The 72,089-nt window shown below is 31.2% G+C and overlaps 1 protein-coding gene across 1 annotated transcript; it reads right to left on the bottom strand.

The window, feature by feature from the left end:
• Window positions 1-41,211: 41,211 nt before the first annotated feature.
• LOC134712221 (TNF receptor-associated factor 3-like) lies at window positions 41,212-67,385 on the bottom strand. Its single transcript, XM_063573551.1, has 9 exons — window positions 66,878-67,385; window positions 65,755-65,859; window positions 62,147-62,317; window positions 61,244-61,321; window positions 60,349-60,423; window positions 60,069-60,188; window positions 52,307-52,420; window positions 51,684-51,897; window positions 41,212-49,342 (listed from the first exon to the last, which is right to left on the bottom strand). Exons 1-9 carry the CDS (start codon window positions 67,115-67,117, stop codon window positions 48,771-48,773), a joined length of 1,689 nt encoding a protein of 562 aa, XP_063429621.1. The 5' UTR covers window positions 67,118-67,385; the 3' UTR covers window positions 41,212-48,770.
• Between the last annotated feature and the right edge of the window lie 4,704 nt (window positions 67,386-72,089).

Genomic DNA, 72,089 nt, shown 5'->3' with positions numbered 1-72,089 from the left:
ATCAAAAGTACCAGGATTATAATTTTATACGCCAGACGCGCGTTTCGTCTACATAAGACTCATCAGTGACGCTCAGATCAAAATAGTTAAAAAGCCAAACAAATACAAAGTTGAAGAGCATTGAGGACCCAAAATTCCAAAAAAGTTTTGCCAAATACGGCTACGGTAATCTACTCCTGGGGTAAGAAAATCCTTAGTTTTTCGAAAAATTCAAAGTTTTATAAACAGAAAATTTATAATATGACCATATAATTGATATTCATGTCAACACCGAAGTGCTGACTACTGGGCTGGTGATACCCTCGGGGACGAAACGTCCACCAGCAGTGGCATCGACCCAGTGGTGTAAATAGTTATCAAAAGTACCAGGATTATAATTTTATACGCCAGACGCGTAACTTTACGTTAATTGTTTATGTAAATTGTTTTTCGAAATGGTATTTCATTTGAAATTTTTATGTCACCTGTGAAGGTTATGGGGAAAAATAAACACTATTATTAAGGGAAACATAAACACTTTTTTGTTTTATATAGAAGGAACCGTAATTATCATTAAGCCACGGGGTTTTTCTACTCACTCTTATTCAGAACAACGGAACAACAGATACACAGTACATATTGATAAAAATAACAAAAAGACGGCAGAATAAAGACAACAGTTTTATACCGCTTTAAAAAATTCTTAAATCGATTAAGAGAAAGCAAATCCGGGTTCAAACTGAAACCAAGGGAAACACGTCAACTAAATATGCGAATACTGAAAGTTGGGTAATTGAGGGACAAAACATGATTAATATCAGAAAGTGAAATTTTAGATAATAGCTAGATGTGTTTTTCCATTACTTTTCTTGGGGATAGTTTTGTGTGAATTCTGATCTATATGAAGAAAAAAATTTAAAAAAATGATTGCATTTACTAGTATTTTTTTTTTTATGAAAAATCAATTCTAATTAACACATTTGGATAATAGCCTTGTGTTCAGCAATACAAGTTTAACACATTAGTCATGATACAAATAGTTTTCTCTTTACGTAATGGTTATGTTCACAATATTGAAGAACAAAAACATTATCCAGTTAAACTTGTTTTTAATTTGCAAGTTGCTTCCAATGTAGACAATAAACATTCGATAAATGCTTTATTTCTGATGTATTTCTTACAGAACATCAATCTTTATATGTAAATGAGGTGTGGTATGATTGAATATGAGACAAGTATTCCATCATGAATGACAAGAATGTTTACAAATTGATTTGGTGCCTTCAGTCATGAGTAAAACTCGATTTGTATATAAAGTTAAAAAAAAATTAACAGAAAATCAAATTTGCAACAAAACAAAAAAGAAACATAAAGGCCCGATTTAATTTTTTTAACTGCACTGTAAATATTAGTTTGTCTGCACAACGCATCAGTTCGATAATACACCAGATGGTGGTATGAACTGTTTATGGAAGATGAAGAAGAAGAAGTTAATAGTGTGCAATGTAATGAAAGCTATTAACCAAGGAAAACCACTGATACCTGTCTGGCTTGGGACAGGCACACAAAGAACATGACAAAGCTTAGTATTATTGTGAGCGTTCAGCAACTCCACACCCTGGACCTGGACCAACCCTTAACCTACAAGAATGATTTTCACATAATAGAATGAAATTTGTTTCACTTTAAGTACCAAACACATATTGAGAATTAAAAGCAGTAGTAACATATTTTTATGGTCGTCTTTTGACAAAGTGGTGATCACTCGAGTGTTCTATCATAATTTTGAGACTGATTGTGTATAGATCAATTTAATTAGGCAACATTTCATATGATATCGAATGCAGTATCATAAATTTTGTTGGTCTATTTATTAAAAAGTGCGAGTTGTTTTCGTGACGCATATTCGATATTTGTGTGGTATAACCGCGAAAAAATAAACTAAAACAATAAGTATTCATACATGTATTTCACTGTTTAATGTTGCCTACATTTTAAAGACATTATTTCAATAAAGTTTTTTTCGGTAAAAATTAAAATTAAACACATGGCGATCGAGGTCTATTCATCTTATATACGTAAACAAATTAAACATCTATTAAAAGTATATATTAGACTTAGGTACATAATCAATTTAAAGAAGTGATAGATTTGCAAGGTAGTTGATTAGTATTTTTCCTTTCCTGAATCAATGGTCTCAATACTAGTAAGTTCATTTTCTTGTATCTCTACAACAGACATTGACATTTCCGGTTTAGTTATCGTTGATAATCTCGGATTTATTGTTGTTGATAAATTAGGTCTTCTGAAATGTTGTAGCATATTTGATAGTCTGCTAGGTTCTACTAGGGTTGAAATAGTATTTCTTCTTTGTTTGGAAAACATTCCAAAGGAAATAGGATTAAAAATAGTCAAACAAGCAGATAAAATACCGTACACAACAATTTGATCTTGGAAATTGTTAACTTGATATTTCCGAACTTCTATATAAATTTCAATAGTGTACACATAAGTGCGTGGAACGATATTGAAAATTAACAACGATACTATGGAAATCAAAACTTGACGAATAAGATTGGCAGATGCAGATGGTAATTCGTTACCTATACCATAAGGCATGTTGTGCGGCGGAGTATTAAACTGTACAGAAACACGTCTTTGGGGATATGTTTCGTTGTTTGAACGCGATCTAACGTCATTATATCCAGATTGTGACATATGATGGCTTCTGGTTTTGTTTTTCTTAATATATATCAAAATCATATAGATAATCAACACTATGTTGAGGATTATCACGACTACCCATGAAGCATCAATGAAAACATGTTTTAAAGTTCTAGTTATGATATACCCTGTTGCACTATGACATGGATCCAAGAAAAATAGAACAAGTCCATAACAGGTAGTTGAAATAATCGTCAAAATGGTTGATACACTCATAAATATATTAGAGAATTTTACTCTTTTCCTTGAATTCTGTATGATGTACATTTTCTTCAAAACGAAGATCCTAGCAATTGCTAATGATAACAGGAACCAAGTATAAAGTCCACGTAGAAAGAAGTCAAATATACCTGAAAGAAATTCAAATATTTATTAATTTAAAAAATATCATACAGTAAAATTCGTAGGTTGGGATATGCATTCGAATTTTATCGTATCTTCAAAAAATCAGAGATGGTCATTTGATTTTCCTTGCAGGGAGGAAGTATTTGTTCTGGTCTAGTGATTATTAAGCCGTATTATAAAAAAACGAAAGGAAAACTGCATTCAAAAATATTATTCCGCCTCAAACCTATTCCAGGAAATACAATGCTGTTTTGAGTTTTTTCGATAAAAAGCAACCCTAAGTGCCCAAAGGCACAATCCGCCTCAATCAAATATTACGAATAACTAGCAGAGGACTATACCTCGTGTGTTGATTTAACTGTTGAATACCTAAACTGTTAGGTTTTTTTATTTTCCTTCACCTGCATGTACTATTTTTATTGATATTTAAATCCAAATTGGATCCAAATTGGACGGTCTCTGACAGACCGAGGGAGCATAACATCACAGTTATCGATAGCCGATAACAAACAAGTTAAAGGTAAATGATTCAGTAGTATTACCAATATAAGTATTGCTGTTCCCCGTGCTGTTATGGAAATAATTCTAATTGTCTTTTCAAAATATGTGTTTTTTATCATTTTAAACCGAAATGTTTAACAAAGTTACATTATTATTTTTCACAAACATCGATTGTTTCACCATTTAACGCTTTTAACTTCCGATGTTTTGTCTTAACTCAAATTCCATAGTACGATGAGTGAATGCGATAATGGTACATAATAACAATAATAAAGTACGTAAACATGTTTGTTTCATCTTTGATCACCTGATTTGACTTTTAAGATATGTTATTACATATGTAAACAAGCAAAAGCGGAGTATTGAACAGTATAGAAAATGGTACCTACCAAATAAGTAGAGAGGCATAATGTCGAATTCAGCTTCGCCTAAAGAATATTTACATGAAGACTTCACAATGATAACAGCAGTGTGGATTATTTTTACAAACGTGGCAGCAACCATGGCTCTGTCGACTGATTTTCTTTTGTCGTCTATCTTAATGGTTATGTAAGCGAACAAACTATTTAAACCCAATCCAGCTATATTACAGAAAACTGAAGTCCAGAACACAGTAGGGTTGTTATATGTCGACGACAGAATAATGTAGGCATCCATTTCGAAAAGCAAATCAGTATGATAATGATTGAATTGCCCTCTAGAATTGTTTTTAAGGGAACATGTCAAAGGTGCTAATATAACCTTTCTTGGCTAACTATTAAATCTTATAAAAGGGCAAATGCCCATCTAGAGAAAATATATTTAATGAAAACATAATAAAAAAAATGTTGACTTCATGAGGACACTGCATGCTATAGAATATTAACTCTAAAAATAAATATTTTAAACTGTTTCCTACGATAGCTCCTTTGGTTTTTTTACCTTTGAATGAAGAGATTCTGTGACTTTTTATAACTCAATTTGCTTAGAAAATGCGTAAAACATCGAACGCACTGGCTCATATTAAAGTTCGCATGAATAAGGATACGAATTCAATAATAAGAATGCTACGTCATATAGAGTTCATGTGTCTGAACCGTTTTTCTGGATTGACCATCGTTGTGCTTAAATTCAAACTTTTTGAAAGCTAAGGATTTATAAGAACCGAAATAATCGAAGAACTATATGTTCAAAACGAATCTAGAAAAAAGTCAAATCCGTCTAAGGCCAACTTTGCTTGGGGGAGTTGAAACCTACGTGTCTTTATAATTTCAAAATTTATAAACGGACAATTTTAGTAGGGATTGTTATAAATCATTGACTACTGAGCTGATGATTCCCTCGGGGACTAATAGCCAACCTGTAAATAAGGCTGAATTAGGCAAGTAAATAATAATATCAGCAGTGATTTGAACTGTTTTTGACAAAACAGATCCCAACTAACTGATAACACCGAGCTATTGTTCAATAAATCAACTTTTATAAATCTTTAAAACAAAACAAAGTTTATTAGTTTTCTTAATCATTTTTAGTGTCGCTTGATTTTTTTCCATATTTTCTGTCAGATAACAACATTACTAATGACAAAAGTTTCAAATATAAGAGTTTGTTAAATTACTTTTTTTATTTTGTGATATCATTTAATACTTCTTCGCGTTGTCATTATTAGTTTACTTTATGACATTGACTCTGGAATTTGTCAGTATTGAATAAAGATAACTTCACCCGGAGTGCTGTCATTGTGACATATATAAGCAAGTATAATGTGTCTTTCATTCAAACCCACGGTTTATTTAAAACGTCGCGTCATAGAAATGCTCTAAGTATATGATAACATAAAATATCATATTTTAGACCGATAAAGTTCACTTTTATAACGATGTCTTGAAATTGATTAATATATTTAGTAGTTATTCAAGATTCGGTACGGTATCTAATGAGATAACTATCTACATGAGTCCAAATTACGTTATTAGATAAAGACCACCGTACGCCGACGGTACGGCTGCCAACAACAAACAGAAAATCTGAATTTGCAGTCGATTTCACCATTATTTATATATGTCATTATTATTTTCAGAGGAGTTGCAATCACAAATTGCTGCAGTAGTATATTTAGGCATACATTCGAATAAACTTAACTTTAAGAGTCATAACTTCCGTTCGATGTCCACATATTCATATCATTATTATTATCACAGTTTAAGTGATTTTAGAGTAGTTGCGTTAACAATAAATGTTTGATGGACGGACAGATAGACTGTTGCCACCGTAAGGAAAAAGAATGTTGACTTCATGAGGACACTGCATGTTAAAAAATATCAATCATAAAAATTATTATTTTGTCTAATTGAAAAAAGTTTTTTTTGTCTCTAACACCACACCAAGTCCATTTCAGAACACGCTTCAGCGTGTTTATTAAACATTATTCTGTTATCATTCCTATAGTTTAACAACACAGACAAGTAGATGTAACGTCCATAGGAACGAGTTTCATAAACAGCGTGAATAAAGAGTTACACATACCCCTGCAAAATATCTGAGATGATCTCAGGTGCTTTGGAAGAGAAGATCCTGCTCCTCATGTGGCACCGCAATTTTGTTCATGTCAGTACAATCTCGATGTCTATTTTCATGATATATTACTTTACCATGAAATGAGAAATGGGGTATGGTAACGACAATTTGAATACATCTATTGTCAAATGTGAAACATATATTCGTTAACGTTACACCAACTCTTAATGGCGTCCATCTAATTTTCGAAAGAAATAGTTTCAACTTCATCGCTTGAATCTCATGGATCAATAGCTTTCTTGTAACCACAAAACTGTTATCAATGCAATCATGATTGGAAATGCAAGCTATTGAATATTTTATCAACTGGGAGATAAACATTTCATATTCAGGTGCTGTAAAGTTGCTTCATAGAAATGAAAAGTTTATAGTTCGGAAGCTTCAATCATCTCTTTTCACCGAAAAGAATAAATCGACCCTTTTTTTAATTAGATGTAAGTGAAGATATAAGACAGACTCTTTTGTATCTGATGTTTCCCTAATTTCTATCTGGATAAGGAAGATGCGTTCAAATGCGCCAAACTTCCAAATTGAATATTTGTATTTATGGTTACGAAAATCAGACTTGATTACGAAGTGCTGTACATACACTACGCTTACTGAAATCAAAGTATTATTACAGACCTAGTGGAGGTGATTGTAAATATACACTATATACTAGTAGCTTGAAGATACAAGAGGGACATCCAAAATCATAATTTAAAGATTTAACAACGCAATGGTAAAAACTAAAACGACATAAAAAAATTAATTAAACACAGCCTACAACAAAACAACAGTTCAACTAAAGACGACTACACAGCACAAACCCTACCAAAAATCAATAATCATCTTGTGTGCTTCAGAAGGATTATAGGAAACAGCTTCACAAGTGACAACCGCCTTGTTGTTCATGTAAGTACAAATTCGATTATAACTCTTCTTCGAGGATGTCAAATTAGAGCATAAGGGGACAGGATTATGGTCACGACCCCTTTGTAAAAGTAAAATCACAACTCCGAAGAAAATTAAAAAAGGACAGTCCCTAATCAAATGGAAAAATCAAAAGCTCATATACATCAAACGAAAGGACAAAAACTGTAATATATCCTGACTTGGTAAAGGCATTTTCTTATGTAGAAAACGTAGTGTTATAGCTAGCTTACCTTCATACTTGTATAACAGTCGAATATATATAGTGGTTGTCATTGCTTTCCGGCTATAATACCTGCATTTTTATTTTATACATTGTTTTTCAAACAGCTGGTTTTCTCGTTCGAATAGTTGTAATGTACGGACTTTTCATAAATTACGAAACTATGTGGGTTTTCTCATTGTTAATGGTCGTACTGTAATATATGGTTGCCTACATGAACTTAATTTTTCATGTGGAAAGTTATTACATTGGCATTATTACCACATCTCCTTCACTGGGATATACATATCGTCGAGGATCAAATTAACACATAAGTCTTTCTGCTTTCTTCTGTACTATTTTTTTTATAAATAAACTTAATTTCAGATATACCACAGGACAAGAAAACGAATAAAAACACATTTTTGATCATTTAATAAAAAATGTCTACTTCAAACAGCACAATCTTTATAATATACGTATATCCAATTTAATAAGGCTTAACAAAATAATCAATATTAAAGTCATAAGAAACCTAAAATTAAATAAAAATAGGCATATGTTTTTTATAACTAAATGGATAGTTTTCATTATACAACTTATGTACATATACTTTTTTCTGAGGAAAATTCTTTAATTTGTCCACATTTAGAAGAAGATTATTTATTTTTAATTGCTTGCTTCCAGGAAGCAATTCGCCGACATATTTTCCGTATGCATAGTGACCCGAGCGTAACCCTACCTCGTAAAAATCCGGTGACCAGAATACGCATGGATCTGTCATCGAAATTAACAAACATCTGATTATGCATTACTTATGCTTTTTGTGATTTGGTTACTATAAGGTGACATTCGGTAAAACTCGGCTTCAAAACACGGCATTTAATGAGCAGCCATATTTGTTAAATCATAACAAACAGAGAGAAAAAAAATTGACGATTTTATGATATATTTGCGAAAGTAATGATAAAATCGTGCACAGAGGACTAAGTTTATGATATATACATGCATTGGTTCAATTATTGGACAAACATTATTTTTCACCACTCACTCGTTTCATATGACTTTAAAAGGGCTTGTTATAGTGTGTAAGCATTTTGAATCCCCGAGGGTAACATCAGCTCAGTAGTCAGTGCTTCGGTACTGACATGATTTATCAAACTTTACTAAAATTGTCCGTTTATAAAATTTGAAACTGTTATAAAGTTTTCAACTCTCTTAGGCAAAGTTGGCTTTTTATGAATTTTGCTATTATTTTATGTAATTTTGACACATAGCTCTTCAACGATTTTCGGTACTTATCCATCTTCGGATGTCAAATGTTCAACTTATAGGCTTATAACGTTCCAAAATAAAGGGAAATCCAGAAAAGCGCTTCGGACACAATAAATCATTCAACGTGTTGTTTTCCATTTATTTTTAGAATGGACGTCACCATTCAGATGATCTACGAATATTGCCGATAGTCATGTGACACGCTATAAATAAAAAGACGCAGGCAATCACGTGCAATCGTATATATCCAGGTCATGTCATCAATAAATAAGGGTTAATTACCGATTAACCTGTATCAGAATAATTTTTTTCAGGAGGGCAAATTAATCAAATCCTTTTTCCGGGTAGATCCTTTGGTTCACCTCTCAACATTACAAACCATGAAAGTTTTGTTTAATTATCATTTTCTATATTGATATCATTTTATTTTTCTTCGCGTTGTTGTAATAGGTCTATAACATAACTCTGGAATTTGTCAGTTTTGAATATAGTTAATTACACCCGGAGTGCTTTTATTGTGACATATATAAGCAGGTATAATGTGTCTTTTATTCAAAACCACGGTTAATAAATAGTACGTCGCGTCACAGAAATGGTCTAAGTGTCTGATAAAATATCATATATGACACCGATAAAGACTTTAGTTAAATTTATTTAGTACATTAATGAAGTAAGAAGATGTGGTACAATTTCTATTGAGACAGTTATCCACATGAGTCTAAATAACGTTTTCAGATATAGGTCACCGTACGGCCACCAACAATGAACAGAAAACAATGTTCTGAAGATTTCATAATTACATATATGTCCTTATTATCTGCCAAATCAATTCTGTTGTTTTGTTTCAGAATAGAGGCAATGACAAGGTGTTTTCCGGTCGATATCTACATCTACATAGTATGTCCTTATTATTCACACATTTTATGAAAAGCTATGGTGTGATTTTAGAGGAGTAAACAAGAACGTGTCTGATGAACATGTCAAAAATCTTTATACTCTACGGAACTTTGTTCTGTCGTGTAAAACTAGATTTTGGTAATAACATTATTTGGAAGAGGGTCGAAAAATAAAACTATTTAATATGAGTTACTAGATACACCGCGAAAAAAAAGGAGAATAGAGAGAATTAAGGTGGTACCTAACACTACTACTAATTTTATGAAAATTAAACTAGTCAAATAAATTTTAGTAAAAGTGTTGGGTACCACCTTAAAAATTAGTCAAAAGAAAAGACGGTATACAAAACACTACCCACAAACCACTCCTAATAAAAAAAGAGGTTAAATTCGAGGGATCCGGAAGGGGAAAACCAGATCCACCTTAACCTCTTGGGTTTTTCTTTCGATGCACAAATCTGGTGATCAATCGAATTCGAACGGAAGTAAATACACCGTGTTCATCTTTGACACATATTCTTTATTCAGGTCAATCATTACAGGTGGGTGAGTGTTTAAAGACGTCACGATGAGTGTGTTGACCTTCATAGAATGTATTTTTATAATCCAAACTGTATTTGTTCCATACGTGAAATTCGCAATACCATCATGTTTTCTCCCTGAATGTCATACCCGAAAACGACATAACTGTGACATCTGTTAAATCATAAAAAAAATCACATATGGCACTAGCGAAGCAGAAACAAATGTGGAGTTTGATTTGTTATATCTTTGGTTTTCTTTGTCATTTTTTTGCAACATTTGTCTTTTCCTGTTGCCAATAATAGTGTTGTCATTTTTATTTATTTACAGTTTATTTTGCCTTCTGTTTTCCTTCTAACTTTTTAGGAACTAATAAAGAGCAATGACATCGCTGTATATATAACATATTCCAATAGACAGATTATCACATAATGCACCTTATGTGTGAATAACTTTTACCAATGAACTGTTTAATCACAATATTTAAGAGTCAACATGTTTTGTAGTTTTTTTTACCATATATGGTAAATTATTGAGTATCAGCCGTGAAAAGTTTCAATAAAAAAAACACCAAATAAATCCTTTTTAAAGTACAGAAATATAGCATATCTGTTTCTTTATAAGATGTCAATAGTTATCGAAGGTACCAGGCTAATAACTTTGATACGCCAGACACGAATTTCGTATACATAAAAGAGGGGCGAAAGTTACCATAATGACAGTAACACTTATAGATCGATAATAAACTGACAATACCATGGCTAAAAAAAAGACAAACAGACAAGTAATAGTACACATGACACGACATATAAAACTAGAGAATACGCAACGCAAACCCCACCAAAAACTTGTGGTGATCTCAGGTGCACAGAAAGGGTAGGGCAGATCCTGCTCCTCATGTGGCACCCGTCGTAATCCACAACATAGTAATAAAAAACTAACTAGCACGAACCCCATCATAAGACTCATCAGTGACGCTCAGATCAAAATAGTTCGAAAGCCAAACAAGTATAAAGTATAAGAGCATTGATAACCCCAAATTCCAAAATGTTGTGTCAAATACGGCTAAGGTAATCTGAAACTCTAATAAGAACATTCTTAGTATTTGGAATAGTTCATACTTTTGGCAACAGTTAATTTATAAAAAAAACATATCATTGATACACAGATGCGCTGACTACTGGGCTGTTCATAGCCTCGGGGACGAAACGTTCATCAGCAGTGGTAACACTTAGATCAAAACTAGTAGTTAGAAAGCCGAACATGTCTAAGATTTAAGAGCATTTTCCTCTCCAGATTTCTGCCTATATAACATCCCCTTACCCGAGATATCAGCTGATTTTGATTGGCATCAACTAACAAGTGACACTGGTGCAAGTTTGATGGAGTTTGTATGTTATATTGTGTGCACTGTTTTGTCTTTTTCTTTAACAATGAAGTTTCTGTTTTATTTTTATTTATAGTTTTTTAATAAGCCTCTTGGTTTTTTCTGACTTTTTGAAACTATACACAGAGCAAAGGATCGCTATATATAAAATTTTGTAAATAGGTAGATAATCATATGATACACTATATACATGATTTAGTTTTACCCATGAACTGATGACTTTGACTCGATATATACTGAAAAGATATTGTTTATCGAAATGCACATCTTAAATAAAAACCATTTATATTATTAATTCCACTGGGACTATGCTACTGGTGATAGACCGATAGTCTCCGAGGATACCACCAGCCCGGTAACCAATACTTCGGTACTGGCATAAAAATACGGAGTGTTTTTGAAATTCGCTGCTACAAAATTGTTGAAATATTCAAAATTTAGGAATGTATCTCACTCATGCAAATCTTTTAATCCTTGCTGGCTTAACCTTATCTTGTTGTCTTATTTTTGGGTGGGGGGATATCTATTCCTTTTTCAATAAGATTTGAATTTTGAAATAGTTTAGCTTCAAATACCATCGAAGAGACATTTATTGTCGAAATGCACATCTTGGGCAGAAACATTGGCACCGTTTATGTTATGAAGGGTAAAACTTTCAACATCTTTTGTAATTATGTATATTGTATATTGTAAATTAATGAATTTAAGCTGTATTCAGTTTAAACCAAAATACCTCCTTCCTTTTATTTTTTATTAAAATGAGGAAATTTAATATATCTGTTACTGAATGTAAATTAACGACTATCCCCAGTGTAAATTTTTCTAAATGTATAAGACAAAAATAACTTCTTAATAACTTCAGCAAATAACTTGCATAGAACATTTATTTGAAATTGTGGTAAACTTAAAACATATAAATTCAAAAGTAACGATTCATTGGTTTTATGTATTTAGTAAAATAAATGTAGGACTCAGAGGTGCGATGGGGACGCTGAAGTGCGATGGTCACGCTGAAGTGCGATGGTCTACGCCGAAGTGCGATGGTTTAGCATGACGTTTAGTTATTGTGACGTTTTCTAAACAAAACGCACGGATACGCAGGCAGGAGGATATGTTTTTAGATGGAGATTTGTTTTTGAGTCTTAGAGGTAGAGATTACAAAATTAATTATAACAAAGTCATGCAACTAATCATAGTGAACAAAGCGGCTAAAAGATGATCTTGGTCTGCAGATTAGCTACCTAGCGTTCGCTGGTATGCCACAAACATGTTGTACAACCAATAAAACGTCTGGGTCTTTTCTTCAAGTATGTTTCATTTAATTTGGTGTGAATTTTTTTATTTGAAAATAAAAGGTTTTTCTTTCCTCGGGAGTATGCATGTCAAATGCATGACTTTGTATACTTTGAACATGCATTTTCCCTAGTTTTATAGCTAGCGAAACATCCAATTTTTAAGACAGTTCTTTATAAAACATTCCGCATTATTTATAATAAATGGGATGATCAACTAAAGATCACTTAAACAGACACTGCAAGTAATTGTGACAAGAGAAAATACCACAACCTGAGCAAAGTTCTGCTGGTCCCTTCACAAGAATACGTAATAGGGAAAATGAACGCCATACTTAACTTCGAAACATATTACTGAATTAAAATTTAAAAATAGCATGCAGGACTGAGTTCAGATACCTCTGTCTTGGAACAGTTGCGGACCATGTTGTAGGGTTAACAATGTTAAGTGAGATCTCATCATTTCCCCTATACCTCTAGCCAATGTAGAATAAACAGACACACAGCAATACGCACAGTAAAACTCAGTTAAACAAAAGTCCGAGTCCGATGTCAGAAGAAACTAATCAAATGACAATAATACATAAATTAACAAAGGACTATTAGCAGTTAATGACATGCCCGCTTAAGACCACAATAAAATTGATTAAGAGATTATATCTCCATCATATGAAAATCAAGTTTTATTCTTCCCGTTACGGGTTTAGTGTCATATCATTAAACACCATACATCATATACATTCAACACAACTGACTGAAAAATTCTAAAACAACATGCATGGAACATGTAAAAAGTGCCTGTCAATGAGTGCAATCTTTTGTACAGCACGTTGGAAAAGAAAAAGAGATATTGCCTACAACAGAGACACCAATCCTCTAGTTTTAGTTGGGTTTATGTTTTCTATATAGTATTTTGAAGACTGTTGCTTAAGATTTCGTATTATAACGTTTTTGTTATGTTATTTTTTCGTGTTTTTTTTCGATTTATGAGTTTTGATTTTCCAGTTGGAAACTACTCCTTTTCTTGAACACAGAATCAAGTTTGGTGTGTGTTCTCCGTCTATATACAAGTGCTTCTGATGTTTACTGCGCAGAAGTAGTAATGGCAACATAAAAAAATTCAACTCTTTGTTTTAAGTTAAGTCCTCATTGTAAATTTTATAAATAACTGCTGGATATTACAATCAAGGATTGTATCAATATCTGTCGTTTGATGTTGTAAAGTTGAAAAGAATAACATATTGACCTTGTTATAACATTCTGGCAGTACAAGTCTCTGTAGCGATGCTCGATGCTAAACTATTATAAATTTAAACAGCTGATAAAACTGAGGGTACTTAAAAAAAAAAAATTAATTTCGTATTTTTATTTGAAAAAAGATTTCATTATGTGTTTTCAAATGTACTTTCGATTAAAAAATGTCATTCATGGCTAATCTAGAGAATCCTGTGTCATCTTTTTTTAAATCTTGTTCTTTATTCTGATATTTATTGATTGAATTACACTTTCAATGAATTATTCTAGTCCACATTCATTATTCATGTTTCAATAAGATTGAATTATTATTATTAACAATTCAAATAGTTCATTCCGTTATTAGATTTTTTGATATCATATGTATAAATGCAACATAAGTGGCATTTAAATGTCGTACATTAACCCAAACACTTATGTTTTCAAATTTATTAGTCAACAAGGCGACCTATTTCGTAAATGTAACTGTCATTTTAAATGATTCATTTGATAATGGTGTTACATAAATAGTGCATGACCAGAAGGTAAATGGTGAAGGGTACTACAATGTCAATATGTACGCAATTGGCAATGGAAGGGGTGTTATAGAAATATTTAACTTCAAGCAATTTATATCCTACGTACTAAGCTATGATTCCTTGTTTGAAGTATGCTATACTTAAGGTTGTTAAATTAAATACGCAATAAGTGAATCAAAATAAGTACCATGTATGTTATCACTACCACTAAGTCGATGCCACTGCTAGTGCCCTGCCCTGTTCAATAAAATATCATCTCATAAATTCGTAATGCTTGACAATCAGGTGTTTCAGTTTAGCTAATTGATACCCAAAATAGACCTGTATCATTTACAAAAATAGTTAATTTACCATAGCTTATCTAATATTTGCGTGAAATATCTTTCCAAGTATACTATAATTTATTGTAGCTGAAACCTAAATTTCGCAAAAACACTTTGCCTGTATATTTTTGTTCTAATTTTCAGAAAATGTACCTTTCAATTGAATAATTTAAACTTAAGCAACAGGTAATGGTAGTCAGCCGTTTTGTGTTTACATTATGTACATGAAACAACATTTATATGTTAATTTATCTGTAAATCTATACCTATAAACAATACGGATTTTCAAAATACAGGTACAGATAACCTTGGCACAATTTTGCAGAATGTTCGGTTGTTAATGTTCTTAAATCGCGTTTCTGGTTTGGCCATGCAGCTGTATCAAGTAGACGATTTGGCAAGTACTCTAAATAATAAGCCTCCTATTTCTATGGTTCATTTTCTAATCCAAGCAATCTCAATGAAATTCATAAATATAACTATATCTGTCTTATGCATTGTGTGATATAATACTCATCCAATTGATGAACTGTTTTTGTTTTTTATTTGTTAGACAGCATAGGTTTTAATTTTGAGACTGAATCCATACAAATTTTCTCGAAGACAAAAGTATAAAGCATCTTGTCGAGTTTATATAATTCAGATATAATGAGGATATTTAGTCACTCAAAACCCAGATCTCAGGTCAAATATCCAAATATTATTATTGAATTAAAAGAATACTTCTAAAAGCTAAAAAAAATCATATCTTACTGTTTTTTTGCTATTGATGGTTTTAATACCTGGTATCTTCGTATTTTTATAGATCACAACTTATAAAAAATTTCACGCTCGCATATCTTCAAATGGTTATGATTTCATTTCAGAAGTGCACTCTCGAACATTCGCGTTAGTGAAGTCGGAACCGCGTTGAATTATGGAGAAAAATTTCGACAATTACGATCAATGGAGAACTCAATTACGAAAACGTAAATTTTCCGATTGTGAATTTCTCATATTTTATGTAGCAACGTTCAAACAGCAACAGCATATGAGGTGGATGCAGGATAATACTTTTAATTACAAAAGGTTCGTGATGTCAAAATACAAGAAATTCTCACCAAAATCTTCACAAATTCTACCATTTCTTTGTTGACGGAGTAACGGAATACACACCCACAGATATGCTTCATCTGTCGTTAACACAATGACAATCTTCTTTCCTTCCTGGTTAGTCGATACAAATAAAGGTTGATGGTGTAGTAAACTTCAAAAATGCACCATTCCAATAACAAAAAAACAAAAACAAAATAAACCCTAGATACCAAAATGCAGTCACCAACTACGGACAGATGTCCATATTGTTTGTCAATCTTGAACTCGTCCAAACTCGGTGAATTAATTAAACAATAACAATTAAAATTTGTCATCATCCCCAAATTCTTCTAATAACGAAAACCTTTTAATGTGACTTATCGATGGGATTACCATGGTTATCCCGAACAGTTGCGCTAGTGAAGACGGAATCGCGTAGATTTAGAGAGCCTTTGTTTATACAGTTTGTGTTCTAATCGATTTAGTTGATAAATGCGTTTTGTTCTGTTATCATTTTGCTTTCTCGGTTTTTCTTCCCTTATAAGACTTTCGTTTTCCATTTTGTGTTTTTGTATAATATTGGTTATCCATTGGTATTTTTTCGAATTTTGCCATGGTGTTGTCAGTAAATATGAGTTTGAATATTCCTTTGGTATCTTCCGTCTCTCTGTTAACAGGTATGAAATGACTGGAAGAAGGTAAGTTGCACCCACGTACATAATGACGTGTTCTCGGATGTCTAATTGACATAGTTATTTTCATTTTCTCAAATTAAACTAAAAAATATATTAAAAAACAAACAAAAAATAATTAAATATGCATTAAACGATTTGTTTTGGGAGTAATCAAGGTGCAGCATTAAAACAGTGTGTCATCAAATCATTACGTCAAGAAACAATAAAGTATCCATATATGTGTATTTGGCATTGAATAGAAGACAGAAAATGGCATTTGGGCGTCATTAATCTACCTTAACCTTCTTTTGTTTTATCTTTACTTAGGTAGCAATACACAGTTAGGAGTTTAGTTTCGCATTTTGGCGCCTGTGGATTTTTCAAATAGGAAAGTTATTGTGTAATAAAATTCATTTTTGGAAAGCTGAGTGCTAATTTAGCCTTCAAAGATGGGTTATAAGAGCATCAAGATTATTTTTTACCTGTTTTATGGGCTGTTTTCTGTTTGACAATCCGTGTTTTCATAGCTAGACTGGCCATCGGCTCAGAAATTAATTTAATGTTTTCAACCACTTTTTTTTCTACACGAAGTTTTTGACGCAATTTTACAAAAAAATGAGACGAAAGACATATGATTTTCATTGGATTTGCTGAATGATATATGTACACAGTTTCAGAAAAGGTATTACTTCAAGCGATTGAAATTCTTCTTTTAGCCAAATTTTGGGGAAACATGTGACATCTTTTCACCCCTTTTTGCAATATTTTATAACAAATAAATGCAGATTGTAGCCATGGATACACCCAAAAGAAATTATATTTTACCATTTTATATACTGGATATAAAATCTATGGAAGATTCTGATTACATACATATGCCCATATATGACACAAACTAAGCTTGATATTGCAAGAAAGCAATGAAAAGGGGATGGTAAAATTTATAAGGGTAAATTATAATAAATTTTCCTAACTTTATTTCTACCTTACACATATTAGGTCTTGAACAAAAAGAAGTTATATATAGGATTATAAAACAACTAATATTTTGACTAACAGACAGCTTGAAACAATTGTTTGCCAGTCAGCAAAAAAGAAGATATCAGATCGTCCATAAAAGGGATTTTAAGTGCTGAAAGGCAGCACATATCCTAAGATTACCAGATTGTTATTTTGTGACAACATAAAAAAATGTAAGAAAATAGTCTAGACGTTATTCATTTTTCCAGAAAAAATTATCAACTTTGTGCTCTTCTCCGATCATTTTTAATTTTTTCAATACGCATGATCAACGTAAACTTTATTCGGTCAGCCGGGAAATCGCAATGATCAAGAAATGAATTGTTTTCGATAACGTTTACACGGTTACTAAAAAATTATGTCTATGTGTAATTCTCTTGACAGGTGTAGCATTTTGTAGTGACTTGATTATCTGAGTATATTTAACATGGATAAATTTCTGAAAATGTTAATGGATAGAATGCATTGAATGTTATGATCAATGTTCTATATTTTGTGTATCAAAAGGGTAGTGACAAGTCTTGGAAGTCTCGGAGGACGTGTTTTTCAACAGACTGTCGGCATCCCAATGGGAACAAACTATGCCCCTCTACTTGCTGACTTGTTTCTTTATTATTATAAGGGTGACTTCATGCAGGAACTTCTTAGGAAGAAGGATAAGAAGTTAGCAATATCCTTTAACTCTACTTTCCGCTATATAGATGACGTTCTTTCACTGAACAATTCAAAATTTGGTGACTATGTGGATCGCATCTATCCCATCGAATTGGAGATAAAGGATACTACAGATACAGTTAAGTCGGCTTCATATCTTGAAATACATCTAGAAATTGACAATGAGGGTCGGTTGAAGACAAAACTTTACGACAAAAGAGATGATTTCAGCTTTCCAATTGTGAACTTTCCATTTTTAAGTAGCAACATTCCAGCAGCACCTGCATACGGGGTATATATCTCCCAATTGATACGATATTCCAGTGCTTGCGTTTCCTATCATGATTTTCTTGATAGAGGGTTACTGCTCACAAGGAAACCAAGAGTTCCAAATGGTGAGGTTGAAATCATCCCTTCGTAAATTTTACGGACGCAATCACGAGTTGGTTGACCGTTATGGAATAACCTTTCACAAATGATATCGGATATGTTCCTTACGTCTTAACTACAATCCCCTTTACTTTTATGAATTTGACCTACCGAATTAGACTATTTACCGGATTTGTAATCACATAAGCAACACGACGGGTGCCGCATGTGGAGCAGGATCTGCTTACCCTTCCGGAGCACCTGAGATCACCCCTAGTTTTTGGCGGGGTTCGTGTTGTTTATTCTTTAGTTTTCTATGTTGTTTTTCTGTTTGCCTTTTTCATTTTTAGCCATGGCGTTGTCAGTTTGTTTTAGATTTACGAGTTTGACTGTCCCTTTGGTATCTTTCGTCCCTCTTTTATATATCAAGTCATTAACATAGGGTTTGGATTGCATTTCATGCTACCTTTAACCAAAAACAAACAAATATGTAAACAATTATTTACAATGAAATATAAAAAAATGCAGTTTTATTTTTCTATCATTTTCGCTTATAAGCAAATATTAGGAAATGCTTTAATTGGTTATCAAAGGTCCCAGGATTATAATTTAGTACGCCAGATGCGCGTTTCGTCTACATAAGACTCATGAGTGACCCTCATATCAAAATATTTTCAAAGCCAAACAAGTATAAAGTGAAGAGCATTGAGGATCCAAAATTCAAATAAGTTGTGCCAAATACGGCTACAATTATCTATGCTTGGGATAAGTAAATCCTTAGTTTTTCGAAAATTCAAAGTTTTGTAAGCAAAAAATTTATAAAAATGACCACATTATTGATATTCATGTTAACACCGAAATGTTGATTACTGGGCTGGTGATACCCTCGGGGACGAAACGTCCACCAGCAGTGACATTGACCCAGTGGTGTAAATAGTTATCAAAGGTACAAAGATCATAATTTAGTCCGCCAGACGCGCGTTTCGTCTACATAAGACTCATCAGTGACGCTCATAGCATATTATTTATAAAGCCAAATAAGTCTAAAGTTGAACAGCATGGAGGATCTTAAATTCAAAAAAAGTTGTGCCACATACGGCTTAGGTAATCTATGACTGGGATAAGACAATCCTTAGTTTTTCGAAAATTCTATGTTGTATATCCCATTTAACAGGGCACTCAATTTTATATCTTTTCATCTCATCATAGGGACAGAATTTTAATAACTTTCATAAGTATCTTTATCTTATAAATTGAGGGTCAATATCTCAGAAACGAATCTGGATTGGGTACTTCAATTCTATTATCTTTTTATATTTTCGGTCGTATTGGCCATATAATAATCAGGAAGGTAAAATCATCAGTATATATATTTTTCGAATTGTCGCTAATATCTAATTTCAAAACTTGGAAGACTTGTCTTATTTTGAGGTTGCCAACTTTGTATTTTTCTTCTCGTATTTTGTTTATTAATTAAAGGAACTTAATAATCTCAGTGGTTTTTTTTTCAACCTTGAAAATATTTCTCATTCTTTTTTTTACAGACAGGTTATTAAGTTGATGATATTTACTTTTAGCAAAAGAAATCTAATATCCTATCATATTTGTATATTCTTCGTAAATAATCACTGTGTCTTCTAAAAGTTGTTTACGTTGTAAAAACATAATTTTCTGTTGCTGACTGATATCATGATTGTACCTTGAAATGTACAATAATAGGAGTAATGATAAAAACAATTGTTTGGCCCTGAAATTTGCTTATCAAAGTCTTGTAACATCTGAATATTAAATGAACCAGTTGATATATTGTGGAAAAAATATTGTATAAAGATCTCAGGTGTTGTAACAATGAATTCTTGGACATATCGAAATTGAATTTTTTTTAACATGAGACTAGGTCTTAGCAAAACCGATATTTTACTTTGAACTTTTGAAAAAAACTAAGGCTTTTCTACCTCAGGAATAGATTACCTTAGCTGATTTTGTCAAAACTTTTAGGAATTTGTGGTCCTCAATGCTCTTCAACTTCGAACTTTATTTGGCCTTTTAAACATATTTTTTTATTCGAGCTTCACTAATGAGCCTTTTGTAGACGAAATACGCATTTGGCGTAAAGATAAAATTTTAATCCTGGTATCTATGATGAGTTTATTTACACACATTAGCGTTATTATGTATTACATCTTACGGAATGAATGTGTGTTTATGAAAAGCCTTGGTTCATATCTAAATAGTACTGGGAGTATCTCCAATTGAGACTTATTTTTGCAAGTAAGTTTAAATCCCTTAAGAAAACTTAAAAGACTAAATTCAAAACAAAACACATATTGATGTCCGATAAACTCATCTCGGTATCCAATGCCACTTTTTTTTTTATTTCACTCGAAGTGTCGTTGACAATTATGAGTAGAAAGTGAAAATTTATAAGTGAAATGCCACAACACAAATAAACACTTCTCAGGTTAGGGATAGTTTTTTATTATGATATGAAAATAGTTTGTTACAATAAGACTATGTAATGACATATAAAATTATAAACTCGGTTATAAAATAATAGCATCAGTACAATGATTAGTCAATAACTTTCCAGTAAATAAATTAATCAAGTTTTGAACCTGTCCTCTTATTTCATCATTTTAACAAAATATCATAATGTCATCTAATTGAATTAAATCGCTTATGCATTTTACAAAATATTCAATCATGTAATAATGTCCTTTAATATAATAACATGCAAAACTAGATTATACACGAAACAAACTAAAAAGATTATGTTAAGCAATCGCAAAGCAATTAAATATAAGCATAAGCAAACAAAATATTAAGCATTGATAACAAAACATATAGAACCAAACTCAATGCTTACCTCACACTTAGATGAGAAGGTCAAGACAATAGTATGTCTTCATGGGATGGAATCAACATCTGAATATGAAATAAGGATTGTAACTAGTGTGCCCCATATATGTACAATTACACAAATACAAACAGATTGTACTTGAAATCCTACTTATGTCATTATAATCCTTAGTTATGAGTCTTATGTAGAGGAAACGCGCGTCTGGCGTATTTAAATTGTAATCCTGGTACCTTTGATAATTAGGCTACTTGTAAAAATCTATACTCATGGACTGAATGATAACTAGAAGCAACTCCAGTCAAGTGGTAGTAAAACATATGATATGATAAATTTGCATACATGCATATATCCTGCTATTTTGAAATGTTTTAAATGCTGAAAAGGGTATTTACAGATGAAACTTTTAAAAGTAAGTCAACGAATGGAATTTTACAACCCTAAATTCAAAGGATCGTATTATCAATTCCACTTCCATGTAAGATTTTTAGTCGTATTTGAAAGAGATAAACTGAATTTTTTAGGCCCTGACATCAGTATTTCTGAAAAATGTTTTTATTCCAAAATTGTGGGAAAACGGGGTTTCTTTCGATTCTTATCGATATTTATCTTTCCCTTAAGTCGAGGTTTTTATTGGTGTCATATAAATGGCAGAATGTATGTATTCTTATATTTAAATTCCCGTTCCGTTTCTCTATTATAAATGCAGGCATTACTGGAATATTGCTACACAAAATGAAAAGGTCACAATTTGAAGGCTGAAAATCTTTCCAAAACAGCATGAGACATGCGGAGAGTAAAATAACGAAAATTGTCCTACCAGAACTGTCAGCACTATTGAGCTGTAACCTGAATTTTGGCTTAATTATATAAATATATAAACTGGAAAAAAGTAAAATCACAAAAATACTGAAGTTAGAGGAAAATCAATTCGGAAAGTCCATAATCACATGGCAAAATCAAATAACAAAACGCATCAAAAACGAATGGACAGAAACTGTCATATTCCTGACTTGGTACAGGCATTTTCAAATGTAGAAAATGTTGGATTGAACCTGGATCTATAGCGCTAAGCCTCTCACTTTAATGACAGTCTCATCAAATTCCGTTATATTTACAATAAATAAAATAGTCTAAAAAATGGGTACATCAGTCATCATCGTATAACAATTTTAAAAGGGACAATTTAACAGAACACAAAAACATCTAATGACCACAAAAATTGTATGATTTGAAATATACCATTTGTCGAAATTTCACGGACAGACTGATCACTAGAAGTATTTCCAGTCTAGTGTTAGTAAAACATATAATAATAAAACATCATCATTTGTTTCATTATTTGATTTTACTAGTCAAATATAACAACTAATGTTCGATAACTTGTCGAGTTCAGTGATATAAGCAATTACTTCGCTTTAAAAAAACATCTCTATATTTGTTACTTCAGATTGGTTTTTTTTTAAACTTCTTGAATTATCACCTTTACACAAACATGCAACAAACTGTTGCCTATCCTAAATGTTTTTTGAAGTGTTATATGAACTTTAATTAAATTACAGAAATGTCATTGCAATGGTGTCAACACTTCATATTAATAAATGAATATTGATATATGAAACGATTTCGAGAAATTCGGCGGATATAGAATTAAAAAAGGCAACATGAGAATAACGCTGTTCGAACTGACAAAAAGACTAAAGACGTTGTCTTTAAAGAGAAATGCAAAAAAAAAAGATTGAGAAAGGAAATGGGGGAAGTGTCAAAGAGACAACAACCCGACCAAAGACCAGAAAACAGCAGACAGCCACCAAGGGTTCTTCAACACATATGCGTCCCTCAGTTGGCCCCTTAACAAAAATATGTACAAGTTCAAAGATGTAGACGTCATACTAAACTCCTAAATATATAAATGAAATAAAATTAGAAATCACACAAGACTAAAAAAGACCAGAGGTTCCTGAAATAGGGACAGGCGAAAAATTCGGCGGGATTAAATATGTTTTATGAGATCTCAACCCTCCACTCTATACTTCTAGGAAATGTAGAAAAACAAACACACAGCAATGCGCACAGTAGAACTTAATTTAAAAGAAGTCCGAGTCCGATGTCAAAAAGGTAACAAAATAAACTAAACAAAATGACAATGATAGATCTATTAACAGGACTACTGACAGTTACTGACAAGCCAGCTCAATACCTCAATTTAATTAATTGAAATAGTATGTCTTCATCATATGAATATCAAGCTCAATCCCTCCCCTTCGGAGTTTAGAATTATACAATCATAAAAATATATGAGAAGACCATAACCTATTAAAATACAGCATCATACATTTATGAATGACCTTATTTTGACAAATATGAGTAGTTAGTGTGAAAAATCACTCAACAACATATTATTCTGTCAGATATTCAAACCGACTTTTAAGCTCGAGCATCACTAGAATGATGTCTAATAATGGTATATTTCAATCGCATAATACGATTCTTTTATTGATTTTCTATTGGTTGAAATTATCTTTTTTAAACTGCTATTTTAGATTTAATATGAGAACTTCTGATGATAACCTTCATACAACATTTTAAAGAAAAAAGTAAATCACAAAATACTGAACTCCGAGAAAAATTTAAAACGAATAGTCCAAATCTAATGGCAAAATTAAAAGTTCAAACACATCAAACGAATGGATAACAACTGTCATATTCCTAACTTGGTACAAACAAGCGGTAACTGGAAGATATATATTCCATATACAGGCGCTTAAGAAATGTTGCTAAAAAGAAATGAAGAGTTCACAATTAGAAAGGTTCACATTAGAAAGTACAGAAGCGAAAAGTTACCTAACGGGTGTCTTTTCTGTTCTGATTGTTGATTTATCTTTTCTGTATGGTGATTTGTTTTGTCGGATTCACATACATTGGTTGATATACGTGTGTCCCCTCATGTCTCGAATTTTTCCTAATCATAACTGGTTGATATTTATATTCTACATGCAGGCACTGAAAGAGTATTGCTACACAAAAATGACAGTTTACAATTGGCAATCATTTGAATCACAATATCAGACATTAGAAAGTACCGAAACGAAAATTTACCTAACTGTCAAAACCGCCTAAAGTAAAAGTTGCACAGCTATGACCTAATTCCATAAATATGTGAACTGGAAATTAGGACAAATGAATAGTTTTAGCTGTCATTATCATGAGCAGGCTACTGTTTAAAAAGAACACCCGTGGACCTATCGTTCCAAAGAAGAATTTCCTGTCAAGTGTAGTAAAAACATATGATATAAACGTTTGTTTCGAGGATTAAATTGAATTTGATTAAACTAGTCAATTACAAAAAATCACTTTCTTGTATTTGTCAAATGTCAGTAAAATAAACCATTTTTTCGAATTTTCGTATGACAAAAACTTATAAAGTACATTGCAGTATTGATTTTATTTTTTTATAATATCACCGAAATACAAATTATCAAAAAACTGTTGACTACCAAAAACAAAATGAAATTATTACATAAATTGTAACTAAATCATATAGAAATACCATTGCCATGGTATCAACGCTTCAAATTTATTGGTTATTTTGAAATATCTGATTGCAAAGGTTTATATATATTCTACATGAACATACTTGTGTCATAAGAAGATTGAAACTGTAAAATCTCTTTGATAATATCTATGCTAGTTTCGATTCTTCATTCGAATAGGTAAAATAACAAAAATACCAACTCCAAGGAAACTTATACAGTTAACTCTCGTTGTCTCGAACTCGGTTGACTCGAAATTTCGGAAGAGTCGAACTTTTCACGTGATCCCGAACTTTGTTCCATATAAATGTATGTTATTCGACTCCTGATGAGTCGAAATTGGATGTGTCGAAATTTCGGTTGAGTCGAACTAAATTTACGATCCCAAGGTTAACAAAAGCATTCAAAATTCATTATTTATCTCGAACTAATACACATGTGTCAAAACATGACCTCCGGCATTTAAATGGATTGAAGAGTTAATCTGACAATACACGTGTAATTAAATTTCCAGTCACTGACCACTGTATTGATTTATGACATGTTATTTCCACGAGTGTTTACCTAAGATTATCTTTTATAGAATTTTTATAAATAATTAGTGATACATTGTTAATGTTCATTAAAAAGAATTTAAAATGTTTACAAAACAATTAATTGTGAGCTTGGGTGTGTATAAAGTAAGGATTATGACTTCCGTTGATGATCACCTAAAAACTACTCAATCGGCGTCTTTAATCTTGTTGTATTTTCTTTTTTTAAAAGAAAAAGTGAGATAAAACAAAATTAAGAGGAATCTAAATTTTCTAAAGTCTTTTGTATCCAAGAATAAACAATTTTGTCAACTTTAAACGACCTGAATAACGAAACTATCGATTGGAAATTACTCTCTTAGATAAAAGCCATAGGAAACAATTGTAACTGAAACAATTAAATAAATAAACAATTGTTATTATAATAACGAAAAACCATGACATACAAATACATCGATCTGATACCAGAATATCGATCCCCTTCCCATATTCACCCGGATTTATTTTAGCTTTACCATGCTAAGCAAGAGTTGTGTCCCTTGTTCAGTCAAACTTCCGGTTTTCGTTTGAGTCGAACTATGTGTATCTCGAAATATTTCTCCGGTCCGGCTGACTTCGAGATAACGAGAGTCGACTGGAAATTCCCTTAGAAAAATGGCAAAATCAAAACACCAAACTAATTGAAAACAGCTGTAAAATTCCTGACTTGGTGCAGTTTTTTTTGTTGTAGAAAATGATGATTTAACCTGGTTCTTGTATAGCTAGTTAAAGCTCTGACTAGCATAAAAATCGATTGTATTGATAATAATTATCAAAAGGTATCAAAAATAAGGATACAACGTCAACTTTATGTTTTAATCGTTATCAAAATAAAACAAACAAAAATGGGTTTTAGACACAGCACATAAGCAAATATATGAAAGAAAAGAGTACAAAAAATTACTATAGCATAACACACAATGGCGGGATGTATAAGTACATTTGTACCGAAACACGCCAGAAGGATATTACCAAATATAGAGGTTTACAATAAACAAAGAATTATTACGTCGATCGGTAAATGAGGTATCGACAGTTTGGTTCTACACACGTAAAGGATTGACACCATTGCAGACATATGCATTGAGTTAAGGTCAAATTCTATGTAAAATGATGTTTTTTACACTTTGTTGCAAACATGTATACAGGTGATATCTTTTGTTTATATTAAGCGAAATAAACAAAATGTGAATTCTGAAGTGTGATAAACATTTTTTTATTTTCTGTAAAATTTGGTCAAGGACAAAGAAACCTGTACACCTTACAGTTATATTCCATACACCAAATAAAGGCAAAAGAAGTATACCGCTGTTCGAAACTCACAAATCACAAACAAATCCGGGTTACAAACTAAAACTGAAGGAAACGCATTGAATGTAAGAGGAGAACAACGACACAACAATAAAAATATAACACACACAGAAACGAACTAAGTCAGACAAAACCTGATGAGGATAACAAATATAATATCAAAACTAAATACATGAATTTGGGATAGAAAAGTACCCTGACACGTCTTATAGTAATGTGAATTCACTCTCAAATATAAGAGGAATCAAACGACACAACAGAAACACAACGTTAAAATGTAACACACACAGAAACGAAATATAATATAACAATAGCCATATTCCTGACTCGGTATAGGACATTTTCTTAAGAAAAAAAAATGGTTGGTTGCACCTGTTTTTGTGGCATGCCAAACCTCCCGCTTTAGTGGCAATGATAAATATAACATTTAAATACAAATAAATAGGAGAACACATTAGACAAAGAAACAAACGAACAATAGCTAAAAAAAGTACCAGGTTTAAAATTTAAGAAGTGCGTTTCGTCCACACAAGACAAACTAGTAACGCCCATATACAAAAGATCGAAAGCTAAAAACAGTTGAACAGCACTGAGGAACAAAAGTTAAAAAAAGGTTGTCCCCAATGCAGCTAGGGTTTTTCTGCTTTGGTTAAGAACATCCTTATTATTTAGAATAATTTATACTTTTGCAAACAGTAAATTTTTTAAAATGACTATATAATAGATATACATAATAAAACTGAAGTATAAACTAATTACAGATTTTATTTGTACTAAATACTGATATTACATTTATTTACAAAAATAGTGAACGTATGGCCTATAGACACAGGCCTGATCACTTACACTAACTTAGCATTGAACAATGAACGACAAGCTGATTTCATACCAGACAGATACCAATCATTATAAACGTTATGTATAGATGTCTATTGATTGTAGAATCTGAGATATAGACTAAATCAGAAAACTGACCAATGAACCATGAACCATGAAACTAAAAAAGAGATCAGATGAACCATGCCACATAAATATCATTTCATAAACCAAATTTCGTTGACTTCCTGCTTATAATTTCTAAGATGAGACCAAAACACTAATAATAAACATTGACCAATGAACCATGAACATTATTTGGTAGATGATACCTTCCAAACACTTCATATATTTAACCTATTACTCCAAGTATCTCAGAAACATACTAAAACAAGAACATGTAACATCAACCAGGAAACCGTTTTACTGTAAACAAGGTCAAATGAAACTTGCAAGTCTGACATGTACATCTTACATTCATTCCTACACCACATATAGTAGACATTCCTCATATTATCTGTAAATTGACATACTTACGTACCTTCATCCTTAAACTTGACCCTACAAGTGCCAAATGTAACTCATAAGGAGTTCACATGACAAAAGACCTTTACATTTTTTAAATAGTCTCTAAGACATGAAAATAAGGCCAATGAAAATGTTAATATACAAAACTTAGTAATTAAACTCATCTTAAAGTTAATGTTTTTATCTTGTAAATTATTCAGCTTTACACAAACAGTTACGTCGCCGATGCCGAATGGTTCTCCCTAAGTAATGCATACAGCAAACTTCAATACAAGCGAGAATAAAGCGAGAAGATTATATATATAAGGTAATTTGGCTCAAGAATTTTACGATATGCTTCTTTCACAGGTTTACACATACTTTGATGAGAACCCGATGTTGATTATGGGAGACCTGAATGGCAGAATTGGAGATAAACAGGATTTCAATGAACTTATAGATGTAGGTGATATACAGAAAAGATTAAGTATAGACAATGTTAGTAATAAATTTGGTGATTACTTACTTGATTTTTTGTCTGACTCTAAAACTTGTATTTTAAATGGGAGATTCAAGCAAAACAAAGATAACTTCACTTGTGTAGCACCTCGTGGCAAGTCAGTGGTAGACTATATAATTGTTCCGCACACACAATTTAAATAAAGGCAACAGTAGTATACCGCTGTTCAAAACTCATAAATCCATGGACAAAAAACAAAATCGGGGCAAAAAACCAAAACCGAGGGAAACGCATTAAATATAAGAGGAGAACAACGACACAACACCGAAACGCAACAGCACACAGAAACGGACCCAGCAACAGACAATACACCACGAGAATAACAAATATAACATCAAAACCAAATACATGAATATGGGATAGACAAGTACCGTGCCACGTCTTATCTCAAAAATAAGAGAAAACAGAAACGACTCAACGTTAAAATGCAACACACACACAGAAACGAACAATATTATAACAATGGCCATCTTCCTGACTTGGTACAGGACACTTTTAAAGGGAAATAAAAGTGGTGGGTTAAACCTGGTTTTAAGGCATGCCAAACCTCGCACTTTAATGGCACAGTTAAATATAACATTAAAATGAAAACAAAAAAATACAGGACTACAATACAAATAAAAAGCAGAACATATTAGACAAAGAAAAGCATGATCAATAGATAACAAAAAGCATCAGGTTTAAAATTCAATACGCCAAAAACGCGTCTAGTCCACACGAGAACAAATTCAAGATTTTGAAACCACTTAAGTAACAGACTGTATCAAAAATTACAATTTAAATGTGGGAACAGCAACAATACCAGACCATTCAATACTTAGTTGCAAGTTGAAAAAAAAAGGTATGAAACAATACAAATTGATAAAAATAAAAACACTATTTCAAGAGAGAAACCAACCAATAATGTTGACTTACAAAATAGAAGATACTTAACAAATGTTATTCCAATAGACATGTTTTCAAACCAACGCACAGCTCATGCTATTGAAAACGTTATTGATAGACTACAAAATTCTCATGTCATTCAAACTGAAATTGATGAAATATACTCCGAATTTGTTGATTTAGTGCAAAGTGAGATGAATGAAAAACTAAACTGTAAAGTAACTAGTAAAAAATCTAGCAGGAAAAAATAGTGAAAACTTGTATTTAAAGTGTAAAGGCACCAAATGCAAACAAGAACAGAACAGTCTTAGGAAAAAATTTAAAGAGAGCCGAAAAGACTTTGATAAAAAAGCACGTCAAGCCGAACGACAGTACAATGCTAAACAGAGAGACAAAATAACCAGCTTAAAAACAAATGATCCAAAAACTTTTTGGGATGAAATCAATAAACTAGGACCTACTACTACCAAACAGGAAATAGACTGTGTAAACTTAGAAAATTGTAGTGTTTCATATAACCCAGATGACATCTTGAAAAAATGGAAGGAGGACTTTTCAGGGTTATTTAATAATACAGAATCAAATCAGGTTAGTGACGAATTTCTAGAATGCACACGTAAACTAATATAGGAATGGGAAGAACAAATGGACAGTTTAAAATCAGAAACAAACAATATACAAAATGAGCAAACACGAAATGAGAGTGAACTTATACTGAATTCTGATATAACTCTTAAGGAAGTCACAGATGCATTAAAAGATGCAAAGACAAATAAAGCAACGGGTATAGAAAACATACCAAATGAAGTTTTAAAATGTGAAAAGTTGCACAAATTATTATTGAAACTATTCCAGTTGTGCTTTGATCGAAACATTTTGCCAACTTAATGGGATTACAGTATTATCCATCCTATACTTAAAAAAAGGAAAAGGCTATAGAGTGCCCCTTAATCATAGGTCAATTAGTTTAATGTCAACAGTAGCAAAACTCTTTAACTCTATTCTTAGTAAAAGGATAACAGAATATCTAGACTCAAACGAGTTACTCTGTGAGGAACAAAACGGCTTCCGAAAGCTAAGATCATGCATAGATCATATATATACTTTATATTCAATCTTACGAAGAAGAAAAGATGAAAAGTTGTCACCATTTCTATGTTTCATAGATTTTGCTAAGGCATTTGACTCTGTGAACCATGAGCTACTTTTTGCAAAGATCTTGAGCATTGGTATAACTGGAAAAATATACAAAGTCATAAAAACAATGTATAAAAACCTTCACAGTTGTGTAAAAGTTGAAAATATGGCTACTGATTGGTTTGCAGTGGAAAGAGGAGTAAGGCAAGGGGACAACTTAGCACCTGTATTGTTTGCTATCTTTATCAATGACTTGGCACTTAACATTAATAATTTAAACTTGGGAATACAAATGTGTGATAACTCAAAATTAAGTGTGCTCATGTATGCTAATGATATTATTATACTTTCAGAAACAGAAAATGATATGCAGAATATGCTTGATACCTTGCACAGCTGATCTGAAAAGTGGCAGTTGAAAATGAACATAGACAAAACAAAAATAATGTACTGTCGCAAAGCAAGTATGAAACCAACAGACAAAACATTCAATATAGGCCATCAAACAATTGATTTGTGCAAGTCTTACAGGTATCTTGGATTTGAAATATGTGAAACAGATGAATTTACTAAAGGAGTTAAGCTACTACATGAAGCTGGCGGTAGAGCTCTTGGTACTATGATTTCAAAACATTTCAGTATAAAAGGACTAAGTTTTCCAGTTTACGAAAACTATATTATAATACAGTTGTCCCTGTGGCAGATTATGCCTCAGAAATCTGGGGGTCCAAAAAATATGACTTTGCTGATAAACTGCAATCTAGAGCTGCAAGGACATTTCTAGGCGTTGGTAAAAGAGCACTCATTCCATATTTAACAGGAGAAACATGCTGGATGGAAGTTCAACTCAGACACCATTTAAACATGATCAGACTATGGGCAAGAATAATTAACATGTCAAGCAATAGACTACCAAAGATTGCCTATCTAAGTAAAAAAGAAAAGAACAGGAGAAATAGTTGGGCTTTAGAAATTAAAACAATATCGGGTAAATATGATCTTCTAAACCACTACAACATGAGTAGTTTACTCGGTATGAGTAACAAAAACTTTCTTGGTCTAGTTAAACATAGATTAACAACTATAGCAGCAGAAAACTGGAAAGCGTAATGTGCAGGAATGCCTAAATTAAGAATATATGTAAAAATAAAATCTGATTATTGCCAAGAACCAACACTTTTGAAAACATTATCAACAAAAAAACGTGCTGTGCTTTCAAAACTGAGAAGTGGAACTTTTCCTATAGAAATTGAGAAAGGGAGATATAGGCAACTACCAGTAGAAAGAAGGATTTGCAAACATTGTACCAAACAAGCAATAGAAGATGAGATTCATTTTGTAATTAAATGTCCAGCGTATGACCAAGAAAGACAAACTATGTTTAACATTGTCAATCAGAAACTTACCATTGACTTACAAGAACTAAGTGACGAAGAACAATTTAAAACCCTCTTGACATCGCCAGAATCAATATGTGCAGTTGCAAACTACCTAACAGTTTCCTTGGATGTTAGATCAGCAAAATATTAACAATATTAACTTACCTACTGTTACTGTTAATTTTTTACTATCAATAGACTGTTGGTATGAACCTTTATTTCAATTATAAATATATGTACTTCACACATTATATCTCTATTTTTTATAAAATATTCTTTAACACTATACTATATTTTCTATATTTATTTTATTTTTTGAAGAATAAAACCCTTTACAACTTTACATGATCATGATGATATATATTTATTCGAAAAGAAACAATAATTTTTAACAGACATAAATTCATATAACATTAATAAGATAAAAATTCTTTTCCAAGTTGAAATGTTTACTAGATGAGATAATACTTGAAAACCATCATTTTGCTTATTTTTTAAAATATACATGTTTTGAGCTTGTAACTAAATAGAAAACTCAATTAGCATAGTTAGAAGGATAGCTTCAGAAACATATGTATGTGTGTGCTCAGATAGAATGTAATACTACTATCCGTAAAATAATTCATTATTTTATCACTTGTATGATTTTTTTAATATTATTAGAATTTACTATTTTGCTTTTTGTCTAAACAATAAGTACTTGGGACAGGGGAGATAATTAGTGTTGATTATCTCCCCTACACATGGACACAAACTCACTTAAGTAAATTATATAATTATATTTAGAACAGGAAAGGTGTATCTTGAAGAATAATAACTTGCTCATGCACCTAAAAGAGAAGCATATAAGGACTCGAGTATATAAATAGTGTGGTGCACAGTGTATAGAACCAAAAGAAATTTTGAAAAACATAGCAAATAATATTTATTTTTACAATTTATAATATAAGAGCTTAGTAGAAATGCCCTGCTATATTTATATCTTTTCTATTTTAAGTATCATATTACTTGGAAATATTGTAAACAGCATTTATAAGAAAAGTATTACTGTATTTATATAATATAAGTTGATTGGCATATGATATCTATACTTTTTGTATTTTGATATTTCCTGTGCTATTTTCTATATCACTAATTTGATTTTAAACATTATACACAGATGATGACAATAACAATAAAAAAGACAATATACATGAATCAAAATAACATTTCTCTGTGGCTAAGGGAAGCAACTCATATTGATATGTTACATACACTTTCATATGAAAAACATCCACTTTTTATCATTTAATTTATGATATATTCGGAAATTGATTTGATATTGATATTCGAAACAATTTGTGCAAACAGCAGCTAGTACTGAACACATACAGAAAAATTTTATGCATACTTTAATTGAATTCATCATCAAAATTAGTTTTGCTCTTTGATTTTAAGGGAAGCAATTCCAGCTTAAAATGTTTTCAAATTATACATATTTATATTACAGATCTATTTTAAATGAGAATTTCACAATTAACATATTAAAACCACCACTTATGCAATGATGATAAGAACAAACACTAAAAAAGAGAGAAATATTTTTATAAAAACTTAAAACAACCTCAGATCTCAGAATAAATAATCGAGTTAATATATATTCTTTGTATGTTTATAATCTTGTATGATTATTGTTAGTGCTTCATAAGCCTCTAAAGGCTGGCTGATATGGTATACTATTGCTAATGTATTGAAATGTAATTGTAATTTTATGTATATTGTATCAGGTTGCACTTTAAATAAAATAAAATCTAAATCTATATATTTTTGACATCAGTTCATCCATGATGCAATCGTTTAAGATTTCAATCTTTTTTTCTATCGATAACCGGTTGCAAATTTATTACCATTTCACACACATAATCATTTTATACTATTTTTTATAAATTAGCAACAACCTTGGTTAGATTTTCACAAGAACAAAATTTCAATGTGAGAGCCTTTTCCTTTAGGGTGTCAGCTTTTGAATGACGTAATTTTATAAAACGAATGTTAGATGACAACCTCAATGTACACAGTAAGTATAGCCAGGATTATTGTCCAATCAAATAAGCTTGCCTGGATATGTTTCAAAACCATTTGACACCGAAATCAGTTCTTTAACAATTGGACGTCTTTACAAATAAGCAAACTTTGGCGTTTCTGAAAGAGCACTTTTATTACCATGTTGATATGAGCGTCACTGATGAGTCTTATGTAGACGAAACAATCGTCTGGCGGACTAAATTATAATCCGTTTTCGTTTCGTTTCGTCACCGAGGGTATCACCAGCCTAGTAGTAAACATTTCGGTGTTGACATGAATATCAATAATGTGGTCATTTTTATACATTTTCTGTCTACAAAACGTAATGTTTTTGAAAAACTAAGGATTTTCGTATCCCAGGCATAGATTACCGTAGCCGTATTTGGCACAACTTTTTAGAAGTTAAGATCCTCAAAGCTCTTCACTTTTGTACTTGTTTGGCTTTATCAACATTTTGATATGAGCGTCAGTGATGAGTCTTATATAGACAAAACGTGCGTCTGGAGGACTAAATTATAATCCTGGTACCTGTAATAACTATTTACACCACTAAGTCGATGTCACTGGTGGTGGACGTTTCGTCCCCGAGAGTATCACCAGCCCAGTAGTCAACATTTCGGTGTTGACATGAATATCAATAACGTGGTCATTTTTATAAAATTCATGTTTACAAAACTTTGAATTTTTCAAAAAACTAAGGATTTTCTTATCACAGGCATAGATTACCTTAGCCGTATTTGGCACAACTTTTTTTGAATTTTGGATCCTCAATCCTCTTCAACTTTGTACTTGTTTGGATTTATTAACATTTTGATATGATCGTCCCGTAGACGAAACGCGCGTCTGGCGTACTAAATTATAATCTTGGTATCTTTGATAACTATTAAGTGTCTAAGGGCGTTTGTGAAGTGACACATTCAAGGAGACCCGAGGGTACCAAAATTTCAGCAAAAATTATAAGATAAATTTCATTACAAATCTTATTTGTTACACTTAGTTTTTACTTTATGCTATTATACAAAAATCAACCAAAAATATCAATTCGTTATGGTCCAAGCTGACTTTTTAAATATTGATATCATTGAATAAGCTCCACATGTCTTCCTTTCGAGAAAAAGATGCCATTTTTTGCACTAAAATTGAAATCTCTCTTTTTGTTCATCTGGGACCTATATTTTTATAATTATTTTTCTTTTAAAACTCACCTACATATATATTGTAAAAGTAAAGCGATTTCTGTAATAAAGTTCTTCTTTTTATTTCGATATTTCCTTTCTCTCACATAAGTTCAACAGAAAAAAAAATAACTCAACAAAAATGCATGCTTCTTTCGAAGGCTGAATGTGAGCTCAAATGAATTGTGACCACATATTTTTATTTTATTTTTCTATTAAATATAGGATAAAGTTTATTTATAGAAAAAAAAATAGCGAAATCCTATATTTAAAAAAGATTGATTTATACCCGCGAGTATCCTTAAGCGTCAAAAATCATCTTTATACTAATTCAAAATTGAAACTCTAAGCCTATCTGGGTTGTTTTTTTGCAAAGATATTTGTAATGTCTTTAATGGTTTCAAGGAATGTCATACAAAGTTTCAAAATTTAAAAAAAAACAGTTTCAATAATTACAAGAAATTATCATTTATTAGAAATTGGGTTAAGAACATGTAATTTTTTTAAGGGGCAATTTCTTGCCATTATGTATAGGTTCATAATGTATTAACTAAATCTGACTAATATATCGTTCAAATGATACCAAATATTTAATAACTTCCAATGTCAGGGATATTCATAATCCATATATGGCATTTTTTTAAAACTATTCTGATAAATGGCACTTCAAACGTCATGTAACGTTCGTTTTGTCTCAACTTCTGTAATCAATTATCACTTCATACTATTTTCTAACCACGACTTACATATTAAAAATATTTACTATTATTATAAATAGTTGATCACAACTGACTACGTATACCACTGTAATGATACCGTTTAACTTTTAGACATATCTATTGGCATATGAAACATTAACGAGACCTTTGACGGGGACATGTTTTGTTTAACCTTATATAATAATAGCGACATATAACATGTGAAAAAACATGGATGTAAAGAGGAGAAACTAAAAGGGAAGAAAATTAAGAAAACAACTATAGCCAAGTAATTATTTCACCATTAACCATCTTATTAAGTGTAACAGATGCATTTTGACAATAATGTATTGACTTTTCAGTCCTGGCCATTGTTAAAGTTCTAATCCAAGTTAAAAATTAACAAACAAAACAAAACAAAAACCAAAAAATATAGCCATAGCCAATCAAGAAATCAGAGATATGCATGCAAAAAAATATATTCCTTAATTCAAAACAGCTTTACAAAAAACTTGCAGCAAATGATTATAATATAATAACCGACTGGATGCTGAATTGATGATACCATCGAAGACTTACAGCCTATCAACAGAGGTATCTCCTAAGTGGTAATAATAATATTCACAGTAGCAATTGTGTGCATTTCGACAATAAATGTATCTTTTTTCAATTTCGTTACATCCGTGCATATTGTTCAGCAATTTTTGTTAACAAGGATGTGCTCCTTATTTGAGAGGTATGCTCTAAGTAGTTTGCGAGGAAATTAACAGATGTAACGACATTTGTATCATACTTATCTGTGTCTACAAATGTGTCGATGTTTCCGATCTATTAATAATTTGTCCATTTAAGTGTGACGAGTAATTTCTTCTAATGTTGCATATTACTGAAAGCTCCTTTCTGTCAAATTCAGAATTTTCATTTGCTTCGGCAAATTTTCGTAAACGTCTGTAAACCGCATTTCAATACCCCGTTCTAGTCGATTTTAGCTTCGGTTACTTTTTTAGTCAAGGCATCATAAATGTGGATGACGACGTCTTACTCTGACTCTAGATGAACAAACAAATAATTAAAAAATATTGCTAAACTGCTACTGCTAAAATACCGTTTGAATATATCAAACTGATATATTTAAAATGGACCTTGCTAAAGCATTGGATGAGGTAACCCATCAATAGATTTTTATACAAATTAGATTATTATGGTATTTCTAGAATTACATTAAATTGAACCTATCTCTCCCTTTCAAAAAGTAGAATCACAAAAATACAAAACGGAAGGTCCTTAATCAAACGGCGAAATCAAAAACTCGAACATATCAAACGAATAGACAACATCGGCCATATTCCTGACTTGGTAATCAAATCAATTGTTATCTAATCGTTCGTTTCTGTGTGATAAATTGTCGTTTGGTTTTATGTTGTTTCGTTGTTTCCCTCTTATAGTTGACGTGTTTCCCTTGGGCGGTTTTAGTTTGTAACCCGGATTTGTCTTCTCTCAATTGATTTATGACTTTCGAACAGCGGTATACTACTGTTGCCTTTTGGGTAGAGGCACTTCTTATGTCGAAAATTTTGGACCTGATTTTATAGCCATCTAAATACTTCACTTGCAGGACAGTCGCATAAAAACTGACATAATAGCTGAACTATTAAAATATGGGTACAACATTCAACGTTGTGTTATAATCTTAATCCCTATAAAAAAAAATATGTAACAAAGATAAACGAAAGGGTATGTAGACAAAAACATAAGTAGAAATGAAAGAAAAAGAATATAAAATTTACCACAGAAAATTACAATAACGGGCTGTATAAGTCAAATGGATATCAACAAAAATAGCCGGTAGTTTTGTTATAATTTACAAAAACAAATAAAAGACAAATAAAAAAAAAACACTATAACATGTAAACAATTTGATAAACAACGTCAGTACCCAGAACTTGTACTCATAAACCTTCGTGTTTTGATTGTGAAGTTCATACGGAATATATATCAACAAGGTATTGGTACCGTCCTAAGAACTTGTTTTAGAAAAAGAACGAGACGTTCGTCGACATGTCCCTAGTTCCTCAACATGCTGTCCAGGCATTGGCGACGATTTACAATGTCTGGGTAGCAGCTGCAAGGTCGTCAATACTAAATAAGTTAGGAAATGTCTATCCAAAATGCATGTGAAGTTGGTATATTTCTACTAAGGTGGGAGAAATTGATAATCTTAAAATTAAAATCGTCTCGTTTGTTATAGAATCTGGTATTGAGATAACTGTGTATGTCATATTCCAGGTATCAATCTAAACAAGAGGCTCTCAAGGGCCCGAATCGATCACCTGTAATATTTTTGCTTAAATCTTTCATTAAGGATTATCTTTGCTTTTCACTATATATTCATTATTAGCTTAAAAATTCTAGTTAAATGTCCTTTGTTACTGTCATGTTTTCTTCAAAAGTAAAAAACGCACTTTACCCCTGTGTTCCAATTTTATCCATAGGGGCTATGTTTCTTGACGTTCAAGGAAACAAAATACAAAATATATAAGCCCAAATTTCTTTAAAGGGTAATAACTCATTGGGGGGGAGGGGGAGGGGGCAATTAACAATTGTGATCATATAAAATTTATTTATAGATCTTACTTTTCTGAACATTTTTGCTGTTTACAGTTTATCTTTATCCTTAACAATATTTCAGATAACCAAAAACTGTATTTTATTCTTGTGGCAGCAACCCAACAATGGATTGTTAGATTCATATGAAAATTTCATGTTTGATAGAACTTGACCTAGTGAACAATTTTACCTTCATCATATTTGCTCTAAATGCTTTAGCGTTTGGGAAATAAGCCAAAAACTGCATTTCATCCCAATTTTCTATTTTTAGCTATGGCAGCCACGTTTTTTGACGAAACAGTAAATAACACTCAAACTTTATTCTAATTACCCTAAGGATAATGTAGCATGTGTTTAATTGGACTTGTTTCAGTAGCTTTACAGAGGAATACTGTTTAAAGTTAGTGTAAAATTGTCCTTAATAAATAAAGGCAATAGAAGTATACCGCTGTTTAAAACTCGTAAATCTATGGGCAAAAAAACAAAATTGGGGTAACAAACTAAAACTGAGGGAAACGCATTAAATATAAGAGGAGAACAACGAAACGGACTAAGCATTAGACAAAATCCGATGAGAGTAACAAGTATAACATCAATACCAAATACATGAATTAGGTATAGAAAAGTACCGTGATACGTCTTATAGTAATGTGAATTCCCACTCAACAAACGACACAACAAAAACACAACGTAAAATGGTTACACACACAGAAACGAACTATGATATAACAATTGCCACATTCCTGACTTGGTACAGGACATTTTTAAAGATAAAAATGGTGGGTTGAACCTGGTTTTGTGGCATGCCAAACCTCGAACTTTAATGGCAATGTTAAATATAACATTGAATTGACAACATAACATTACAGGACCACCTTAAAGTGCAATAACTCCTTAAGCCTTAAGGGATCAACTTACAATTTTGGTCATATAAACTTATTTATAGATTTTACTTTGCCGTTCACAGTTTACCTTTATCACTAATAATATTCCAGATTATAACCAAAAACTGTAATTTTTTTTTAAATTACCATTCTTGTGGCAACAAATCTCTAATGGATTGTTAGATTCATCTGGATATTCCATGTTTGATAGAACTTGACCTAATGAAAATGTTCTGTTTTTAGCAATGGCAGCCTGGTTTTTTGACGAAACAGAAAATAATAAAACACAAACTTTATTCTTATTTCCCTAAGGATCACTCAAATAAAGTTTAGTTGGAAATAGTTCAGTGGTGTCAGGGAAGAATTTTTAAAGCAGAAAACATGATAAACAAATTGTATTAAATTGTCCTTAAAGTGCAATAACTCCTTTAGGGGTCTATTGACAATTTTGGTCATATAAATTAATTTTAAAATCTTTACTTTGCTGAAAAATGTAGCTGTTTACAGTTGATCTTGATCATTAATAATTTTCAAAAGAATAACCAAAGAATGCAGAATTACCAATTTAGTGGCAGCAACCCAATAATAGGTTGTTACATTCATTTGAAAATATAAAAAGATATAAGACGAAAATTGCATTTTACCCCTATGTTCTAATTTGATTAATTGCGGCCATGTTTTAAACGAAACAGAAATTAAAACACCTTTATTCTAGATACCCTAAAGATCATTCAGCTGAACTTTGGTAGGAATTGGTTCAGTAGTTTCAGAGAAGAAGATGTTTGAAATAGTTTATACTAGACGGATGACGACGGACGCCAAGTGATCGCAAAAGCTCAGTTCCTTTGAAACAGCGAGAAAAAAAGAAACAAAGGAAGCCCTGTCTGATGTTTCTTTAATTTCAAGTAATGGGGATATATCAATGGAACCAATCAGAAAAGTTTTGATTGTTATTGGAGAGAACATCATCAATATATATTTGATTGTGAAATTGATCTTCTTGTTTATGACAAGTGTCTGAAGGAACTCCGACTCATATGGAAAATCAAACCGCGCTCAAACAGTTGTCATGAAAGGTATAGGTCATCAGACAATTTCCCAGTCCCTGCAGGGATGCCTTAATGAGCCGACTGGGGCCAAGTCTTATTTTTAGTCCACATACATGACCTTCCTGAATACTTAATAGTTATCAAAGGTGCCAGGATTATAATTTAGAAAGCCAGACGCGCGTTTCGTCTTCATAAGACTCATCAGTTATGCTCATATCAAAGTAGTTGTAAAGCCAAAAAAGTTGAAGAGCATTAATGATCCAAAATAACAAAATGTGCCAAATACGGCTAAATTAATCCATGCTCGGGATAATCATTACAAACTCAGAGTATTTGCAGACGATAGTATCATGTACTGGTCGATCCGAACATATAAATGACCAAACAAATTTCAGGCTGCAGCAACATGGGACTGTTTGATGGCTTTTCATTCTAATAATTGTACAGTCCTTTCAGTTATAATCAAATAAAGAGTCAGACATATAAAATACATATCCTCCCTTAACTTGGGTACTCTTGCTCAGTCTGGGACCAACACACAACAAAATTAATATCAATGAATGAAATTGACCTATGGCGAGCTACTCGATACATCTGTATTATTAACCATAATAAAAGTAGTGTATCGGACCTGCTGAACACTAGATTTGTCATTATGTATAAGATCTCTTTTCATCTACTCTGCAATTTCATCAGACATTACCCTTCTACCTGCAGATCCAAGAAGAGAAAATTCCTGCTCAATTTTATTTACATCTAAAAGATACATAGGCACGCATTCTTACCGTTAACAATACAGTAATGGAACACATTTTTATATATACACCTAACTAAATACAAGTACAGACACACAGTCTTTCAGTTTACAATACTGCAATTCAACATATAACCTATTTAGTAAGTTCAGTTTCCATCAGTAGACAGCTTTAGAGAATAGCCAACTTCTGTTGTTCTCTTTACTCCCATTAAATATCAAAAAGGATTTAGATAACGACCTCTGCAGTCGTTCATCTTCATTCAATAGAAAACATTTGTACAATATTGTACTGCATTTGAATTTCCATGTTGATTAATTTATGTTAAACGGATACCTATGCATGAACAGTATTCAAGTATCACCCTCCTTAATGATAGATTGTTTACTTAGAGAAGGAGAAAGAAATATAGTCATTCATAAGGAATAACATGGGAAAAACGTAAGGCTCGAACGTTTCATTTCTCTCCGTCTTAGAATAGGATGTTGTACATATTGTGACAGTATGTTTGGCACATATTTGCCAGTGAATCTTTGTGTTTCCATAAACATAAACAGCATAAACTTTCATTAACATTAGTCGGCATGTCTATGTTGACATACATTGTCATTGAAACTGTCATAACTATACATCAACTGTTCACAAAACTTCCAGTTTTCGAAATAAAAAGGATGTCGAATACTTTACCTGTTATTTTTCAAAACAATTCGAAATGAATTTGTGGTCATCAATGCTCCTCAACTGATATACTTTTTCCCCAAAAACAGTGTTAAGGATTTGTTTGTGAATTCGAGATTAGAAAGCAGGAAAACAGTGTTAAGGATTTGTTTGTGAATTCGAGATTAGAAAGCAGGAAAACACTGTTCCTTTGCTTTGTTTTTTAAGTGCCTTCTTATCAGATTATGATGACTATTATACCTCAATTGTTCTTACCTTTTTGGTGTGTGTCAGGAATCATAGTGCTAAAGTTTAATATGAATAGTTCCATTATAACTTAAGTTATTGTGGAAACGTTGTCTATCTTCAGATGACCAGATATCGGTTTTATTATCTTGTTGGTCTTGGCAGCTGAACATCACCTTATGAAAATGACTGTAACCTATTAACTCTAAAACTAAAGTACTTGACAAAATGAACAAAGCACTCAGTCGGTGTCAACTGTGGTGCTCAATATCAGAGTAAGCTTACATGTGGTCTAAGAAAAAAGACCTCTCTGAGAAGAAGACATTTTTCCTGTAAATTTACACAATAAATAGAGTGTCCAACATACCTAACATGTTGTTATCGCAGATAGATTCTTTAATGATTGGACACATATATGAAGATTTGTGGAAGTTTTTGAATCATTTCTATTTTTTATTTTTTTTAAAGTATGATCATATAGTGTAAAATTGGTTTAACTGCAATAAGTTTAGGAAAATAAATCCTCTGTCAGAGTTCTAACAAGTGAAATAGATAAATGTCAGTATATTACTTGTAGTGCTTTTGCATGTTAAAATATTAATATTTAATTGATCACTTCAAATAAAAGAAAAAATGTTCAATTATTTTTCCAAGAGATCTCCCACTTAAAAAGTTTTAAAAATACGCATGAGGTTGCTTAATAATGAATTATTCATCTAGGCACTTTGAATTACAACTATTACCAAAACGTTCGGTAGAGTAAAAAGCCATAAGAATCTTTGAGTATGAGTATGTGTATTACATAATTCAGGATATTATAGAAATGTCTAAGATATGAGTATTCTTCTAAATGGTCTTTCTTTTTTTATTTCAATTATTGATATACTTTTTTGTCTCCTTTACACAAACACACTGTTTAAAGTCATGTGTGCTTTCTAAAATACTGATACTAAAGAAAACAATACTTATTCTATCAATAATTATTTATATAATTATACTAAACACTGCAACAGCTGCAATAATAACATTTATAATACACATAAATACACAATGATAGGAAAGAGCTCAAGATCTTTAACAAAAAAAGTGCCTAGTCATTACAATATGATTACATTTGTGTATTTCAAAATAGTTTACACAAACCTCAACAGAACCCAAATGAAAAGTATTGAAACAAATCACAGTGAATATCACAGATTTTTTTATTTCAAATGTGTTTGATGATAAATTTTTTCTCATTGACTTTTTTTCTATATACATCTGGTTAGCTTTTTGCTACCTTTACTTTGATGCATATTTATTGTATTTTTAACTATAAACTGTTCTTGTAAATATTAAGTCTAACAAAATCTTATAACTTTAAAATTAAAATATTTACATTGAAAAAGGTTAATAATAATAAAGATTATTTAAACATATTATTTTCATTTTATATAATCAAGTATTACTTTTGTGCACATGACAATTATATTATATCATAAATTAGGTTTGGTTTATTGTTCAATGTTTTAAAATTAATTGAAGTATCCCCTGGAATAGTCTGAGAAATTAGCCAAGTAGGTGTTCCTACAGTTACATCTACCTACTGTTAATCCAAAATTTGAAGGTAAAACACATACCTTCCTGTCTGGCTTTCCCCACTATTTTTGTACTAGTAAATGTGGATATTTTCATATTTTTTTATTTTACTGATTTCAAATAAATAATCTTGTGTTTAATTATGTACATTGTACATGTACAATAATTAGGTGTGCCTATCACATCAAAATTGGTAAATTTAACTATTTTTTTAAGTATATTTTTCACAAATTTAACATGATCAAAAATAAGCAAAAGTGATCTCTGCAAGTTGTTGCTACATTTAAGTGTTTCAGTATAAATCCAGGTACAATTTTTAAATTTAAACAAGAGTGCACATGCTGAAATGTCTCGCCTTCTTTACTAATCATTGATATTATGTTGATAGTCCTAAGTATAAAGCTTTATTAAAAACTGTCACATAAACTTAACATTAACCAAGATAACTAAACAAAGACCAATGAACCATAGAAATGGGGTCAAGGTCAGATGAACCATGCAAGGCAGACATGTACAGTTAACAATGCTTCCATACAACAAATATAGTTGACTTATTACTTAAAGTTAAAGAAAAATTTACCAAAACACAAAAACTAAACACTGAGCAATGAACCGTGAAAATGAGGTTGAGGTCAAATAAAACCTGCACGACTGACATATAGATCATAAAATATTTTCATACATCAAATATAGTTGACCTATGGCATTAAGTATTAGATAAAAAGACCAAAACTCAAAAACTTAACTTTGACCAATCAACCATGAAAATGAGGCCACGGTCAGATGACATCTGGCTGCTAGACATGTACACCTTACAATCATTCCATACAACAAATATAGTAGATCTATTGCATAAAGTATGAGAAAAACAGACCAAAACACAAAAACTTAACTATAACCACTCAACCATGAAAATGAGGTCATGGTCAGATGACACCTGCCAGTTGGACATGTACACCTTACAGTCCTTCCATACACCGAATATACTAGCCCTATTGCTTATAGTATCTGAGATATAGACTTGACCACCAAAACTTAACCTTGTTCACTGATCCATGAAATGAGGTCGAGGTCAACTTTAAACTGTCTGATGGGCATAATGACCTTGCAAGATACGCACATACCAAATATAATTATCCAATTACTTATAATAAGAGAGAATTCAACATTACAAAAATTCTGAACTTTTTTTCCAAGTGGTCACTGAACCATGAAAATGAAGTCAAGGACATTCGACATGTGACTGACGGAAACTTCATTACATGAAGCATCTATATACAAAGAATGAAGCATCCAGGTCTTCCACCACCTAAAATATATATCGTAGCCGCTGCCGGATCACTATCACTATGTCAAGCTTTCTGCAACATTTTTTTTAAATGCACATCTATCACAGCTTTGAAAAACATCGTATGAATACAATTTTTAAATATGAATATTGGCATTAAATGTTATGGAAACAACCCAAAATTACCAAAATTGAACCCTGTTTTTCTCGGACTCACTTAGATCTAAAACAAATCTCAAAATCATTAATCATAAAAATGACAATATAATGGAAAACTTTATAGTCTACCCATAAACAAGGATCTTTGTGATCTCATGTGAAAATATGAAAGATACATGACCATAACCTTGAGCTGGCTTTTATCTATTGTTTATTTGATAAGTGAAAACAAGTCTTACAGCCAGATTGTATTGAGTGTGTAGAGAATGGTAATATCTTAGGTTAAATTGCTTGCTAGCTGAATTGTGAAGTCAAATCAATAGGTAAGGTATACAACCATCCTTTCAAAGTTGTCTATTCCTACAGATTTATAGATTGGTTATCTGTCTGACTAGTCTACTCTTAAATGAGGGTAGTTTACCGTACCTAATACTGACTTCATGGTTCATCTAGCAAGCAAGCTAACCAAATATATTACCTTTGCCTACACACTCTATGCAATCAGCTGTAACACTTTGATTCAGTTAATGCCTTTTTCTGAAGCGTAATGAATCTTGACTCTGATGAAATTGAAATGCAAGTGAAATACTAATGATTTTTATATGCTAGAGATGTTATTTGCAATATATAGCCAATAGTTCTGTTTCATTCAAATATATCCCTCACTTGTTAATGGTAAAATATTTGTTATAACATGTATAACTGGTTATTAGACACTAAAATAGCTTGAGACATACCAAGTATATCAAATTAAAACTATCAATGATAAGATATAATAACGAGAAGATGATTTGTGATTATATTGAGAAAGTAATTAGAAAAAAAAAATCCTAACTAACAGAAGAAAACATATTTACATGCTAAATATTTTCTTTGTTTTTTTTATATCGAACATGTTGTAGAATATAACTTGCAAATGCAGGCATAAAGGAATTATATTAAAACAAGGGTAAAACTATATGACACTGACAACTTCATTGCGGGGCCATAACAAAAGATATTTATTTATTGCAGTTTACTCCTAGCTTGCATGGCTAAAATGAAAATTATTTATTGTTAAAAAAATATGATATAGAGTTCCAATGAAAAAAATGCATTTGACATGAAGTTAATAAAATGTTTATAATACTGATAACTTCCTCCATAAATCAAAATGTCTACTCCAGAGAACCATGTACCAACACACAGTTGCCATTTTTTTGTTACATCAATTACAAAACTTGCATTGTTCAGAAATCACACTGATATCATATAATAGTTAGAACTTCTATTATCACCAGACAATCTAATACATATTGTCTTTATCAATCTTTGAACACAAAGATGTGATGGGTACAAAGTTTACAACTGAACTTTTAAACAATATCATATATTATTTTTACTTTCATTACTTCATCTAGAAGGCTCAGGCATTCATTATAATTAGTTTGTCAAACAATATACAATGTAGCTCAACTACACAGTATCATGCACATCAATATCCTTCTTTTAGGATTCTCCAAGCAATTAGATTTTCATTTACACTTATTGAATTATTTCAGATTTCAAACAGAATAAACAGCTAATAGTCATTTTTGACATTCAGGCTAAATAGGCATCTTAATACAAGTTTTGCAGATTCAATGCCCTGCACATAAACAAGTATGGTTGTTGAAATCATAAGTCACTGAATTCATAATTTCTTGCAAAATGTATTTTCTTGTTAACAAGATAGTTGTTATTCATGTTCATTGTCTAAGAATAAACATCTAAACATCACTATATATATAACATCAAATTGTTTTGGAGCAATTTCCCATCTGTAATCCAGCTCTGGTGATAATGCTGAAATGTTATCTTTCTAGATAACTTCTAGTTTCAAGTCTGCCACATCAACACATCACACACATGTACTTGTGTGTATGTATAATTATTCACAAAAAATTAAGTTATGTGTTCTGATTCCCATTAGAAAGGTTTTTTGACCAAGGAAATATAACAACATATACTTTTTAAAATCTGACAAATACAAATGTATATTTTTCTGTCAAATAACATCCATTAAAATATGTCTTTTTCTATATAATTCTAAATTATCTAATAAAGGTAGGAAAACCATTTTAAAAAGAAATATAATTAAACTGAGTTATTTCCAATCTGAAATAAATGTTTCACAAGGATTCAGTTTATTATAGTTTAATATCAAGATTTCTCTCTAATATTCTAACAACCAAACCCTTTCTGGGACCAAATCAAAATAGAAGTCCAAAAGGTATTATTTTTTTCTGAAAATTTCAGAGGGACAGCTTTACATGGAAACATAAGATAACATGATGGTATGTTTAATCCTTAAATAAACAACTACTAATTTAAGAAACATATGAATAATTCATAATGTTATACAAGTACATCAAAACAGAAACTTTTTTTCAGTACTGATTTAAATCAATTAATTTATCTTTTTTGAAGAAGAATTATAAAATAATAACAAGAGATAAAAGCTTGTCTCAATCTGATTTTGTTTATTTAAAATTGAGAGTACTGAGTATAGCCTCTTAAATTATGAAAATCATTTTTAGTAAGTTTTTACCAAATGTGTTATAACATTATCAGTATCAATGTTATTGCACTACATGCACATTTTAACAATAAACGTCTCTTTAGTTTGCTTAAAACCATTTTTAAAGTCCAAAAATTATTACAAATGTTGAAGAGCTAATAAAACCAAAAAGTGCTATAAGAAAAGTCAAACAAGGTCATGGAATTCGTGATATGAATAGTTCATTTCTTATGTAAATTCCAAACTTCAACTAAACTAGATTTAATGAGAAATAAACTATAATATTTTATTCTGATTTAAAAACTAGTGTTTCAATTGAAGCCATTAAGCTGCATGTCTGCTTTTTCTTCTGTGATGTCCTATTTATCTTTTGGATTGCTTATTAATATAATTATTCAGGTAGGTTTTACTTTCCAAAAAGGAAATTTACCATCATTAATTTGGAAAATTACTTCTCAGTGAAATATTGAGATAAAAATGCTCTATAGTTATAAAAATTTAACCTTGACTTTGAATACTTTCAAAACACAATTTGAAGATTCATTTACTATTTCCTATGGATAAACATCACTAGTTCAGTAAATCCAAATGGAAATGCTATTGTTTAAAAAAAAATCACTTTAAACAAGATTTAAAAGGCAGGCAAAGTTCAAACAATATATAAATAAAAAGACTAAGTTTTTTTTTATTAAAATTCTGAATACTGATGTATGGGAGATAATTCAAATTGGCATTCAAAGTCAACTTTTTCTTACTTGGAATTTGAAAAATTAATCAAAAGGTACAAAAATAAAGTTTTTGATAGCAATATCCTCTTTATACTGCAATCTTTAACTATGTCAATAAAACAAATCTTTCTTAAGCAATATACCTTCAAATTTGATGGAATTTAGTCAAATAAAATAACTTATAGATTTTTATTTGTTACTTATGTTTCCTGTAAAAGCTGTCAAAAAAAACACCCCCCAGAAAGACAGAAAAAGAGCCTGCTACATTATCCTGTCCAGTTTGTATGAATGTTACCAAACTGGACTGGAAGATGTGGCAAGACTTGTCACCCTCCCCCATAATGAGTTGTTAATGATGTGGCAGACCTGATGTATCAACAGCAATTTTCAAAAATATTGTATCATCTCTCAGATATTTCCTTGTTTCTAATTTTGCATGAGAAACGAACATTGGGCATCCTACTGCAGTATTCATGTCTGTTGTTGGTCGCTGGAAACTAGAGCTTGAAGTGTCTGGCCTAAAGCTATCTGATACTGGTGATGATCCATCTTGCTGATCTAACAATCCCATTTGAATGTTTTGTTGAAAAGGCCACTGCATAAGTGCATCATGCTCTCCCTTCATCACGACAAAAAACAGTGATAGATGTGTTCCTTTTCCCATTCCGTCTCCATTCAAATATACTCTTCCACACATTTTATATCCGAATCGTCCGGTGTAAAAAGGTTGACTAAATAAAGAATATGTGCGACCACTTACAGCATCATTTTTTCTGCGAGCGAAATCCATTATTTTCCAAATAAGAATGCCATTATAGCTTGCAGTTTCTAAGATTTGAAACCTTAAATCTAATTCTGCCAAACGAATGTCCTGAATTGCTGCTTGTTTCTCCAAATTTGAAATTTGTTTTTTTAATGCCTCTACAAAATCGAAAGTAACAATTAAGATAGAAGCAAGTCAAAGACAGTAAAATGAAAAGAAAGGAATATTAATAATAAGGTATTGGTTAAATACTGAGCTAAATATTATGATCACAAATGAATGATACGACTATATGCAACTCAAAACTATCATGTTAAATTGTTTTTATTTTTTTTTAAATTGTCTGAAAAGCTATAAATCAATTTTATTAGCATATAAACATTTATCAATTTAAATAAATATTGTAAAATTACACAGACCACTGGACCATATGTACAAATAACGATCATTATACAAACTTCAACATTTACCAAATAACTATAATATATTTTACAATAAATCTGCACATAATCAGGTACCTAGATAATTGGACCTCACAGGTCTGATTTACACATACTTTAACATTTACCAAATAACTTTATTTTATTAAATGTCTGCATATAACTAACTACCAGTACCTATACAATTGGACCACTCAGGTCACATTTACACATACTTCAACATTTACCAACTTAAATGTCTGCATATAACTAACAACCTTGGCCATTGGACCATTCAGGTCATATTTACACATACTTCAACATTTACCAAACTAAATGTCTGCATATAACTAACTACCAGTACCTATACAATTGGACCACTCAGGTCACATTTACACATACTTCAACATTTACCAACTTAAATGTCTGCATATAACTAACAACCTTGGCCATTGGACCATTCAGGTCATATTTACACATACTTCAACATTTACCAAACTAAATGTCTGCATATAACTAACTACCAGTACCTATACAATTGGACCACTCAGGTCACATTTACACATACTTCAACAATTACCAACTTAAATGTCTGCATATAACTAACAACCTTGGCCATTGGACCATTCAGGTCATATTTACACATACTTCAACATTTACCAAACTAAATGTCTGCATATAAGTAACAACCTAGGCCATTGGACCATTCAGGTCACATTTACACATACTTCAACATTTACCAAACTAAATGTCTGCATATAACTAACAACCTAGGCCATTGGACCATTCAGGTCACTTTTACACATACTTTTAACATTTACCAAATAAGTATATTTATCAAAGTACAGGACACAATCAGCCACCAAGAGCATTGGACCATTAAGGTCACATTCATATTCATACATACTTCACAGCTGTTATGCTTATGCAAGCAAGTTAATGGTTTACACGCTTGCTTTGTTTGTATTAATGTTTACTCAAGCATTGTAATTAAGATTGACATCTGAAAACACTACAAAAATGTGGAGTCAAACTTGTATTCATTATATTTCAATTTGATTGTACATCATCAAATAATCAAATTTACCTACATACAAGTTTAAATCAGCCTTTTTATATTGTTTGCAAATGTCAATCTTAACAACAATGCTTGAGCAAACTTCTATGCAAACAAAGTAGGCAAACCAACGAAACATTTAACTTGCTAGCAATAGAATAACAGCAACAACCTTTACCAAAAAAATAAATTTGAAAAAATAAAGAACACTAGCAGCTGTTAATGATTTTATTATCTTATTTTCATGACAGCATAGAAAAAGTGTGAAACATGAACTTGTATAGGTGGTCCCTAGGCACACAGTAAATTGATAATTTTCTTTATTCATTAAGAAATAGAAGTGGAGGGCAAATAATCTCATATCACAATATACAAATGTATCTGTGTCCATTGATATTATGTCAATAATTATATAAATTGTTTGTACATAACAGTCATCAACAATCAAAGTATCACATTTGGGTAGAAGTAATCAAAGTCATAAATCATTGAGACTAGTTCACAAATCGTCATTTGAAAAATAACATATGGAGTCATATATCTATAATCAGAAGCTAAACTACTTCAAATAGTTTCTTGTAAACATACAGTTTGATAAGATAAGATATGTATTGTATATGAACATACTTGAATTCTGTTTATACCGTTTTACACGGTCCAATATTTCTTCTTAAAACTCAGCACTATATATTTTGTTTTGCTTTTTGGAATACTGTTTTTTTTATATAAATGATAGGTACCACAAAAGATTTGGATTTTAGTACTGAAATATTCCTTCTTATGTATATGCCACATCTTTGAACTTAGTTCTTTCAAAGCAGCAAACTGATAAAAGTATTCAAATATAAATACCATCAACACATAAAGCAAACATTCCAGTACAAGCTTTAACATATAAGTATCAGTGGTCTTTAAGTACTAATCATATATTTTTATACCATGTCACAAGGTGACAATAAATGCACATGTATGTATAAATCTGCTACAGAAGAAAGCGAGTAACATATTGTAGTTTATAATTACCTGTGCTACTAGGATCTGTGTTACTGCGTCTTGTGTCTCCTCCACTTGTGAAACCTTGTCGATCAAAGTCTGATAGTTTTCTATTTAATTCTTCCTGGTTATCTTTTAATGACCTTAGTTCCCGTCCAAGGTTATCAGTTGTATGTTTACTGGGAACATTTTTTAATAGTTCTTCCATCCCAAATACTTTTTCTACAGTTGAGACAACTCTCATCTAAAATTGATAATTAGTTGCAAAAATGTATAAATTTATACTTAATTCTAATTCAAACTATAAAGCTAAAATGCAACTTATGAATTTTTTGTTTTAGGAATATCTTTAATTTAAACTCACAAGTTAGAACAAAAGGTATAAGAATATTTTTCTGAAGAAGTTAAGTCCATGACTTATGCATTTGATTTTAAATAAAAATGATCTTGTCTAACATGGCCAATAAAGAATACCTAAAAAAATTAGGGTTTTACCTGATAAAAATTAAATGGTTATAGTATTGATAAAATAGCAAATTAAGCAATAATCATATTTTTTTATTTAAAATAACCTAGCTGTGAATATTTATCCCTGTCATTTATATCCAGGTATCTAAGAAATATAAATTGCTGCTTTATTATTTGATTCTTACCTGAAAATCTACGTAATCCTTTTTCAAACCTTCATAATGTTGTACCAAAGTTCTATAATCATTTCTGGTGGCTATTATTTCTTCTTCCATATGTACTTTTTGGTCTTTCAGAATCTGTAAAAATATCAAAGAATATAGGATTGTGTCTATTTTATGTTTTCCAAAATAACCATATTTCTAAAAGTAGGCAATGTAACAAAATAAAAAAAAGTAGAATACAACATTCATTTAACTCTAACAAGTCATAACTAAAAGACATACATGTACCATAATGTTTGGGGTGTTTTTATAAGTTTTATTTGATCAATAGTGTAAATCCATTACTGTGAATTCATTATTATTCGTTGGATATCAATTTTCGTGGATTTGGTGGGAACGAGTAAACCACGAAATTAAATGTTCAAGGAATAGCAAATTTTCTATAGGCTGGTACATGTATGCAGATTTCAACAAAAAAACGAAATTAAATATCCACGAACATGTAAGTTTTCCTCAATCCACGAAAATTGGTACCCATGAAAATAAATGAATCCACAGTATTATGAAAACCTATTCTTTAATTTGTATTATAAAATTGTGTTAACAGAAGAAATTAAATGATTAACAATTGTACAAACAACCTTTTAACACATGATTCAAAGTTAAACCCATATTTGAAATTGAAAAATACATATTTTTTTTCAAATAAATTCAGGTATTATCATCATGGCTTCTCATAAACAAAACAGATATGAAATTATCTAACCTACAATGGTATAAGTTGATACATTAAAACTAAGTATTTCTTTTTTTTTTTTAATTGATTTTCTTGATAAAGAGAACATTATATATCTTCACATGTCACCATTATTGTAAAATAAAGATGGACAAAAATCAGAATTTTCATTCACTGCAGTTTTATCCATACTTGTATACCATGTATACATATCATATAAAAATAACCAATAATTTTACAAAAACAAAAAGTACCACCACCTCTGTATAAATTTCTAACTAGATATGGATGGCCAACATTTTGATCATTTCACAAATGCATTTATAAGCAAAAAACATGTAGATGAATAAGCAATACTTAGATATATAGGTAAGGAAAACAATGTATGCAATAAAAAAGATGATCAATGGATGAATAATTTAAATGCTTGAAAAATATACTGAAAGAGAAGTGAAAGTGTCAATTCTGTCAATATACAAAATTCCAGCCTTTATACACTGTAACATCATCTGTTTTTTTCCAACAACGATTTTGCTACAATTACATTACAAAAAAAATGAACTTCCATTACTGTTATCTCGAACTAGCCATTTAACACTTTCCTTACAACACATAGCTTCAATTTTAACAATAGCTTTTCAGTGTTCTCCCAAAAAAATCCAAATCATACCCTGAAATAATGCAAGAATCTGATTTATTAGAATAGGGTTAACGAAATTAAACGATAAAACCTAAGAAAAATAATCTTCCTGAAAGGATATCTGATAATTAAAATAGAATGAATACAATATGGGAAACACTGTTTCAAAATAGTATATCAAACCTACTTTACAAACATCAATTGGAGTGTTTGAACTTGGTGCATCTCTACATTTCAGTAGAACTCAGTCTACGTACCAAACGTATAATGAATCCTAAAAGCAAAATATGACTAAGCAAACAGAACAATCTGCACGTACAGATAAGATTAATGATTGTTATTCTTTTCAACCTTTTTGCGATTTCTATATCTGCTCTAATTCCATTGCTTATAAATTGGCTTCCTTCTTTCTTTTTTCCTTTGTGCCATTTCTATTTCTGCTAAAATTCCTTGCATTTAATTTGGCTTCCTTCCTTCCTTCATGACATTTCTATTTCTGATAAGATTCCATTGCACTATATAAGTTGGCTTCCTTCTTCCTTTTTGCAATTTCTATTTGTTCTAAAAATCCAATTGCATATATATAAGTTGACTTCCTTTCTCCTTTTTCCTTTGTGCAGTTTCAATTTCTGCCTAAATTCCATTGCATTTACTTCGTGTATTTGATGACCTCCTTCTTTCTTTTTTCCTTCATGTCATTTCTATTCCTGCTAAAATTCCATTGCATATATATAGTAGTTGGCTTGCTGTCTCCTTTTTTCCTTTTTTCATCTGTGTCATCTCTATTCCTGCTAAAACCCCATTACATATGAGTTGGATTCCTTCCTCCTTTTTTCCTTTGTGCCATCCCTGCAACTGAATTATTTCTCTATATTTCTGTTATGTGGTGAGTAGACTTGTTTTTTTCCTAATTATTAATTTGTCTTTTCATACATGTATCTATTTTCTTTTTGTATGCTGCTTTGCATCTAATAATTCTTTTTATGTAGACACTTTTCTGTTTACTTAACTCACAAAACACAATCTTCACTTGTTAACAGTTCACCAAGAGTTTCATTTTTTTATGTTTGTTATTGTAAGGTGGTTGCCCACTTAATATTGGCAATTATCATCTTTTTTAAGTTATGCTGCTTTTTTTATAGTGATTCATGCAAGTTCTTTCAGCCTGCAGTGATTCATCAATTGGAAATCCTGTAAGAACGGTTGTGAATATCTATTTCTAATATTGTCAAATATGATGAATTCAAGGTAGACCAGAGTAGCAATTGTTATGTTCTGCAGATTTAAGGAACAGTCTGACCCAATTTTAAAAGCCAAGCAAAAGTTGCAATTTTGAATTGGTATTCTCCAATGATAATTTGCATTCAAATGCTGTTATGATGTATCCTGCAAGAACGGTTGAATATCCATTTCTAATATTGTCAAATATGATGATCTTCCAGGTATCCTAAAACCAGAGTAGCAATTACAGGGTTCTTGTTCAATAGGATTGCTGAAGCTTTATTCTGTTGACTTCATTTTTGATCATCCAACTGATACACAAATGTACCGGTATGTTGTTTTCCTAAGATTCAATAATTGATTTCAGTATCTTTTTTTAAACAGCTAGAGAAATCTACAGCATTTGCTTTCTGTTGACATTTTCTTCTTACCATTAGAATTCATCATTTGTTAGTTATTTTTTTTTTATGAAACTATCATTTCATTAGTACATTCATATAATGAGCACTTCTCCTCTAATATTTTCTTGTTGAACGAATTTTGCTGAAGTTAAAATTCTAAGAAATTAATAAATATTCAACACTGTATATGAAAGCTATAATTATAATGAATCTAATGATGAACAATGAATTATTTTTTCACAATCTGAAATAAATATGTTTGCCATATATTTCAGGCCATCCATCTAGACACAGTTCAACTTTCCTTGCATTCTCAAATTCATAAAATGCCATAAGGCTTCAAGTTCATACAAAACAAATTATGTGTTTCTTTTTTATCACAAATTATAATCACAAATTATAATAAAACCATTTATTTTTGTTTGCTCATTTTACTGTGAAAGACAAAATGAAAGCTGAAATTTTGAATATCTTGAAAGTTTGGTGACAGGGGACAACTGCATTCTCTTATCTATGCTGTCTATTATGTCCAAACTGGTTTGAAAGGCAGAAACAATTTATCATGTTTAATTGTTTTAAATATAGAAGTTCTAATCAGCCAAAAAACAGTTCTGTTTAAAAAACCTTTCTTGTTGTAACAAAAATATGTCAGCATATTTTGCACATCTAAAATAGAAAAATTTGTAAGGGTTCTGCAGAACCCTGTGTCTCGCCTATTTTGAGGAACAATGAGGAAAAAAATCAATAAAAATATTCCTCTTGTTACTATTTTATGATTGTATGAAAATGTAAGTCCATTTAAAAGTAAATCACAGAAAAAACAGAGTAATCTTTTTACAAACTTTACTTCTGGATACAATCTTATGATCATAAATAAGCTTCTGTACAAGTTTTGTACAAACCCAGGATAGTTTAAGGAAGTTATTAAAATTTTAAAAACTTTAACCACAGAGTGAATGTAATGGTTCCCAGCAGAAAAACTAAGTCCATTTAAAAGTAAAATATGGAAAAAATGGATTTATTTATTTACAAAATTTACTTCTGGATACTATCTAATGATCATAAACAGGCTTCTGTCCAAGTTTGGTACAAACCCAGGATAGTTTAAGAAAGTTATTAAAATTCTAAAAACTTTAACCACAGAGTGAATGTAATGTTTCCCTGCAGAAAAATCTAAGTCCATTTTTAAGTAAAATATGGAAAAAATAAAATTTTATTTTTACAAAATTTACTTCTGGATATTATCTTATGATCATAAACAAGCTTCTGTCCAAGTTTGGTACAAACCCAGGATAGTTGGAGAACGTTATTAAAATTCTAAAAACTTTAACCACAGAGTGAATGTTTTGTTTCCCCGCAGAAAAAACTAAGTCCATTTATAGTAAAATACGGAAAAAATTGAATTTCATTTTTACAAAATTTACTTCTGGATACTATCTTATGATCATAAACAAGCTTCTGTCAAAGTTTGGTAGAAATCCAGTATAGTTTAAGAAAGTTATTAAAATTTCAAAAACTTTAACCACAGAGTGAATATTTGTTGACGCCGCCGACGCCGCCGGAATGTAGGATCGCTTAGGATCGCTTTTTCGACTAAAGTCGAAGGCTCGACAATAATCCACACTTCCTTAACAGTCAGGATGACTAAAATGCTGCTCTAGTATACTTAGGTTGTTAGCTGGAGCTTATTTTTCACTGCCTGTGTGGTAATCCACTTTATTTTGGTACATATCAACAAATGGAGATGATTTCATACAAAAATTGAAACATGAATGGAAAATTGAATCTGATGTAGCACTTATTGTACATACTTTTTTTTATTTTAGCTCTATTGATGCATATGTGATAAGTAAATATCTAGAGATTCTGAAAATTCTTTCTTAATTCTTATATATTGTGAAATTAGGACAAGAGATGAGCTCAACATTAAAACTTGACTTTCTAAAATAGGTGCAAAAGGGATCGGATAAATATAATAACAGTAAATTCAGAAATTAATGAGAGGTTTTTATTATTGCGAAAAATGTGACAAAGTTGTAAACGTAATAATTTAAACTCGCTTTTTATATGAATTAAACTGGATTTTTCTCAAAATAGTAAAAATAAAAATTGCATTTAAGTCTTAATTGACAACATAGCGATAATAAATGCACACAATAATTTACAGTAAGTATTCAAAGTAAACCAGTAAATTTAACAATCTTGGTGATGAACAAATACAGTCAAACCTGATTAAACTGGACCCTGAATCAACCGGCTCCCTGTACATTCCGTCCGAAAATGAAAATCCCATTTTTTCTCCTTCAGAGTCTTTGTTAAAATACCCTTAGTAAACCGGACCCTATGTATTCCAAATTCCGGTCTAATTGTGAAGTCCCAATACTCTTAATTACATTAATTATTACCTGTCAAAACCGGTTTGTCTAATAAATTTCACTGATCGATATGCAATCAAAACATAATTATTTATACAATATGACTTTTCAGGATAATCAATTAGCCAGGTGTTAAACTGTGAAGTGAACTTACAATCGTACAGTAATGAGCTGTATTATTTATAAAAACATTATAAACGTGTCAATTAAACGACAAGACACACCGAATATATCTCGGATTTAACTTACGTTCTGTAACTTGGATAAACAAATTTAAATCGCAGCATAAGAAATTTACAACATGATGTCGAAACCCTGGGTTCCCTCCTGTGAACCCCTAAACAAATGACCTTGATAATGAAAAACACCCGGATGACAACAATCAATGGGTATAGTACACTGTACGACAATGTTTCAATAGTGATGAAATTACGTTTGATAATATTCTGGCTTTTTGATCGGCCATTCCAACATTTCAAATAAATGATCATGGAAGTAAATTGAAACTCTCGTCTCACAATCCAAACAACGGGAGCATTAGGATGCAAATGTAAACAATGGAAAACGAAGTGAAAGTATTTTAATTGATCAAATATTCTTTACCATCAAAGAGAACTTTTATATGCAAACTATCGGACGTCATAAGTCATTAACTTCCCATCGATACGAAAACCTGAATAAACCGGCTCACTGTCTAAACAGGCCCTTTTTCATAGTCCCATAGCCGGCCTATTTATACAGGTTTTACTGTACATCTTTAAATTGTGATTTACTACACTTTATTACAAATTGCAAAAACAAGTACCCAAGAGCAAGTTTAAAGCCAAGAGGGACTCCTTTATACAATATCTATGTATTAATAGCAATGAAGAGAGAGTTTTACACTAAGTATTTGTAATAGTAAATGTTAACTATAATAAATACATGAAATGATTTCATGTGACTATTATAGAATATTTACAATAGAATAGTTAAAACCTGCTGTAAGGAAGAGGAACAAATAAGGAAAGATTTGTTTATGTATCCGACTTCAGTTTACTAATAATTCACTGGTCAATTATCTATAATTAATCAAAGCTCATTTTACTTCAAAATGCAAAAAAAATTGAGACTGATGATAAATTGTGAACATCGTCATACAATGGTGTAACAAGAGACAGAAGTCATAGAACATCATATACATTTGGCTACAACATGGCCTGCTATATCCTTCAATATACTTTTTTGTTTTTATACAAGCAACCAAGTTATGTATTATTATATTTTGGCTACTTTATATAAGTTATATATTTGATAATGTTTATATTTTAGGTGTGATCATCTAACTAGACTGCAGCATTTATAAAGAATAAATTAAAAAAAGCAAGCTACATTTGAGATATAGTTAAAATATTCTGTTCAGTTTTATTCTATTATGAGTTATAGATAAAATTCAGTACCCCAAAATTAAATGAGGGTGTTCTAGTGATACACCTTATCGCTTTTTGTCCGCCATTGCTTGATATCACACAGGTTTCCATAAAAATGTTGACGTCATAAAACAAAATATCTGATGCCACAATGGAAAAGTGATTGTTGTTGACGTCAAAAGTTCAAGCTGCCTGGTCAACAGTGATTAGCGATAAGGTGTATTGAAAAATGTAAATGTTTCTGACTTAACACTCAAATTATTAAAAGCAAAACCATAAACACCTCCTTTTTAAATGAGTATTTGTTTTAAGCAGAATTAAGTACTCAACTTGAACTACATCATTATCAACATTTAATTTCCATTTGACAATAAAGAAAAAATTCTTTCTTGTATATATCTTGTTTTTTCATTAAAATATTTTATCTAAACACTGCCTCATTTTTCTGATATGCTGCCTTGTTTACATCCTACTTATCATGTTCTGGCTATTTGTAAATGAAGATATTATTTGTAGTGTAAAGATTTGGGCCAATGTCTTAGTTATTTATATATAAATATGAAGTAATTCTATAGTTAATTTAGAAAAAGTGTTGCAAAAAATTGTTGGGTTTCATGACTAAAGTTCACTTTTGGATGCAGCAGAGCCAAGTTTATCATACAAAAGTGCCCATGTCATACAAGTCTATCCCTTATTATGAGCCCTCATATCCAACCAGAATTGAAACAACCATGCAACATTAAAACAGGAAAATGAGTTATCCTCAACTTTCCAAACTAACAAGAAATTCAGAAATACAGATATGTATTATCTTAATAAACACAAGCTTACTACATAAATTTGCTGTTTTTTTCTTGTCAGTCATATGTTTACATTTCTATAGATATACATTAGTTTGTTATTCTGGTTTGGTATGAAGGCAATATACTTTTTGGAAGGATTTGTGTTTATAAGAAAATATATATGTCAGTGCTTCTTTTTCAAATTCTATAGACTATTACCTGCATCTCTTGCTGTATATTGAAGTTTTGTTGTTCCATATTTTTGGCATAATCTTGATTTAAAGACAGATGATAAACAAGTGCTGATTTTTCATGGTCTTGAATTTCATTTTCTTTTCCCTGAATTAAATCAACATAACAAGGTGTCAAAACAACATGTATTATATTCATAAAACTGAATGATAAGAGAGAACTTTGACTATAAATATGAGTAACACAGAATATTTGTTTATTTTTCTTACATTTTCAAGGTTATAATGAAAGGAATCAAAACACTTACCTCAAAATTACAGCCAGCACTGGAATATGGACACTTTGATAACTTCTTTGGACATGAATTCTCATGAACTTTCATCTACAATAATATATTTAAAATTAAAATTCTACAGCAAGCTCACAACCCTCAAGGAGTTTTGTGCATTGAAGTTCAATATTAATAAAAACAATATTTTATTTCAAATGAAAATGGGTGTATAGAAATTTAAGAGACAATCTCCTCAACATACAATATGGCTCTCATTGTTACTTTCTGGAATTCAAGTTTTATATAAAGAGAGCATACACGAATAGTAATAATTGTTAAAATAGAATTGTAAAATAGATTTGTTCCTGTTTCCTGATAAACAGTAGTCAACAGGTGGGTGTCTAATGTATAATTGTACTGAAAACTAGTGATGATGTTTTTGTGCAATGAGACTTTGGTGTCATAAAATGCTGTCAACTCTATATGGAAATAAAATCTGTTTCTCATCGGGTTTTTAAGCCCCACCTACAATAGTAGAGGGGCATTATGTTTTCTGGTCTGTGCGTCCGTTCGTCCATTCGTCCGTCCGTCTGTCCCGCTTCAGGTTAAAGTTTTTGATCAAGGTAGTTTTTGATGAAGTTGAAGTCCAATCAACTTCAAACTTAGTACACATGTTCCCTATGATATGATCTTTCTAATTTTAATGCCAAATTAGAGTTTTTATCCCAATGTCATGGTCCACTGAACATGGAAAATGATAGTGCGAGTGGGGCATTCGTGTACTGAGGACACATTCTTGTTTTTTTTAACTTCTGTCATTTGAAAAATATAAAAAAAAAATTGACAAGCCTATATGATAATTAAATTCCTCTTTTAAGTGGTCACTTTGTTCAACAAGGTCTAAATCAAACTTATTTTAGACAGTTCTTACCTCCTCTCGTGGTAGCACTCCTACATCACAATGAAATTTACAGGAAATAGGAAATCTTGTGCAATCATCTTGGTGATTCTTTTAAAAAAATATATGAGTAAAATGGTGAAATAAATCTGTTTAAATAGCTATTTGAGACATAAATCATATTTCTTAAATTCATATGAAACGAGAGACTGTTGAAAAATAATGTTTATTCAATTCTTGAACCAATGCATGTTTTTATCAGAAACTTAGTCTTCTGAGCACGATTTTATCATTTTTCATGCAAACAAAACGCATATTCCTCAACTTTCTCTCTGTTTGTTATAATGTGAAAATTTGACGGCTAATTATTTATCGAGTATTGAAGCCAAAGTTTACCGATTGTCATCTTAAAGTAAAAAACCATCAAATAAGCATGGATATTGAGCAAGTGTATAACATGTACAATCAGATAATAGTTAATTCCAATGAGAGATCCATGCGTATAGCAATCACTGGATTTTTATGAGGCCGATGGGTCATGCTAAGGTCACGTTGCATACCAAAAATATGTCAGCGAATTGCTACCTAGAAGCAAATCAAAAAAAAGGTAAACTCTATCTAAATATGGACAAATCAAAGAATTTTCTTCAGAAAAAAAATATATACATAAATTTTATAATGAAAACTATCCATTAAGTTATAAAAAACATATGCATCATTTTTTTTAAATTTGAGGTTTTGTATGACTTTTATTTGAAATTTAGCAATAGAGAAGAAATATATTGAAACCAATAAATTGTAGATTTATTTTTCTTTTAGAATTTTATGTTATAAATCAAACTTTTGATCTGAATCTGTTATTCAGTAAGTAAAAAAATATTTTTTTAATGAAAGAAGAGATCCAATTCATTCTTCTGCTTTACAAGTAATTTGTACCTGGAGGTCTTTTCTCATGACAGGTGTTTGACAATCTGGACATGATACAAGAGAGTACAGACAATGGTTGGTAATGTGGTCTGTTATGTCTTTGAATGAGAGAGTTTCTTGACAACCTTCGTTTCTGTTTGGACATTCTCTAGGTTTATGTTCACAGCTTTCTTTATGGTTCTATAATTAAAAATTGTTTTTGAACATTAAAAATTATACAATATTTTTCTTTGCTAAAAAAATATATAATTTGCATCATTTATGTAAGGTTATTAAAATTTAATATTCTTACAGCCACTTTAAGCATTGAATTAGATTGTGTTATTCTGTATTGTTCATACTCCAGTATAGCCTCAATATTAAGAGTGTCAGACAACAAAATTTCAATAATAGCATGTACAGTATATAGGCTTGCTTCCAGTATCTAGCCCTTCTATAGTTCATGTATGGTTTTTGGGAATCGTGAACTTCAATCCTTATGAGAATGGGTAAGCCTAGCTAAGACATTCAGTACCTTACCCTTTTCCTACATGTATATATTTTGTAATTGTTGCAGATCCTTAATTTCTTGGTTTTGCTTCAAGTCTGATTACATAACTATAGAAAACTTCAATGAATATTTAAATCCATGGTGGAAAGCAGTACTTTGACCTATCATTGTTTAGTTTTTTAAACATTACGACTTGGATGGAGAGTTGTCTCATTGTCACTTATACCACATCTTCTTATTTCTATTCACCTGAATTAGAACTTACACACTGTATATACATTTGTCTACTGTCTATTGTTGGAGATTGATGACCTATAGTGTCTTCTGTTTTTTTTTTGTGTTATTGAGTTACTATTTCTTTAATGTATATCTCTCATATCTATTTATTATTCATTATGAAAATTTAGTGTTTGAAAATTACTTGAAAATTCAAAACATGCATCATTCATTTATCAGTCAAAATAAATATGCAAAATTTTACTTTACATTTCTTTTTAAATTCATATCATAAAACATTATCATATTTAAGTGAATCTGTATGAGTAATAAGATATATTTCAATATCGTTTAACTAACTGTTACGCGTGTACTAAACAATTCATCTATAAAAGATAAGAAAGAAAGACTATAACACTACTGGAGTGAATTAAACAAGAAGGAAATATTAAGTTCCCCTTATAAAAATTCTAAATGAAAATTCTCCAGCCAAAATAATTTAGTCATCATATCCAAGATAACTTATTAATAATCTTAAATGTAAGTGGAAAATGGAAAATTTTTTATCTTCAAATCAGTACTTAAAAATCCCCACTTCTGTGTTATCAAAACTGAAAAGGATAGGAAGAGAATAATTATGATTACAAATGTACAGCCATTGTCTAAATCTAGTTATTGGATCTTTGACATATTCCCCATTTCCATTCTCAATTCTGGTAAGCTAAATTCTAGTTATAAATCTAACATGAAAATTCTAGATCTAAATTTTTCATGAAAATTCCAAACCTCCTGCACTTCTATAGTGGCTAAAATATGTTTACTTAAGAAATATAAGATATACGATTAATTTGATAAGCCTCAAGATTTATCTTTATTCATACTTCCTTTTCTCTTTCCTTATTTATACAGGAATTATTTCATGTTTAAATATAATCATGATCATGACTTCATAAGTCAAAACATATCTCAAAAACATTTTTCTATAAGTATATATAGGTCAACAATTATAGTAACTAGATTTCATTGAGATGGGAGCCATCTCTTTGGGCCCCGCTGTCAATAATGTGGGGTAAATAAGTTGTATGGATAATCTGATATGAAGCATTATTTGGAAGTTATTACATAGTCTCACATGAAGCATTATTTGGAAGTTATTACATAGTCTCACATGTGATTTTAATCTAAGATTTTAAGTTAAAACTGATAAATATTCTCAACTTACTTTCATAGTATAATAGTGATATGACTGCATGTGAACTCATTGTTGACTACTCTAAGGTGACTTCTGGATATATGGATTGATGTTTGAACAATGTTTAAAGATGCTGCCCAATTGATATTTGTCACATATTTTTAGAATTATGCCTTCAATATATTATGACCCACCAAGTATAAAGTATGAAATATTAACGGTTCTCGAGAGGTAAAGCGGACACAATTTGTTAAGAACAACGAACGGATGGACAGACCAACGGACTGACCTTTGACCTAGGATGCATACATTATGACACATTTAATATATATGTTAAGTTGAAAATGTTTGTCAGGTATAAAGTATGAAATAATAACAGCTGTCCTCTCAAAATATAGTGTGGATCAAATTTGTTAGCGATGGACAGACCAACAGACAGACAGACCTTTGACCTAGGAAGTGGTACATACATCATGACACACCCTCTGGTGTTGGTTAAAATGGATGTCAAGTATAATATTTGAAATCATAATGGTTCTCAAGATATAGAGCGGACACAATCTTCACAACAGAACACAGGGTTGTCAACTGAAACCAAAGTTTTTTTGACGTTGACCTTTGACCTAGGAAGTTGTACATACATCATGACACGCCCTCTGGTGGTGGTTAAAATGGATGACAAGTATAAACTTTGAAATCATAACGGTTATCTAGATATGGAGCGGACACGATCTTCACCACAGGACACGGGGTTGTCAACTGAAACCAAAGGTTTTGACCTTGACCTTTGACCTAGGAAGTTGTACATACATCATGACACACCCTTGGGTGTTGGTTAATAATCATGTAAAGTATTAAGTATAAAATCATAACGGTTATCTAGATATGGAGCGGACACGATCTTCACCAAAGAACACAGGGTTGTCAACTGAAACCAAAGTTTTTGACCTTGACCTTTGACCTAGGAAGTTGTACATACATCATGACACACCCTCTGGTGGTGGTTAATATACATGTAAAGTATAAAGTATGAAATCATTATGGTTCTCTAGATATGGAGCGGACACGAAAGTGTTACGGACGGACGGACAGACGGACGGACAGACGGACGGACAGACGGACAGACGGACGGACGGACGGACGGACGGACAGACTGATCACTATAGGGCGACCCGCCTTTTCGGCGGGGCCCTAATTACAAATGCATGAATAATTCTATCCATATATGTACATTTAAATTGGTATATTTCATTGTCTGCATATATTTATTAGCTGTTTTATGAAACCTTTTTTGGAAGTCTATCTGGTGTTATTAAGGAACCTTAAATAGTTCAGATATTTTTAGTCTACAATGTATTTGAATAATAAAACAAGTCTGTCATGGTTAATCCATGTCAGATTTAGAATACAAGGCTGAAATTAAAAAAAAAAAACATCTTTGATTTCGATTTCTCTGTAAAAAATAATTCTGGATGTTTGAGAGCTTGACATTTTAAATAGACATTGGTTTATTGTGGAAGACTTTTGTTGACCTGTAGGGAAATGTTAGATGCCTTTTGGAACTTGTGTTGTTGATTTGCTGTCTATTAAATTGATATAAATATATACCATCTACATGTATACCCTCAATTTCTCTTTATTCACAGATATACAAAAGTTTCCATTCATGTTTTCATGACATGAAAGAAACCTAGTACAGACTTTGTAATTTGGCATTACCTGAAGTTTTTGCCATTCTATTGTTGTGGCACATCCATTTATCTTGTACGGACAATATACTTTGGATTTTAGAATTTCTCTTCTGGTGCCATAATCTGGAACAACCTACAAACAATGGTAAATAATTCTTAATTAATCATGGCACAAACTGTTCATCAATCTGATATATATGTTGTATGATACATTTGTAGATGTTGTTTGAAATTAGATCATTTAAGAATTTGAACATTTATCAATGAAATTTAAAAAGTAATGCAGACACAACTTCTTTGATATGGTACTGAAATATATGCAGTCTCATTGGTGGCCTTCCCATTGGTGGCCTTCGGCTGTTGTCTGCTCTATGGTCGAGTTGTTGTCGCTCTGACACATTCCCCATTTCCATTCTCAATTTTATCAATCTCCATATCTAGGCATCCAGACAAGTTAAGATTACATGGAGAGCTAGCTAGTATAATGGATTTGACACTTCATGTATATACCAGTCATTAAATCTATTGTTTTGTGGTGGTGCATCAATATGCATATATGAATGTACAAATGTATCATAATAGTTTATCATCTTGAAGAGTGCACAGCCACTAAATATGATCAATACACTACATGCCACAGTGGCACTAACAACCTACTATAATACAAAACCTTTATATAAGAGTAAGACATTATAATGAAACAATATTTGAAAATCCTAAACACAGTGTGCAATGTCTGTACATCTAAGTGGGAAAGATTTTTCAAATTATGCAAGTGTAACAAGTTGATTGCAGCCAACGATGTCTTGAACCTACAAATGTATAATTATTGTACATGTATATAATAGGATGATTTAAGTACTAATACACTTGCATCTGTTATATCAATAAATCCTTTTAGACTTTTTTATTATATCGAGCTTATCCATGGAAAAAAGAATTCACCTTGTTAAATTAGAACAATAAAAAAAGACATACATTTTTTTGTAGATCTCACTGTGACTTTGACATGAAGAACAGCAATAAAAGTGCAGTTCCTTACTTTTTGTGTGTTTTTTGTTTGTTCATTAACTGATTTTGTGTCATGTACAAATGTATCATAAAGTAATGTATAAAACTTTGCATGTATTTAAATAGGTATTCAAACTTACATCGCTCCTTGAAAAAGCAAAACAGTCTTCATCATTCACTGGACAGGTTCCTTCCGAAATGGAATTATTAAATAACTGGTCAATACAGGATTCACAAGTCTTGTGCCCGCAAGGCAACTGAACACAGTCTCTTAACACATTATGACAAATAGGGCAACTATTGTTTCTGAGATCTAGTTCAACAAATTCTGGTGTTTCTGCTGGAGTAGATATGATTGATCTGGATGACATGGAACTCATTATGGGGGAGGGTGCTAATTCACAAAGTTAAAGCAATATCATAGGCAACAAAAACACAGCTATACTATATTTATACACACACAAACAAACAAAAACACAAAATAAATTGTTGGATCAAAGAGAAGTTAATACAGTGGTGGATCTTTGATCTCAATAATAATGTACAATAGTTTTATGATCCTCTGTATAGGCTGTATAAAATGGAAATTCAGACAAGCTCTGGTATGTTTGTAGTGGCAATTAAATGTACTTGGCATTACCATCAGTGCTGAAAAAAAATTTACAAATATTAAAACCTTTTAAAAATTACTGTATTAATACAGGACTCACGCTACCAGACAACTAGAGGGAAGAATTTGCTCTCCCGACCGTCACTTTGCTTTTCCCGACCCTCAAAAGCGAAAAACAAGTAATGTACAATGTATATGAATTGTTTCAAAACATTGATTGAAGTTGTTAACTCTGAGACTATAATACTAATATCAATATATTATGACCCAGCTTAACTTTGTATATATATACCGGTATATCTTTTGACGAGAAACACTGAATTTCATACACAAGATTATTAGATAGTTTATAATTAAATTGTAATTGATATTCTTTACTCTTTTTTTTTTAAATATCTTTTTAGTGCTAAATATTTAGTTGGTAGTTTCTAACAATAGTTTAAACTTAATCCACTTTGAATTTGAACTGTTACTTTAATTGTATACTAAGATATGAATTGAACAATATAAAAAGAACATTATTTTCATATGACCCTTTATACTCTAGTGAAATCCAAACATTGCAGTGCATGTTCGTGAAGGAGCACTTTTCTTTAAAATCTCACCAATATATATCATTTTTATTTACTGTCTCAGGCAACAAATTAAAGTTTAATTGCGTGACAGAATCTTGAATAATCACAGGTTTTATCTTTTTCTGAACCAAATCCAGAATACACTCTGACATGCAGGTGGATTTTTTTTTATGGATTTTAATGTATGAAAAACTTTATCACTTGATTTTGATCATTTCTTTAATCTAATATGAACTAAACTAATTAAGTCAGAAGATATAGGATTTGTTTTCTACTCTAAACATGCTAAAATGCTATTATTTATATTTTTTTGTTTATTCATTAAAAAACAAGAATGTTATCTTAGTACACAGATGACCTACTCGCACTATCTTTTTCTTTGTTCAGTGGACCTTGAAATTAAGAAAACATCTCTTATTTGGCATTAAAATTACCGGTAGAAAGATCATATGATAGGGAACATGTGTACTAAGTATCAACATGTTCAGACTTAAACTTCATAACTACCTTGACCAAAAACTTTAACCTGATGCGTGAAGTGGGACCGACGGAAGAACAGAAGAATGAAAGGACACACAGACCAGAAAACATAATGCTCATAAATGGGACATAATGATAAATGGGGCATAAAAAGGAACTCCAGATTTACATATCAATACTTTCAGATTATTTTTTTCCTTATCTTTAAACTTAACTTATGCTGTTCTCAAATTCTGATGGATGAGATTCAGTTAAATCAATTTTTGACTATGTGGTATATATATACATGTACTACTGTTGCTTACTGTTGCTTTATAAGATAAGACAACTTTATTAGCACTAACGCATTAACAATAAATGGTATAGGCAACAAATTACAGACAAACTACAATAACATATGTACTAGTGACAGTGCATAATTACTGAGACTACTATACTGTTATTGTAATCTCAGATAATTATGAGAAAAATATATATTAAAAAAAGAGAAGCATATAAATTATTACACTAACAGAAATAAAGCACCTTTCTCACCAACAAGCATTCATTCAAATAGTTCAATATTGTTGGGGAATTACTATTTAGATTTGATATAAGCAAGTTCTATGGGTTTTTTTAAAGTTGCTTTGTATATTTTTAAATTCTAGATTTTTCAAATGTCTCTAAAGTACATTTCGAATGTTTAGATTCACATTTGTACTATCATTATCATTTCTACAGGTTAAATGAATGACAGAGTAAAACTGGTAATTCCAATAGGTTTTTACGTACTCCATGCTATTTTTATAGACTAATAATCAATAAGAATAAACCTTTCTTAAAAATTGATAAGGACAAATCAGAGCAAGTTTAAAAGTTTAAATGGTTATACAAATTTAAATTCACTCTTGCATGTTTCTTACTGAGATTTACATAGATAAGTATAGATAGTTTTGGAATATGCATAGGTATATACATGTTTGTGTGTGTGTTGTATAATTATATATTTTGTTCTAAATTTAGCTAAATTGAATAACAAACGTCCTCATTCTGCTTTCGTGTTTCTTTCACACTAGTATCGATTCGTAAAAGCATAAATGTGCAGACATTTAACTAAGATGGACCCATGCGTGCTAAAATGTATACGAGTAGAGCCCTATGGAGCGATAAACTCTAGTGACAATGCCCTGACATCGCACAAGCCTCGAGGTCGTTGACATCTTTCGAGATTTTCCGCGTTTCATTGATTGAGTAGCTAATGTATTTGCTTTGAAACATTCGAATTTTTAAATGAAGCCTTTTTTATTTACCTTAAACGACGTGTGTGGCGCATTATCTGTGTCTATACTGCCACATGAGCACAAATTTACAGCGTTCTAGAATGGCGTCCGTTCCGATCGTATAAATAGACCATGGAATTTTTAAACTATAAATAGTCACGGTAGATCTTTTCACCAACGAACACCATCGCATACCGCCGACCACCACCAAACACAAAAAAAAGTTTAATCTATTATTATAATAAATGTGACCTACATATAATATTTATCAAATTTATAAATTTAATCATTCTGTGAAAGAGGGATGAAAGATACAAGAGGGAAGTCAAACTCATAAATCGAAAATAAACAACGCCCAACGCTAACCAGATGCTCCGCAGGGCGCAGCTTTATACGACCGCAGAGGTTGAACCCTGAACGGTTGAAAAGTATGGACACAGCATTCAAGCTGGATTCAGCTCTCAATTTGGATTGTGATTAAATAGTTGACACAGCATAGGTTTCTGTCACAGAATGAATGTGGTCTAATGAATTTAAAAAAAAAATGCCTTTGAGCAATTCACTATGCTGTTGAATAAAGATCCTCTCCAAAAAATATTTGAAGAAATTTTATTTTTATTTATGAAATCTGAAATGAGAAAAACTTTCCCTTATTCCAAAACTGATCTCAATTCAAATTTCTAATGGAGTTTGCAACAATAACTGCTCATTTAAATACATCATAAAATATTAAAATGTAGAAAAAAAGTGCTTGTTATCACTAAATGGTAAAGATTGTTTTAATTTATCAGTTGGTAGTAATGGTGAAAACACATTGATAATTGTATAAAACAATGATTTAAGTTGATTCAACTACTATTCTGGACAAAGAAAGATAACTCAAATTTACAAAGAATATTGAAAATATCTTGCTATTGCACAAATATCTATTCTGGACAAAGAAAGATAACTCCAATTGAAAATTGATTGCCATTGCACAATATTGTGAAATTAGATATTTCTTGCTATTGCGCAGTACTGTCAATTGAAGATTTCTTGCTATTGGAAAATACTGTGCAATTGAAAATTCTTGCTATTGCACAATACTGTACAATTGAAGATTTCTTGCTACTGCTAAATGCTGTGCAATTGAAAATTTCTGCTATTGCACAATACTTAATAATTTTGAATCCTGATTTGGACCAACTTGAAAACTTTGCCCATAATCAAAAATCTAAGTACATGTTTAGATATGTACAGCATATCAAAGAAGCCCATAAATCTAATTGTTGTTAAAATCAAACTTAGTTTAATTATGGACACTTTGGACCTTAATGAAAACCAATTTGAAAACGTGACCAAAAATTAAGAATCTACTAACACAGTTAGATTTGGCATATCAAAGAACCCCAATTATTCAATTTTTGATGAAATCAAACAAAGTTTAATTTTGGACCCCGATTTGGACCAACTTGAAAACTGGGCCAATAATAAAAAATCTAAGTACATTTTTATATTCAGCATATCAAAGAATCCCAAAGATTCAATTTTTGTTTAAAAAATCAAACTAAGTTTAATTTTGGACCCTTTGGACCTTAATGTAGACCAATTTGAAAACGGGACCAAAAATTAAAAATCTACATACACAGTTAGATTCGGCATATCAAAGAACCCCAATAATTCAATTTTTGATGAAATCAAACAAAGTTTAATTTAGACCCTTTGGGCCCCTTATTCCCAAACTGTTGGGACCAAAACTTCCAAAATTGATCCCAACCTTCCTTTTGTGTTCATAAACCTTGTGTTTAAATTTCATTGAATTCTATTCACTTATACTAAAGTTATTGTGCAAAAACCAAGAATAATGCTTATTTTGGCCCTTTTTTGGACCCTTATTCCTAAACAGTTAAAACAAAAACTCCCAAAATCCATCACAACCTTCCTTTTGTGGTCATAAACCTTGTGTCAAAATTTCATAGATTTCTATTTACTTAAACTAAAGTTATAGTGCGAAAACCAAGAAAAATGCTTATTTGGGCCCTTTTTGGTCCCTTATTCCTCAAATATTGGGACCAAAACTCCCAAAATCAATCCCAGCCTTCCTTTTGTGGTCATAAACCTTGTGTTATAACTTCATAGATTTCTATTACCTCTTACTAAAGTTAGAGTGCGAAAACTAAAAGTATTCGGACGACGACGACGACGACGCCAACGTCATAGCAATATACGACGAAAAAAAAATCAAATTTTGTGGTCGTATAAAAATGAATCAGATGCTCCGCGAGGCGCAGCTTTATACGACCGCAGAGGTCGAACCCTGAACGGTTGGGGCTAGTATGGACACAACATTCAAAACTGGATACAGCTTTGAATTTGAATTGTGATTACTAAGTTAAATAGTTGACACAGCATATGTTTCTGACACAGAATGAATGTGGTCTAATGAAGT

The sequence above is a fragment of the Mytilus trossulus genome, chromosome 3, assembly GCF_036588685.1.
Source record: "Mytilus trossulus isolate FHL-02 chromosome 3, PNRI_Mtr1.1.1.hap1, whole genome shotgun sequence".
In the NCBI taxonomy this organism is placed as follows: domain Eukaryota; kingdom Metazoa; phylum Mollusca; class Bivalvia; order Mytilida; family Mytilidae; genus Mytilus; species Mytilus trossulus.
Note: the sequence above shows the minus strand (reverse complement) of the source record. Positions and strands in the feature narration are given on the sequence as shown.

Bases quoted from the DNA above. Each gene is read 5' to 3' on its own strand.
- LOC134712221 (XM_063573551.1), bottom strand. From the start codon at position 67,117: ATGAGTTCCATGTCATCCAGATCAATCATATCTACTCCAGCAGAAACA. The intron at 61,322-62,146 runs GTACAAATTACT...TTTTTTTAAAAG, and splicing joins TCATGAGAAAAGACCTCCAG to AATCACCAAGATGATTGCAC. The intron at 49,343-51,683 runs GTAATTATAAAC...TCGATTTTGTAG, and splicing joins CACAGATCCTAGTAGCACAG to AGGCATTAAAAAAACAAATT.